The sequence below is a fragment of the Parambassis ranga genome, chromosome 9, assembly GCF_900634625.1.
Source record: "Parambassis ranga chromosome 9, fParRan2.1, whole genome shotgun sequence".
Classification (NCBI taxonomy): Eukaryota; Metazoa; Chordata; class Actinopteri; family Ambassidae; genus Parambassis; species Parambassis ranga.
In genome coordinates this window covers 4,691,983-4,764,071 of record NC_041030.1, presented here as the reverse complement: position 1 = coordinate 4,764,071, position 72,089 = coordinate 4,691,983, and the positions used below count along the sequence as shown (strand labels likewise).

Below are 72,089 nucleotides of genomic sequence, written 5' to 3'. Positions count from 1 at the left end.
CTAAACAGAAGCTGCATTTATATTTAAAAAAAGTAAAAAAGTGTCCGTGCACAGAGCTGCAGAGAGGGAGGGGGAGGGGAACTGAAGGAACACTTAGTTCTGTTTTCAGCTACATCTGATTGGCATCGCAGTGTACGTAGAGACTCATAGTCCGCTGCACACAGACAACATCAAAAGCCAGACCTATAACTGCACAGCTAAGCTCCTTCATGTTATTAACCTCTCCTTGGACAATTTATTGATTTAATCTGCCTTAGTGGCCTTTCATCCTGCTCCTCATCTCCTTTAGGTTTCTTGTGTCATCCATTTTTTACGTAAAAACAAAGCGGGTCATGCAGGTAAGTAGGTCAACTCACAGCTGAAGTTGTGAATCCCTCTGGCTTCAGCACATGGTTATGTGCTATGTACGTTTGCCAACAGCTCCTCAGAGACATCAGACATGTGGAGACAAGGCACGTTTCTCCTCGGGAAATTCAATCAATGTGCCAAGTGACCTTTTCCTTCCAACACCATCAGGTCTGGCTTTAATTGAATGATAATGTTTGTTCTTCTTCTCTGTTTTTGATTTATTTACTACAGAAATATGCATTCTCCTCTCTTTTATCTATGGTAGCAGCTTTGGCTCCATAGGGATGACAGTCGTTGGCTTGACCACCACAGCTACACGATGGGTTGCCAGAAAAAAACGAGTGCAGACATTCATAGTGCCCAGAAGATGATGTACCACAATCAGGTCAAATGTGTCACCGGGGAAGGTGTCTGGGTGGGCGTGGATGATGTGATCCAAGAGCTTCTCAGTGTCAGCTACAATCAGAACAAGTCATTCAGTTCACTTGTGAAACGAAGACGAGGAGAAAAACAGGAATCTGCCTTTCTACGGCTGGGATGGTGTGTGCTCCCTGTAAAGAGGAAATGAAGCAAGGACAATGAAAGAGTACAGATACCGTACAGCATATCATCTTAAATATATAAAAACAATCGTGACATAATGTAGTTGTGATGGTAACTTTCTGAATAAATTCTGAAAAAAAAAACAACCTAACAGCTGTGCTATTTAAATCCAGGCCAGCATTCATTGGTCATGTTAGCCTAAACTAACAGGGGGCGCTGGAATTCATCCATGTTCATCAGCATTTAGGTCAAGTCTCTGTGTGTCTGTGTGTGTGTGTCCAGCAGCTCCATCCATTCAGCCCCGGTTATTGTGAACAGTCATCAGGGAGTACATGCTTCTTATAAAGGAAACTCAATTGGGCTTCTCACTTTCGCTGTGATCAGACAGGCTATCTGGTGGCACAGATGTGCGTCACTACTCTGTGCTTTGTCTCATTCAGCAGGGTTTAATTATAAGACCTGAAATGTCTTGGGAAAGGAAGACCTGTGCCAGGTGCCTGTCTGTAATTAAACTAGTTGATTATACGCTGTAAAAAAAAAAAGTCCAGAAGTCAGTATATTAGTGATTTGGCCAATATATAACTTCTTTAAAATGTGAAATTATTGACTTAAATTTAGTTTTAATTTATTTTTCATTTGATTCATAGATTTTTTAAATCAAATTTACTTAAAGCTTTCGCAAAATTAGGCCCACACTGTAAAATGTAATTGCAACATTACTTACAAATATCAAGTGGTCTTAACTGATATGTCCTTACTTTGTTGACTCCACTAAGTTACATTTAGTTAGTTGAGTTATCACTCAAAGCAGAAACATCAGCTGATCCACTATTCAATCGGTGATAATAAGTAACTAGAAACTAACACCAGGTTAATGACTGAAGGCATTTATATTGATATTTCAGTTTGTTTTTAAACACATTAAATATTAATAGATATCTGGAAAAGTGAGATAACAAAGAATCCTTAATACTTTCATCAGCTTTACTCCAGATTTATGCTAGAATTAGAATGTTAAAATGCTCATAAAGACATTGAATTGATAGTGTAAAGAATTAGTTCCTTCAGCAAACATGTCTGGCAGACACACACTGTTACTGAATGTACTGTCCTTCTAATTAACAGCAAACTAGTACAAAAGGTACAAACAGGACAAGTGTCATTCTGTGTGGCAGAGGAGGGTTTTTACTAATCAGCAGCTGCCTTGAGGTTCCACAGTGGTATCCCTGTGCAGTCATAAAAAAAGCTAAAACTCTGACATATTAAAGCAGCAGAGATAATATACTGCACAGACAGCACTGGAATATTGTGGTCTGTTATTGCTGCAGGTTCCAGCTGGACAGTACTGATGGGAGTATATGCTAATTCTGGCAGGATTTACATAGGAATCGGCCAATTTACTCTACAGCCACTCACGGTTTAGGCAAGTTATCAATTGATTGACAGCTGCATGGAATACAAATCAACACTTTTTTTTCTGTTTGTCCTCTGATGAGTTCTGTTGAAACAGTCAACTTATTGAGATGCCTTTGATATCTGGCAATATTTGGGACAGTGCTCAAGTTTCATGTCCAGAGGAAATAATAATGAGAGAAATACAAGTTGTTTAACAGCAATAAGCCCCCTGCTAATGACAGTTAAACTATGGATAATTCATGTGCAGGGAAAAATCAGTGTGGCTTGGCAGATTTTCATTCTGTTTGAAGTTGACCCAAATGCTGTCACTTTCATTTTCAATTTTTCACAACCAGGACTCATCCTGAAGCTCATTTACTTTGAGTCAGTGCGTATTTCTGCATCCACAAACCCCCTCTGCCTCTCCATGTATTCCCAGACTGACTCTGTGATGGTGAGGTCAGGGCTCTGAGGGGATTGTACCATCTGTTGCAGGGCTGGTGTCTGTCCTAGGTGAAGATGCTTCTTGTGGAATAAATTGCAATAGATTAGACACCTGATGCTATTACATAATAGAAAAGACTTAGACACCTGATCCAGACCTGATGCCATAGTACCCAATCAACATTGTAAGGGTTTCAGGTGACATTATTATTATAGATATATTATTATTATAATTTAGCAGGGAAATTGCTAAAAAAAATGCTACACATAGGCAGCTTGCTCACTGAGTCCATTGCACCTATGACTATTTTTGAGTAAATTCTCAGTTCAAACAGCTCCAGCAAGGTGTGATGCCTCTCTCGGCCCACAATTTTTGCATTCGTCACCCCCGTTACCTGCAGGTGGCCTGTCATCCATCTGTATATTACTATCTAATGGGTCAAAAGCAGGCTCTGCGCTTTATGAAATGAGACTGTGCTGCTAAGTTACGCCTCTCAATCAGCTGTAACTTTGAATAAAGATGTATGTGTGCAGGTATGTTGGCTCTGAGTGGTGAAATGGTGATCAAGAAAACACAACCTGATCTGAAAACTTTAATAACGGATGAATGAGTGTAAACATTATTGAAAACAATGCAAGATTTTTATACTTTAAATTGCATGAAAACATTAGACTTGGGGGTGAAAAGGTGGATGAAGCTCCTGCCCAACTACCTAAGGCCCCGTTCACACTGGAGAAAGTCAATCCAGCTAGAGCGGGATTGTATCTGGATAGCCTTTAAGATGGATACGTTCAGACCTATTTTCAAATCTGGCTATCACACACATGTGTCCGCGCTCAATGTCCTCCAAACAGCTAGGTGGCACCTCATAAGATACAGAGTCAGTTCAGGCCACGGTAGGACCGAGTGTGTGCATGCCTCATGCGTTTTTTTTTTTTTTTGTCCCGTGTTGCTCATTCTTTCTTTTTTTTTTTTTTTTTCAAAAACGCAGTTTATTCCTTTGTAGCCATGTCGAAAATAAACTCGGGGCAAATCTGTCATAGTTCGACAGTTGTTTACATACGGCTTTTGTACATGACCGGACATTGCCCCTGTGAACCGGAAGTATCACGTCGCTAGCCGTTCAGACCTGAGCCACATTTGAGCCAATCCGGCTAGTTCCACCTCCTGTGAGGTGGACCAAGATCTATCCGGATATATCCAGATACGGCCTGAATCCCGCTCTAGCCGGATTGATTTCCCCAGTGTGAATGGGGTCTAACACTACTGCTAATGTTTGTCATCAGGCCAAACCCCCTGGTCTGATGACCATTTACTTTTGTTTACTACTTGTTTCACTCTTTGTTTTAGTCTAATCTACAGGGTTAGGTTTAAGAAGAAGTTGTTGCCATGGTAATAAGTCTGTGCTCTCTGGTATAGCTCACGCTACATTCCCGCCATCTTTGTCATCTTAAGGTTTTAGTAAGTTTGGTTTCCTGTTCTATTTTGACGTATTTTGTATTCGCTTTTTTTGTTTTTCTGTCAAACAATTTTCAGTGAAACAAAAAATATGTATCCTGCACTCATCTGTTCTATATATTATTTTAGGATCTATCCCATATAATTTGTACATTTACTGTAGGTTTAAACAACAGTACTATATTTACCAATAAAATATTTCCAATAGAAGAAGAAGAAGAGAAGAAGAAGTACTCATATAAAATCCTGGTCTTTACAGGCACAGGTAAGCCTGTTTTGTTTTTTTGCTGCCCGTCTGAACTGAGTTAATATTGGCATCAGGAGCATCAACACAGTTCTGAGTGTGTGTCTATTTTAGCTCGGTGATGCTCTTGGTGTGCGTCACCCTCCTCGTCAGACATCTAAAAACAGCACCCTGGATGTGTGAAAGACCACCGCCACAGACACCCAGTTTCACCACCTTCGAGTGGAAACATCTGAATTCTGCAGCGGTCCGGCTAATTATAATGAAACACCTTGGCTCTTCTATTTCAATATTATTGCCTGAGACCTTGCAATGAATGGATGTGACAGCTGTTTAAATGAATTTTATTAAGCAGCAAATGTTATGTTGATGTAGCTGAGACATCATGCACATACTCCATCAAAAAACAATCTGTAGTGGGAAATCAGCAGCAAAAACAGCACTACAAAACAAGTTAAAACTTAACATGGCCAATAAAGTCATGATAATGAACATTTTTATTTTCACTTTTTATCATATTGTACACTAGTGAGAGAGAAACTCCTCTCCTAGTACTGCTGTAAAAGTAGTGTTAGCACATTGCTTTGGCTTCATGGCCCTCATGTGGCCCCTTATGTAAGAAGTGTTGTGTGGCATGGGGCCTTCCTCTATCCTTATTTTCATCTTTTATCTAGCATGAAAATGACACACTGTAAGAAAACATCCCCTATTTACTATATAGTGACCAATGTGTAGAAAACCACGACTGGTCTTTATTCTAACACACAACAGACAAAAAACACACAGATTTTTTGATTTTGACAGGAGTTGCTGCAGGTACCGTTTCCATGACGACCAATTATGTATCTCACACGCACACACAGCCGATGGAGATGAAGTCATTACCATGCTTCTTTGCTCTCTGTGTGTTCAAACACACTGTGCCGATGGCCATTTGCTTTTGTTTTGTGCTGCTGTAAAACTAGTCATCATGGTCAGTGATGTCACTGATACTTTACAGTGGTATTTTTCTAGACATGGAAAGTCTTACAAATAAAATAAAAAATAAAAATGGAACTATACAACAAGTTTTACAATGAAAACATGATGAAAATTCTCATGGCTCCATTGGACCCCATTCATTTTGGAGTTTTGGTGTTTTATGTTCTGTCATGTTCCCTCCTTGATTGGCTTCCCTGCCATCATTGTTTCCATCTGTGCTTTGTTATTTAGTCGTTGGTGTTCCTAGCCTGTAATCCCTGCTGTGTTCCCTTGTACGTGTTTCTCTTCTCCTGCGAGTTTGCTTCCATTTAGTTTTGTTCCTTTTGAATTTTAATTTCTTGTGGTAGTGTTGGTGGCAGGAATTTACACACGGCTCATTATTATGGTTAAGCATAAAACCACTTGGTTTGGTTATGGAAATGATCAAGATTAGTCACTGTGGATTCAAGTCCTGGTGCACTTACACTGTAACAATTCACCTGTTTTTTTAATCCCAAGGAAACGTCACAACGCTTTATTTCATGGGTGGATCTTGTCATGTGTGGTGGTGGAGTTTAAACAGGAACCAAGCGCAGACAGAAACCAAAGTTTAACTAAAGGAGAGCTTTATTCACAAGCCAAGCAGAAACTCAAAACTCAGTCCAAAAAGGTAAGTAAAACCAAAACTAAATCCAAGTCTACAAGGTAAAAAGAAATCAAAACCAACCAAACAAGAGAGGTAATCCAGGGGAGCACGGAGGAACAAGGAGGAACAAGGAGGACGAAACTGAGGGAAACCACAGGTTAGGTAGGAGCACGAGCCAGGTGGAACACTGAGGAAAGAACAAGAAGTAAGACGAAGGGGTAGACTAAAAACGATCCGACAAGGACAAAGGGGAGCACAGGACTTAAATGAGGGAGACAAGACACAGGTGAACACAATCAGGGAGGAGCAAGTAATCACAAGAGGCAGGAAACAAGAGTAAGTACATTCACAAAGGAGACACAAGGAGGACAGGACTTCAAGATAAAACAGTAAACCAAGACGACACTATGAACACATGAGGGAGTTAAGGATGAGACACAAACATGGGAGGTCAGGGCAGGAAGGATAATAACACAAAGAACCAGGATGTAAAAATAAACAGAGCTGGCAAGAATAACAAAAAACAGAGAACAAGATGACATCCACCTTATCTTGCTGATGCTGAAATCATCATGTGCCTAAACTACCAGGCTAGGCAATAAGCCACACACACCACCACAATCCCAATAATATTTACAACAGCAAGAAACCAGGAGATCAAATGATTAGACTTCACACTGTAACACAGAGTGCTGATGATCGGTTCAGCCAATGCTCGTAGAGCGGCGCGCAGCTCTAGAACAAACTTGCTTCCCCAATAATCCCAAACGCAATCTCACCAAACCAAGGTATTCAAAAGTTCTGCACAAGAATCCCAAACCCACGTCTTGCAATTGGCAGGCAACAGATTTACATACATATGACATCACAGTGAAATGAGAAGACATATAATAATTTCCCTACTCTCATTTAATGCAGCCATGTAAAAAAGGTGATTAACGGGCGACCTTTACAACACTGCCCAGATCACATGGCAGTAGTGAGTGGATGAGTTCACTACGTATTCAGTGTATCGCCAAATTAATTTAAATAACATTGTATTTTGTTATAAAAATGTGTGAAATGAGATCAAAAAGCCATTGTTGCCAGCACACAGTAAAAAAAACACACCATGCACTGTTCTGCTGCATCAAGTCTTCATACACTGTAGTTTATCTCTCTTCAGATCAGACTAGTTCCTGTTACTTGCAGACAATCATGGAGAGATTACACAGAGCATAAGTGCAAATGGAAATCCACCTTTGTTTTATTTGATGTAAATCCTTGATGTTCTTGTGTCCCAGTTGTTTTACAGTTTCTGACCCGCTTTCCAAGATTAAAATGTGACAGCGTTGATGGAGACAGGAAGTGATTATTCCATGATGGGATCAGACCCAGAGGCCATACATGGGTCATATAAACCTGTCAGAATCATGAATCTTTGTTTTTTTTTAGTTTCATTGATGTTGTCATTGTCAATCATTATGGTGTTGATGGTCTGTCTGTGTGTCAGTAACCCAGGTTATAGCAGTCAGTTGTGTTGACCCCCCTTTGTGATTTCCACCCAACCTTGAACTGCATACTACATGAACTCTGCTTATGATTGGCTGTTGTTGTCCTCGAGTCAGACCGTTTGACAGTCTGTTGATGGGATGAGAAGGATGCTGCTGAACTGAATGTACTGTCAGACTGAACACCGCTGATGTGACACTAAATCCACAACACATGAAAGCAGCCCATGAGCCATGATAAATATAAACACAAAATGTGTCCTCGTCAATCATGTCACATGCATTATACTGCCTGCAGGAAGAGTGGAGCCAACTTGATGCCCTTATGTCATCCGTATGTGTGATGTCAAGTGTTAGCATTGTTTGCATGCTAAACTGCGATACCAACAAAAAGTAACATTGTGGATTCGACAGGGTTTAGGTTCGTTTTTTTCAGGCTCCCTCACTATAGTAACATGTCCTACCCCCATGTGCGATATGTTTCATTGCCTGAAACCGCAGGCAACGAATGAGACCGTTACGGTCTCATGGCATTTATTCCTGCCCCAGATGAACTTCCATTAAAGTCTATAAAAGAACTTGAAATGAAAAGCGATGCAAAAATCCCTCCTTTAATTATATATATATGTGATGCTTGGGTTTGTATACAACAATCAGAGTGAGACAGCCCAGAGACCATAGGGTAAGGAATGATAGGGTAAGGAATAGAGCTGTTTTGTTTATGGTGTTTGACTGGACAGTGTTGTTATGTGGCAGTTCAGTTAGAACCTAAATGCAGACAAAGTCTTAAAAAGTCAAGCTTTACTAAAAAACAAAGCTGAAGTTCCTTACAAAAAGGATAACTAAGGCAAGCAAGGGTAAGCAAAACCAAACAAACAACTGAACACAAGGACAAACCCCCCAAATAAACAGGACTCGCCGGAGGGAGCAACGCAGTGGGCAATATCGACGTAACCAACACAGGTTGCAAACAGGACCATGGGAGAACACAACATGGACACAGTAGCCTACAGACTGGCAAAGAAAAAGTTGATCACAAGACTCAAACACACAAGGTGTAACAAGACACAGGTGAACACACTTAGGGCGGGGCAGATAATCACAAATGGAGAATGAGAAACTCAATAAATAAAAGAAAACAATGCAGCAGCGAGTCTTAACTAAATGCACAACAGGGAGGTGGATGGCATTCGGGCTGTGTAATTATTAGTCTCTACTGCATTTGACATTTGACATTAACGCCACAAAATATCCAGCAGTCCCTGTCACAGTTAACTTCTACACTAAACCTCTTTTGGCAGTTGTGTAAAGTTACTCAGACATAAAGGAAATGTAGGCGCCTGGTCAAGGACACGCCATCAAAAGCATAAATTGCCAGACTAATCACACAGTCACTTCTGGCGTGCTTTCAGAAATGCTCTGATGATATACAATGCAAATGCATTAGTACAGCAGATCCAAGGTTAAAATTTCCCTTTTAAAACAGCGAAGGGCAAGAAGATTTTAGTAAATCATGACAGTTCGGATCATCAAAAGACTGAAGGTGGGTAATACTAAATAACTACTCCAGTAACTCAATGTGAAACACTTTTAGTGGTTCACAAAGTCAACTTTATTCTGCACTACATCCAGATATACACTTAAATCAGCCTGCTTGGAAGGATGGGGAGGCTAAATGCTAAGCACTGAAGAATGCTGAAGATCTGTTGAATGCAGCATTTACAAAACCTCCAGTATTGTTTCCATCTGTGTTGGCAGTAGTCCTCTTCCTTACCATTATATCACTGCTGTGTGTTTTAGCACATTCCTGCAGCCAGACATAGGTCTAAAGTATAACTCTGAAACCCTCGGTGAGAAATTGCATTGCTTACATTGTCGAGCTGTGCTCCAAATTCTTTCACAACAGGGATTCACATGTAAAGACAAGACCCAAAATGAACATTTCAAAGCTATAAAACATGATTTACTTTATTTCATAGCATTTAGGAAGCAGTATAAAATCTACAGCAACATAAGGATGGCCTTCTAGGAATGAATGTTAGTCATTGTAAATTTAAGTTATACTATCCATAAAGTAACATCAACAGTAGGAGGAGGATGGCGGAGGATGGCGTGAATAGATGGGTCAATAAACAATAAACAATTTCCCTCTGGGATTACTAAAGTATCTAAAATAAAAAAAAAAAAATATATAAAAAGTGACATCTCCACTGACGGCCTGTTTTGGGACAGCAGTGGCGCAGTGGTATAGCAGGGTTGTCCAGTAACCGGAAGGTTGGTGGTTCGATCCCAACTCCTCCCTAGTCACTGTTGTGTGTTCTTGGGCAAGACACTTCACCCTAGCCTGTGGCGCGCCTTGCTAGTCATTGTATGACACTGCTTGGCAGCAGCCGTAAAGAATTTCCCTCTGGGATTAATAAAGTATCTAAAATAAAAAAAATAAAAAAATAAAACATTGGAATATCTTGCTATGAGGAGGTGCTGAGAGGAAGACCAAATAATAATACAATGACATCAAATTAAAGACATTTAAATAGTAGCCAACATTTGACACCAACTTAAGAACATTTTACACAATAGCAAATTTAAACTCCAACATGTTAACCTCAAGTCAACTGCGTGCAAGCTTTTATTGTTGTTTGGCTTTAGAGGCATTATTTACTGAATCTGAGAGAATGTTTTTTTTAAACCCCCATTAATACACAACCTCGATCCTTAGATAGCTACATCACATTATCTGCCTTTAAATAAATATTAAAACATGGTGTATACCAATTTTATGGAATGTTTTCCATCACACATGTATGGAATGGGGCTGACTTATAAACGGTACAATGGGAACACGTCTCCATGGTGTCCACAGTATAAGTTCAACTTCACACAGTATCATCAATAGGATCAATCAGCTTGTCTGCTACAAGCTAACTTTACCAGGGCAAAGGTACCAGGGTACTGGTTGGTCCAAGCCACTGCATTTTGGTCACAAGTACATAACTTGACATCTTGCAAGAGGGAATGTCATGTGATCTCATAAAATCTTGTAGGAACTCACCCATAACCTCAAAATTTCAGCAATCCAGAGCTGATTTCCAAGTGAGGCCTTTTCTTTCCACATGCAAAAAACTACCTAACTACTAGAAGGAAAGGAAGTTTCAGGAAGATGGGTTAGCAAGTCATTATCAGCTGCACAGAAGATTAGCAGACAGACAGAAACAGCCTGAGGGTTCGAAATTCTTTATTATTCTGGTTCTTATATGAAAACTCCTTTGTCTGTGTCTGCAGGCTTTGGCACTGTCTTTGCAAAACATCACTTTCTGAGGAGGGATGCTTGTGTTTTAAGTAGGCTTTTAGAACAACCATGCAATTTGGAAATTGTGTGATTTTAGGACACAGAACCAGGTCAACTCTCCTCTCAGGTACACACTGTGTTACTGGCCGCAATTCACTTTAAGGGTAAGGTTCGGATCATCACCGCAGTGTCAGAGAGAATTTATCAGATATGATTTTCAGCACTAAATGTGAGTTTATTATAAATCTCATTTCATCAAGTTGTTATTTCATTAGGAACACCCATCAGTTGTATTGCCTTTGTGTGCTAGCAGCTACAGTATGGAGAGATATTTAGGCGGAGATAATGGAGGGTGGTTCTTTTGAGACAAGTATTGTATATATATATACTTTATTAGCAACAACAAATGTCACATATGCCAGAAAATTACTCAGTGGGTGCAGTTTTTAAGCACAGTAAATATCAGGCTCATTAAATGTTCCTAGTGATGACTGGCTGGTGCTACCATAGCAACTACTGCTTTAGTCTGCCAAAAAAGGAATAGATTTTGCAGCATTAGCTTCCAGCTAACAAAATGCTCAGAATTCCACAATGTTACACAGTGGGAAACGACAGATTAGTAAAATGTCTGGCATACTCACCAACACTAGCATGTTAAGAAGTGTTGGAGGAATTCTCTGAGGTGGATACAGGAAGTCTGGAGGCGTGGCCACCGGCCAACCACATGAAAACCCCCAGAGAAGAGGGGGGTGGGTGGGCAGGAAACATCCAGGGGGTAGTCCAAGAGAGTATAGCAGACCAGGTTGTCAGAACCCTGTAGTGGGATGGCGTCCCAACACAAGAGAAGATTTCAAACTGTAACACAAGGTAACAGCGGCAAGAGAGTTACCAGTGACATCTAAGAATCCAGCATGGAAGTGGAGTCCTCCCCAAACATTTAAGGAGTGAGGTGAGTTGATGAGACACAGGTGCTCCAACCACCAGCCAGCAGGAAGCCACACCCAACCACCCTGAGGGAAGGAGATCCTCCCAAAGGAGGAGAGTCAAATACACAAGAACCAAGAACAACACTACAAATAGTCTAGAAATCCCCATACATAACAATCAATCTCTTACCTGATTTGAAAGCCGTTTGTGAAAAAACAACTTCATTTACAAGGTAGTTTAACAGATAAGATAGTGTTCAAAAGCACAATATCCTACCTAAAATAATGACCAATTAAATTGTATTATGTATTTTACACTGTTTACTTACAGAATGTATGGTCTTTACAATCTTAAGTAACCTAAGTAAATTCATTTAAAATAGTTCCTTCCCTTGCCCTCTTTTTGTAGAAGTTCAGGTGAAAAAAGATGAAAGTATGGTATAAAAATAGAAGTTTCCAAGGTGTTGCGGCAGACATTGTGAAATCTCACACACCCCTAGGAAATGTTGGAGTCCCAGTTCAGCCTGAGGCATGAGAAGGACAGTGAGGCTGTTTGTATGTTTGTTTGCTGGCATGAAGTTAGAGAGTAAAAAGAAGACTAGGACTGAGACAGACAGACAGACAGACAGGCAGGGAGGGAGGTATTAGAGTGGAGCGTTGACATTGATGCCTCACTGACTTCCAGGCCTGCCACAGGGATTATCTAATTATCCAGACTACACACAAAATATGCTCAGTGGCCGCTGGCCGCCTACCATCCTCTGCTCTGTCAGTAAGCACACGTGCCATTCTTTCACACTCGGGATTCCTCCTCCCACCATCCCCCGGTTATCATCTGCATTTTCCCCTCCCTACCCTGCCCAATCCCATCACTCGCTACAGATGCTAAATGGTAACAAACTACTGGGGCGTCCGAAGTAGTGGGGCAGTCAATGGGGTCCCATCCATCACTCGGAGAGGAGATGGTGGTGGAGAATGGAGGAGCTTGTAGAGAAAAGGGGAAGGTGGATGGTTGGGGTATTTCAATGGCTGCTTGTAATGTTCACCGCCAAGCAGCTGACTTATGGAGATTGGATTGGACAGTGTATCCTTGAGCAAGGTCAGAACTGTAACCAGGCTGAATGTAAAAGCATGTTTAATGTGACGATCAAAAGACAGCAAGGCAGTGAAAACATGGAACCTTCAGCATGATGATTTCTTCTTTCCCCACAAGAAAATGATGTGGCCCGGAGAACATACTGATGGAGGGATTAAAAGGGCAGCTGTGATTTGTGACTGAACGATCTGCACTTTGAACCCAGCCATCGGAAGGAAAAGCGATCATACTTACATATATACATATTGGCGATCTTGTTTGCACTTCGGGCCATTATTATAAAGTCAAAATACATCAAGTGGGGTTCCCTTGGTGGCAAATGTAGGCCTACCTTCAGCCTTTAGCATGATTAACCCTCCTGTGTGGGTCCTCATTTGTGATTGGCTCTGCTGTGCCATCCCCTTCATGTGATTGGTGATTGGTTGGCATGTCATACTATTGTCATACTTTCATCAGATTCCATGTTCGATAAAAGCACGTGTTAATGAAAGCGCCATGTGACTATTGCAAGTAAATACCAAACCTTCTGTTTGTATAGGGATCTGGGTTGGGTCAGGCTCAGTTTCAGCAGTCTCCCACCCACACACACACACACACTCACACACATATCTCCAAATTGATGTACAGATACACTATAAACAGATGTGTCACTGTTTTTGTATTGAGGTAGCATTTTTTGTAAGACCTTCAGTCAGGAAAACTTTGTTTCTAACAAAGCATCAGAAATGGACCATATCCAACTCGTTAAATGCCTAAACCTGCAAGTGATGCTTGCAGTGTGACATGAAGCACTTAGCTCTACTGCATTGACATGTGATGCCTCTGTTCTCCTTAAATAATACCGGGTCACTCTGCTACTATGTTAGCAGCATGTAAAACAATCAAACCAATTCAAATCAGGCTGAGATATGAGTATGTCCTACAACCGCTCTAATGGAAAATCTGTGTATTTCTTGTAAGGCTGGTGCTGTTGTAGCAGCTCCATCTGCCTACGTCCATGTAAAATATGGCAGCAGGGGGAAAGAAAGAATTACCCCAAAGATTGTGGAAAGATTTCTGGGAAATGTGCACAAGTGTAGTAGATGTAGAAGGGAATGCAGTCAAAAAGGTTAGACTGATGTTAGATCTCTCTGTGCCTAATGGTTTTCATGTTAGCGCTAGTTGATTTGCATTAGAAGTGCGTGACTTCACATTCAGTTTCCGTGGTTTTACACTTAGCCTGCTCTACATTCATCTCCCATGCACACAAGCTATCCACTCTTCATCACTGTCCTCCACTGTGTGAACATAGCATTTTACAGCCCACCACAGATGCACGGTATACCACAGCTATAAAGTCATTTTGTCATGGGAGCGGGTTGTTCATGTCCACACAGCATGAATGTGTTATTGCTTGCTCAGCCGTGCTACACACACAAGCGCCAATTTCCATTTTGGTAGGGTAAATCTATTTCCTTATGGCTGCTATGGGATTTTCGGCTGACAATTGATTTAAAGTAATAGAAATAACTTGCACACATGTGACTGGCCTGCCAACAGCCATTGCAGTCAACTTACAGTGGACTGTTACAGACATGGAAACCGGCTGATGTCATTTGCATATAGTAGACAGAGCTTTACACACAATTTGAACTTCATCCTAATTGACTGTCATTTTTTTTGTGTGTAATAATATTAGGATGAACTTACGGAATAATATCAGGACTCAGCAAGTACACAGATAATAGTCACAAGGGTGAACTAAAATGAAGGCAGTAACAAATAAAAGAGTCAAAAATAGTTATGTAGCTTTGAATCACAGTCTTGCTTTGTCATGTGTTCCCAGGCTCTTGACTTCTTAGCACCTGCCGGAAAATTATCACTAGAGATCAAATGTTATATTAAATCAATGTTGGACATTGAAATCTAAGGGTAATGGCTCACTTTTGGAGCAGCCTCAAGGGGCAACACATGGAACATTCCATCGATTGTATGGGCTGTGTCCTCTGCTGACTCCTTAACACTTGTTTAGTGTATAATGTGCATTTTATTCTAAATCAATATACATCATAGTATTTTTTTTTCTATTTTCTTTTCAGTACATTTAGTCATTTCTCAATTGTATCACGTCTCAATTGAGATCTTAAAATGTTTTGAGTTCAGTAATACCACAAATTAAAAATACTTAGTTGCATGTAAATTATCAAGAAATCACACTTCAAAGTATAATGGTATTGCTTGTTTTAGTGATATTGTCAGGGTTTTGTGAGGAGAGCGGACACAGTTGCAGGACGCAGAGCGGTTAAAATCCAAAAAAGTATTTTATTTAAAGCCAGGAGGGCAAACAAAACAAAACTAAAAATCACACTTGTCGTGGTCAAAAAGGTAAAGTACGAAATTACTAACTGAAAATCACACTACACGTGGCGAAACAAAAACATAACATGAACAAAGAACTACCTGGAGCATAGCATAGCATAGCATAGCATGGCAAGGACGAGACATGGAGTGACACAAAGCCCACACAGACAAGACGAACTATAGCAAGGACAAAGGGGAAGACACAGACTATATACAAAGGGACCAGGGAAGACAACGAGGCACAGGTGACACACATGAGGGCAGGGCTGGTAATCAACAAGGAGGGAAAACACAGGAAGCAAAACTCAAGACAATACACAGGACTACCAAAGTAAAACAGGAAACACAAGACAAGACTAGACAACTAAACACAAACCAGGGAAACACCAGGACTACAGGAAAATAACAATAACTAAACACAGATCAAACTAAAAACCCAAAACAAGGACATCAAAAACCATAAATAACACCAAGTCGTGACAGATATTACAATTTTATAATATGCTAATTTTTTATTTTATATATCTCAATATAGCTCATAGTTTTTATTTATAAAATAAACTGTATCTTACAAGTGAATTTCACCCTGCAGTCAGTCCATGCTGTCCACTCTCATGAAGTCAACAAAATAATGCAATGTCCACGCCGTGAGAGAATCTCTGCTAGCACAGACATCAGGTCAGGCCCGGTGAGGCTTTTTTAGAGTGCAGTGAACTCAGCTTTGGAGGTCTGTGGCTTTCAATTCAACTGACTGAATTGTACAAATTTTCCTCCTGAGGTGTTCCAGCTGCAACATACGGAGCCTGTCAAACTGATTAGCATCCTAGCTTTGTACCACATTAGAGTGCAGTCCTCTGCGGAGTGCTTTCTGTCACAACCGGCTGGCTTACACCCGCTCAGAGTAATGTCTGATGGAGGTTTCTTATCATCCCTTTTCAGGAGCTAAAACATGACACCCAGGTTTTCTGCCTTAACCTAAAAGGCTATATACCCTGCTCCCGGACAGTAAGCGACTGAGACACCTTATCATTTCCTCTAAAATATAACCAGAGCCAGGCCTGATCCCCCCCAGAGCCAGAAGGAGGTCTTCCTATGTTAGGGTTTCATAGATCCTTTGTATGTCAGGCTGTGAAACGACACTTCCCTCACAACATAAGTTCTTTTATACTTTACAGGGTGGCTGTGAGGAACCCAGTCAGCAGGATCCTAATGGGGGAAAGCTTATCAGGTATGGACACACATCATTGCCCGGGACATAAACTCTTCTCTGCTGGGAGTTGATAACAAAAAAAATTCGTGCGTATATTTATGATTAAAAAACTTCTTACATGTTGTTTTTGTAGTAAAAAAAACGTATTTGAGAGCTGCTAGGAAATTAAAAGGTAGAATTTACAACATCCAACATTTAATCGATGGAACATTTCACACCACACCCACCTGACCAAAATATGTTCCCTTAAATGTAACGTGAACCATAGCAGTGTGGAAGAAGTAAAAAAAACAACACACTGTTGGACTTCAAAATAAACGCATGACAGGAAAGCAGCTGCTGCTGATGACAGAGGAATCCTTTGAGCTGTGAAGATGAATCCCAACTCAGAGGGCATGTGTGAAATATCAATTCAGACAAGAACAGAAAAGCAAAACTCTTATCATCAGTAAGAATCCCAAGGCCAGCATGAAAAACAGGAAAGAAATGTCCCGGGGTACAAATATGATAATAATGAAGCTGTCAAAAGAGAGGAAAAAGACAGGAAATGTGTGTGATCTGAGGATTTAAAGTGTCACCATCACTTTTTGGGGGTCTCCTGGAAACATATCTGTTTTGCAGCACTTGCACCATTTCTGTCTGAAGTGCTCCACACAGAATCTGTCACACCAGCTGGCAGCAATTCACAGATATTATTATATTTAATATGTAGAGAAGAAAAGATCAGCTAAATATTTACTGATAATTATACATTTTAGTCTGACAAATATGGGGAAACAGGGAAGTTCGTTGTGTCTAATAGCAGCATGCTAGCATGCCAATTCAACATGTATCTTAAATTCACTCTGTGTGTTATATTTGTTTTTTATGTTTTCTGAAGATGCAGTGCCATGGAGACATAGAGTCGAGGTCATGTTGTGTGCTGTTGCTTCACCAACTGATTGACAAGCATGTAAATGTAAGAGAGGGCACAGGTACGAAATTCTAAAATAAGACACCTCCTAATCACTTAAGCTACATATGAGTTGAAGGGATGGATTAGAAACTCCTACTGCTTGATATTTGCATGTGGTGTTGACATTTTTCTGAATATTGTATAGCCTATTTCAATTGCATTGAAATTATTTCTAAATGTTTAATTAGTAAATGAATTACTGTGGATAATTGGTGTCTGCTTCTGAAGACACACAGTCTGATGGCTCTAAATGAAGCAGCAGCCACTCATAATTTATTGCCACACAGTAAACCAGGAGCGATTTCTGTTTTGATTGAGTGGCAGTAGCTGAGTGATTTCACTAAAAGACTTCAGTCTGGGGAAACTGAAGTGGCACACACTGATGTAACCTGGCTGCAGGCTACACTGTCTGAGGCACACTAGGTTGTTTACCGCCCCAGGAAACCCTCTTCCTATCAGTTCTTTTGGGTCACAGAGGTTTAGGATGTTCACCAGAGTGTGGACTTTACCCAGGAGGTCTGACTTTGGGCAACAAAATGCTTCTGGCAATGTTTACCTCTCCTCTCTCTATCTGTGGGTGTCTGCTCCACTCCACACAGTGCCTGTCTGCTTCAGTTTCCCACTCCTCATTACTCTACTTTTTGGTACGGACTATGGCTATCAGCTGATCAGCAGAATCACACTGCTATTTAAAAGAAGTGCATCCCTTGGCTAAGTTATGATTGCCACTCATTAGTGTCCTCACAGACATCCAGCTATGATGAAAGGTTTTGTTGGACACGGTGTCCTCGCCTGACTGCCTCTTAAAGAGCGTGCATGCAGCAAAGCTATTTCTGCTGAGTGTGGAGGATTCTGGGTTTAAATAAACACACGGTAGACCCTTCAGTGTCTAATAGCAGTCGCAGTATGTTTGTGTGTGATTGCTCCTGACACAAAAAGAGGAAAGACAAATAATAAAAAAAAGAAAACAGATGGCTGATTAAATATTTATACATTCGATTTGTTAACGTGCTCACTGCTGCCTGATCAGCCTCACGTGCTGCCGGAGAAGGAAAAGGAGGAGCGAGAGCGGAACAGAGGGGTGGAGTGATGGACGGGGAATAGTCTCATGCAGTGAGGAGTTGATGTGGAGGTCAGATTGTGCTGAATCCCTCCTCCTTGGCTGGTTCTGTGCGCTATTCTGGACTCATTAGAATGAAACAGACACTGACATTTCAGTCAAACCAAGCCATAAATAGGTGCTTACTTGGCATGCTCATTAGTCCTTTTTTTTTTTTTTTTACACCGGTGTAGAATCTTTTCAGAGCTGGGCTGATAAGGTCTAAATCTGTATCAGATTGGCAGCAATAAGATAGGCCTGCTGGTGTGTGTAACCTCTCCAGCTGTGCCTGGAAATCTAATGAAGAATCTCTACCACAGCTCTTGATTTATTACTCGAATAAAACACAGGAGTTACATTTGTATGCAGCAGCTTCTAAAGCAGACCAAACCCTTGAAACAAATAAGAATGCAGCCTTTTTTTACAAAAAGTTATACAGTCATGATTAGACAATGTCACGTAGGGCGACTTCTGCATCAAAACACAAACCTTGAATGTGTTTAAAGATGATAAAAACATGATCTCCACTGTGCAGCTTGTGAGGTAAGTTGTATGGAGGTTGTAAGGCCTCAGGACATCAGGTCAGTAAAACCACATAAAAAAACCACAGAAACAGAAAGCAAGCCAATATTCAACATCGACACCGGAGGACGGCACCTCCGCTAAAACAGGGTTGGATGAAACCACGTAGAAGTCCAACTCAAGTTGAAGAGTAAGCTTCAAAGTACATCGTGGTAAAGTTGGAATCTGCAATGTTTGTGTCATCTACCAAACAGACACTTCTTGACCAGTACAATCTACGGATCCTGGGCATGAACTAAATAAGGTCTGTTTGGGACATAATGAGCAATGCAGAATGAGTGTTTTAAGGTGCTAAACAAAGAAGTGGTAAATGTGCTGATTGGCTAAAACCAGGAAATGATTATACGATTAAAGCAAGGTTCTGGAATCCAGATAAGAAAAACCACCACGCTCCCTATAGAAGACACTGATGATGTCGATAAAAGTGCGTCTACAAGATCAGAGACTTGTGAAGAAGACCCAGAAGTGGACACCATCATTCAATAAAAGATTGAGGAAGTTTGAAAAAAACATGGTGACAAATGTTTCAGCCTTGGGAACATCATCTGTGACCAAGCAGAACAGGTCACTGTTTGTCTATGCTTGTATGCTCTGGCATAGTTAGCACTAAGGTAAAAAGAGAACTGCTGATATAAGATTCAAAGAGATTCCTTTTTTGGATGGCTGCATGAAAGTGCTTGCCTAAAAGGGAATCTATATATAAGACAACCTTTAGCAGGTGAATCTCTTTGCGCTGGCAGGATTACATCTCACCCCCACTCACATTTAAACACTGGCGTGTGACAAGTTCTATGGCTCGAAATGCTGATAGGTCTATCCAGTTGTATCCAAATACATTGTTGTTAGTGCGATTTATAACGATGTGATCATTTGTCATAGATAGGTTTGTTCCCTAAGATAGAAGGACATGAGTTAAAAAACTATGGAAGTTGTGCACAAAGATGTGCTGTTGTTAGTAAGAAGTCATGTATTCATGCAGAAGCAGTCATTATTTAAAATAAATTACAGAAATAACTGAATTGTTACGGTCAAACCTGAATACTCTGAATATAAAAAAAATCCCCTAGCATAAAATCTTTACCTGGCAGTTTTTGCCTGATTTCCAGGGTTTTTTGCAGTCTAGAAGATCAAGAAAATGTCACCCCCTGTAATAGCTATGTGTATGTTTGGAAGTGATATTAGACCCCGTTCACACTGGGGAAATCAATCCAGCTAGAGCGGGATTTGGGCCATATCTGTATATATCCGGATAGTTTTTTTCTGAGTCTGAACAACGCAAATCCGGATATATCCGAACTGATTTCAATCCACCTCTCGGAGGTGGATATAGTCGGATTGGTTCAAATGTGGCTCGGGTCTGAATGCGGATCTGGTTAGCGACGTGATACTTCCGGTTCACGGGGACAGTGTCCAGGTCACGTACAAAAACCGTATGTAAACAACCTTCAAACTACGACAGCTTTGTCCCGAGTTTATTTTCAACGTATATTACGAGGCGCCACCTAGCAGTTTGGAGGACAACAAACAAGCCGGGTTAAGCTGGATTGAGCGTGGACACGCGTGTGTGATTTGAAAAAAGGTCTGAATGTATCCAGCTTAAAGGCTATCCGGATTCAATCCCACTCTAGCTGGATTGACTTTCTCCAGTGTGAACGGGGCCTTAGTTACTATCCTTTTAGAAAAAAAAGATGCATGCAAAGATGAATGGCCAATGAATGGCCAATGTCAGTGAAAGACAGTGAGAGCATACAGTACAGAAAGGAAATCCACTGACTGATCTCTTCCTTACCACCCACCCCCATCTCCTGCAATAATGAAGCAGGTACAAATTCTCTGATGTATAATCCGGTGAGACATCTTATTTGCATGGCTGTGATGACAGATAGCACGGTACCCTCCCCTGTTCTATTATTACCATACTGTCACCATAACTCTGTTAACATTAGTACAGGATCTCAGGAGTTGTTTAAGAAACCCTGCTAATGAACCTGAAATGGACAGAAGTGTGGGAAAGTCAGAGTCTACCAGTCAGCAGTACACCTATTGAAAAGGACAGGCAGTCCAAGGTGCTTTGACATGTCTGATATAACACATTTTTTAGAGCATACATGAACTGCTGGAAACACCCAGGCGATATCACAACCTTTCACTGTTACACGCTACAAGGGAGTTCTATTCGGGGGGGCATACATGCCCAGGTCATGCTCTTTGTCTTTTTTTCTGTCATTGTTAAATGATGTAGGAGCATTTCTGTGCCATTTTGTGAGCAAGAAAGTATCTTTTGTTACAGTTGAAGCTGATAAAATATAGATTCTATCCAGGGGTCTAGACCTGCTGGTGGTGAAAAGGGCCAGAAAACATGAGGGGTTGGACAGAGTGTTAAGACTAGTGGAGGGTTGCAAGGATAAGCTGAAATGACAGCTGACAGCAGAGAGAGGAAATGTTTTAGATCGCCGCCAAGACAGGATTGGCAACGTGAGCAGTGAGGCAGTTAATGATTACTAGAGAGCACCTACTTCACTAATCCACTGCCTGAGACAGAGGGAGAGACCAGTGAACATGCATGCTGTCATGACACAAAGAGAGACAGATAATGTGCTTCTAAAGCTGAGTGTTTTGATGGCAAAGCAAACAGCAAGTTAAATTGTAAAGTGACTTATTAAGCTCTTAAAGGCAATTTAACAAACCCCATTTTAAAGGGACAAACGAACAAAGTAAATAGTTTAAACAAATGAGTTTTTCAGGCAGTACCCAAATACAGGCTTAAAAGTATAATTCCAAATTAAAGCCAGGAAACACAGATAAAAAAAAAAGTCTAAAAACAAGACAATGACTCTGGAGAGAACAACGCAGAGACTAACACTTACAACTAATCTGACAAAGGAAAGCACGAGATTTAAATACACAATGTAACAAGGCACAGGTGAGAACAATCAGGGAAGGCAGGTATCAAACACCAGGAAGTAAAACAGACAAGGACAAACCAGGAAAGTTGATTTCCAAATTAAAACAACGCACAAGGAAAAGAAACCTAAGACTCCATTTACACATGCACGGGTATTTTGAAAAACTAAGACTTTTCCCTTCGTTTGTGCCTCTCATTTACACATAAACTGAGTTTTCGCCTCTGAAAATGAATCTTTCTTAAAACTCCGACAAAAGTGTGAACTGACAAAAACGGAGTTTGTGGCAGTCTGCGTGTCAGTTCATGCAACCTTTTTTGTGTAGTATGGCTGCCAGAGCAGGCTGTAGTCTAGTAATGGAAGCATCCCGGGTAGCGTTTGCATTTCTGTTGGTGTCAGCACTTTTTACGTGTTTGCATTTGATACAGCTCCTCTTACTATATAGAGGAGCAGAGACATGTTAGGTCTCCATGTTGGAACAACTTCAGACACAAAGAGCCAGATGAGGCTTCTGATTGGCTCGCATGGCTTTCTCCTTCTTCCTACACTGCCTTCCACAGGCCTGGCATAGTCATTTTTGAAAACGATGATGTGTGCACGATGTTATTTTGGAAAGCGGAGGGAAGGAAATATTTGTTTTTCAAAATACCCGTGGGGTCTCAAAAGATAGTTTATAAAAAAAACTATAAAAACAGAAAAACAATGATCATGACATTCCTAAAAAATTGCATATTTCATTGTTTTTTGTAGTCACAGATGATACTACCATTTATGTGTGTGGTGGTGTTTCCAATCAACCTTTAGAACACATAATCCTGTTTGAAAATGCATGGTTGAACTGTACCAGCCATAATTATGGTCATTTTCATGCAATTAGCCTAAATCTCTAGCTATATGCTGTTATGCTGTACTTAAAGTCAAATACCTTACACTTCAACTTACACATGCTACTAGCTCTGCATTAAAATAGTATGCAAGTTTGTATTGAGAATGAGGCAGTCACGAAATTGCCAGTCCTGCCCAAGTCTGCTGTGCCCACACACTTGATTAGCAGTTACATAGATGTCAGATTGACTGTCTGTCTCCTGAAATTGTGAAACTGCACCCTATATTAAAAATGCATTTCCAATCACAATGAGCTGCCTTTCTATGTGTCTCTAACAAGACACAGGTGAAACACATCAGGGCAGGGAAGGTGATCACCAAGGACCAAGTTAACGATACACAAGAAGGACAAGACTTTCAAAAAAAAGCTAGATAACAACACAGTTTAGTCTAATGTATCAGATCAGACTGATTCTACTTTTATTTTGCAATACCCGATCTATCATTTTTCTCTGTGCATGTAATAAAATGCTAATTATCAGATTGACACATTGCACAACATCCAAGACAATTGTGTGGACCCGGCTGCTGTTGTGGTGGCAGCTGCAGGCTGCAGGGTGATGGGGATATGATGGAAAAGTGGGCGTTCATGGTCCCACTCAGGTGGTGTCCCAGGTGCAGGCAGTTTGCATATACGGTTAGAACAACACTACATCACAACACAGTGTTTTGATCCTGCTGCTCACACAGTTTAAATAGTGGGTGGCTCAGTCATGTGACATCTAACTCTACACATTAACTCTGATGTAGGCTATAGTGTGTTAAAATGCAATGACCAGTGGAGACTACATCAGCCAGAGCAAAGTAACATTTAACAATAAAAAATGCAATTAAATATTATTACTTAATCTAAATCTACGTTGTGAGTTTAATAAACTAAATATATTTTCTGTGTTTACCAGGCCCACATCACCCAAATACACGCATTTTTTTTTTTTTGCATGACAGCCGATAACAAGCTGCAAAATTACTTCTGGACTTATGTGTCCACACCTTTTCACATCTCATATACACCCTTACAATGAACCATGCGTGTTTCTCTCCTCCCGCGCCACTACCCACCCCGCACCTGTCCACGGCCGCGCAGCAGGCACCTCTTCCTTTTATGGTCCCGTTTCCTCTCTCTCGTGGAAGCTTCAGTTGGATGAGGAGAGGAGAGCAGAGCGCAGCGCTCCACACACTCCCTCCATCCTCCAGTTGTGCTGCGGCGCCGAGCCTGCAGCATCTTCCTGGAACCTTCTTCTTCTTTTGTGAACTGAAAGACGAGATGACCAATATGAGATCATTAAAGTCGTGACTCGCTGGATAGCAGCGACTTTTAATGTTCCCGTTTCTTCCTGCTGCTTTTCTCTCCTGCGTGTTTCCCTCGCCGATCAGTCTGTGGAATGGTCTGCGTTTTCTCTCCTGGGTCGTGTCCACTTCAGCATGGGAACTGCGGTGTCCAAAAGGAAGAATCTGAGGAGTGATGCGATATCTTCTGTGGCCGCAAAAGTTAGGTGAGTGTGCCCCCGCGGTGTGATTGTGCACCGGGGGTTCTGCAGCCGTGCATCGAGGGGCGGCGGAGCGCGGAGAGCGGTCTGATGCTGAAAACTCGTACTTACACTATACACAACAGACACAGAGTTCAGTGCAGTAATAAAGTAAGACCAGGGAGTACTAGCTTTGCTCATTTTACAGTGATAAGATTTACTTTGGCTTTTTTGTTTACTTTTTTAAACTTTATTTTGAAAGCCATTTAAATTAAGTGGATGTTTTTACCCTTGACTGTACCGGAAATAACCAATAATCTGAACAGTTTTACAATGAACCTAAAACAAAAGCTGTGCAAGTCTAGTTTCTAGTTATTTTATTTTCATAATATTGGACTGCAATCTGAATTATTCCCATTTTAATCCCCTTTTGATGTAAAAGGATTGCTTATCTTTTCTTCATTCGATGATTGAAAGCTAAATATATTTGATTTTTGGCTGTTGGTCAGATAAAATCATCCCTTTAATTATGTCCTCACGGGAAAATTTTTTTATTATTATTTAAAATGTATTTCTGCTATTAGTTTTACAATAGCCTATGCAAGATCAGAAAACACTTCTGTCATATAGAGCTAAACTAATCCCCTATTTCCATATCAATACTAAGAATAACCTGTTTTGGAATGTGTATGTGTACATTTTGCAGGTCCACTGACACTCAGTGTAATTGTCTGACATTCAACTTTGAATGTATGAGTCACGCCGTGAAAGGTCCTCATGTCATGGGTGTCAGATCAGTGTGTCCTCGCAATGAAGGCTGCAGGATGACTAATGTTCTGTGATATCAAAGTCGGTCCTTGTTGCCCACTTGCTGACCTCAGTCCGTACACACACACACACAACCAGAGCCTTTCTGCTCTTTAGCTGCTCTGCAGAAACATAAGTCAGCGTCCTCTTAAGCACATGACCTATCCACACTCACCACCATGCAGCATATGTTCTCCTGCTCTTTTCATCTCTGTCTTTGCTGTTTATCTGTGTATCGCCTCCCTCACCGCCTTGCACGCCTAATGCCTTACTCCCCTTAAATCATGCCGATCACCAACATCTCGGGCATGAGTGTGGGACTGGGGCCAAGGAGTATACCCGCTCGCTGCTCCGTCAGTGATCGTGAGCCGCACTTCAGTTGACGAGGAGTTTAATGGCTCTCGGCGGACAATAGCACTTGAATCCCAGGCGAGCCGGGATTAGTGTTGTCTGCTGGATGATCTGAGTTTATCTGTTGAGCGATGAAAGAGCAGGAGCAAAGCTGTTTCACCTTTCACTCTTAACAAATCCAATCCCACATCGTTGATGTGGGATTGGATGAGATGCAGAGGAGGGATCAGATTGGAAGCAGGTTCTTTTATCACTATGATTTTGACTCTACACATCACAATCACTCAGTTCATGAGTACACTTAAAGTTCTATAAGGGATATAGGAATGTGCAGTGCACTCTGGACCAGGATTGGGTACTGAACTGACCCCATGACATTGGTACCACTGATGAACCAAATGATGCCCACTTGGATGAGAGAGAGCAACACAATGTGTCTGGTGCTGCTCCCCTCTCTTCAGCTCTTTCTTCCTAATATTCTTTTGTACCGGTATTGATTTCAAAGTACCATAACTGGCACTTCAACATCATTCGGGTTTCATTTCTGAGACCTGCCTGCTTGGTGTGAAGGGCAGCAGGTAATGGTGTGGAGGATTCACACCGAGCAGATGGGTGTGTGCTCACGGTGTCAATACATGCAGTTTATCTGTTTCCCAGTCTCATGTTGGCGTTCCTACAGTTTTTATATGATGATATGATTCCTGAGGTGCCCCCCTCACCTTAAGTAATCCGAGCGTGTCTGCCACAGACAGACTCCCACTGTGAGCTGCATGTGTGTGAACAGGCAACTGTGAAAGAGTTGACGTGTGAAAAAGGCTTTATGCTATTTATTCATGCAGCTCTTTATGTTGTTGCTGTTCCTTGGAGCTCTTGAGGGAAGGGGGGGGGGGGGTTGTTCATCGAGATGAAGGAATAAAAGTGTAATTTCACTCATTTTTTGTATGACAGTTTATTATCAGGTCCTGCCACACATGATGGAGATAGATGGAAAATGGGGGCCAGTGCTAGCTTTGACACTGATGACTTTATAAATACATATTCATGTGACATGATGGACCTTAGGCCTCCCACAGGAATGGGATCAGGCAAAAAAAATTATGTGAGCTGGGGTATGAGGAGAACTGGGCTTTGTGATGGATCTGCACTTCACAAATTTAGATAGAAGCGTTTGGTTTCAGTGGTGTTGAATCATCTTTCCCAGCAGCAGGCACTCCATCCTATCCTTGTTTGTTTTCCTCTTTCCCGTCTTTGCTGTTTATTTTATGAGTATTCTGAATAGGACCACAGCCAGGCTGTCAAACACCAGTGTGCTATGAGGAGATTTTGGAACTGTTCATTAAGATATTCAGGTTTTTTTTGGGATAAATACTGCACGCTGGGTTCAAAATCAGACCTTGTCTTGCTGCTGTGTGTTCTACATCGGTGCTCTTGGGCTGAATGTTGTCATTAACTAGAAATTACTTCTAATATGTGTGATGACTCTTTTTGGCTGCCGGTGTGCCCTCTTGTTGGCAGGCCTGGGTTCATCAGGCGAGAGTGGAGAAGGCATTTTACTGAGCCAAAATCTCCATTTGAACATTGTGTCTTTTTCTTTCATTGTAAAGCCATGCAGAGAAGGAAGGAAAGGGTAAAGGGACATTATTTTAAGTTTGTGCTTAATTGCCTGTGTAATGTCTTTTATTTTAAAGGAAAACTGGGGGGAAAATGAGTCGTCTTTTATGCACTGCGCCTGAAGCACTTAGCCATGGACAGAACTGCTCTTGTTTATGACAAATCTTTGTAGAACAGTGCACCAAAAAGCAAGCCGTCCGCTTTGATCAGCTGCTAGATAGGAAGAACTACTAAGCGCTTCGGAGCAAATGTTGCCTTTAATATTTCAAGGATGTTTGAGTGACCTCTTGCAGGAATTGCACAGCTTTCCACAGTTTTCAGGCCTTAATAGATTCCACTTTGACTAAAATATAATTTCATGGCCTCGTTCCCCAACAGACTCTGTGACCAGCGGTGACCCTGTGCTCATCCTTCCACAGATTAACTGCAGCCGTGGCCCAATCTGGCTATTAGCTTTAAAACACCTGGGACCTCTCTCTAAACGGTCAGAATCAGTGTTGTATAATGTGACACTTGAAAGGGGGCCAGATATAACACTTTATTTATTTATGTATTTATTTATTTATCGCCAACAGTGGTAAAATATTATGTACTGTGTGGTGTATTGGCTTTATTATAGCATCTTTGTTATGTAAAATATAAAAGAGGATTCATGGAGCATGCAGCAAGACTCACTAGGTGAGTGAAATGGATACTAACAGATATGGTAAGACTTTGGGAAGACTTTTCTAAAAGGTTCATACTGGGTGCATAATCAGATTACATATACTTAAAATGGCACCATATAGTGCCAGAGGCTGTTGACATATGTTCCTGGCTGTGAGACGCCAAGTAAAGACTAATACAGGGTGAGATAGGAGGCAGGAGACACACTTATAAAATTTTACTTGATTAGGTATTTAGAAGTCATCCTAGTTTTGTAATTTATCTGTTTTCTGTCTGGGACTTTTTATATCTTTATTGCAATGTTGACTGGACCAATGGTCACCTACCTGTGGAAATTTGGGGATGTTGGAGACATTCATAGAGGTTACTAGGTTTCCCTGGTTTACTAGTCTCACTGCAAGCCTCACTACCATGAGTGGGAAGGTAAATGAATTAGAGTTCTCTGTGCCATCTGCTACTGGATGCTCCTCATTGAACCTTCTTGATGACTACTTAAGTGAAGTACATTTCAGGCTCAGGCACAGTCAGATTCAGAGTTTTATTGCCTGTTGATGGGTAGTTTCTTGATGCTGCTATGTCATCTTTGCAATTGATTTGCACTTATTGGCTCCTGTTATCTTGTATCTGTGCTAATTCATAGGAAGGATGGACCCCATGTGTTCTGAGACATTTTCCCCCTTTACTCACATTAGACCTAATATATCCTAATATATCCCAATATGGGTTAAACCTAAGGACAAAGAAACAAGGTTCTACTGTAGGGACAAACCTAACTACATTTTTATCTTAATTTTTTTAAACTTTAATTCACATATAGCCAAACTTTTTAAATGGAGCGTTGTAACTGAATTATTTTGATGGTCAAATGGAGACTTGGCTGATAATAACATGCATATATCAAGGGGAAAACCTGAAAGAGAAATGCATGTGGTCATCGTTGACCTTCGTCGACCTTCAGTAGCCTGAAGGGATTGCAATATCAATTGACATAGCAATTATTGCCACATATCTTTGAATGAATTATAATGAAAGCGAGCAGAGGTCAAACAGAAATGTGCTGTGATGCATACGTTTCCTCAGTTAACATTCAACACCAGGAATGTGTGAAAACCCATAGCCTGTTTATATGTGTGTGTGTGTGTGTGTTTTGTATTTAGGGGTTTGGGGAGCGTCTTGAAAATCGAGTTGGTGACGAGGTTGGGGAGAATGGGATAGAAAGTGAGTTTTGAAAGTCACAAAAACTCATAACTCGCCCAGACTCTAGAGAAATGCATTATGGTCATTTAGTGCTTAAGGGCAATAAAGCTCTTACCTGATGCCCCTTTAATAAAAACCAATATAAGCCCAGTACCTCAACAGACCAACAGAAAGGTCTCACCCCATCTGAACATGACCCAGCTTCTGTTTGGACAGCCACATATCTCTTCAGATGAGATACTTTATATTTGTTTTTTTTTTCCTTTTTTCCCTTCCACCTATTCATGAACCCCCTACCATTCTCCTGGGAGATATGGGTAATTGCCTGACTCATGGCCTTTGATGCCAGTGGAGTGTAGCGGGGCACGTGTCTCTTAATGAAGTCATCAGCCTTTTACTAGCCAGCCTTCCCGGTGTGTGCTGTGCTGAGAGATAGTGCAACATAGGGTGAGCGAGGATACAAAGAGATAACAGTGAACACAGGCCAGAGCAGTGCTGCACAACTCGGTGCTATCGCTTTGTTCTTTTCTTTGCTCTCCTTTATAGTGATCAATGAATCAGCTTGTTCTTGAAAAAAGACATTTTTACCACAAGTTAAATTAATCATTAGGGAACAAAAAACACAAGTGTAGTTAAACTGGATAATGGGAACAAAGAAAATGTAAGTGTGTTTGCAGCAAGATATTTGCAGTTAATATACTGAAAGCAGCAAAAGCAGAAATCAGCATCTAATTAGTGGAATTTATTACAGGACTGAATGAAGTTAAAGTGTTAATTTGAAGACTTGTGGTTATGTAGATAAAAATGTGACACTGACACTTTAACAAAACAAACTAGAAACAATGGAAGTGTCAACAAAGACTCAAGGGGTTAAATGTAGTTTCAATAGTAACAAAGGCCATTGAATGGTAAATTGACGTGCAGTGACTTAAATGAAAGGCGATAGTGAAAAATGAAGGCAGTGGAAGTGTCAGCTAAAAAAAGCTGAGCTAGAAAGGAAGTCTTTGAATTTAAAGCAATTAAACAGTGGAGAATTAATGGTGAGTGTAGAGAGGCAGCAAAAGCAATTGAAGTGGCCATTGTTTTTACACCATTGCTGGAGCCTTTTAAATATACTGAAAGCAGTTAAAGCGGAAGTCCACACTGAATTGGTGGAAGTTATCAAAGTGTTAGTTGCATAATAAAAATAAAATAAAATAAAAAAGTTGAGTTGATTTGGATGTTGACCCTTGGCTGAAAGGCAATGAAATCAATGGAAGCGTCAACTCAAAATTGAAATAGTCGAAGTGTAACTTGAAAAGTAACAAAGGTGAAGGGTTAAAATGTAAATTGACATGCAACTGCTAAAGACAGTTGAGTCATGAGTTGAAGAGAGAAATGAAAACAGTGGAAGTGTTAGCTAAAGAGATGAAAACTCAAGAGTAAAAGAAGATGACTCTAGAAATGTAAAGTATTTGAACTGGTGGTAAAAGAGCAAAAAATTGTAGGAAAGTGAAAGCAGTTGAAATGGCAGTTTTTTGGGTACGGTGGGTAGAATGATCTAATCAGGAAGATGTTGTGGGCCTTTTTCTTTTCCTTATCTAAGCTTTTCTTCTGATAATCCTGTACTTAACATCAGTAACTCCTCTTTTCAATACATATTTTGTCTCTCCCCAGTCCAGAGGACGATGTCAGTTTGCTTTTATAACAGGACTAATGATGCCCTATTTATGACAGAAGCTGGTAGGTGAGCAGTAAGATGGCCGACAGTCCTCACATTGATCTGACTAATTATGGTCTATGTCACCGATCACCTCCCTGTAAGCGGATGGAACATGGAGGGCACAGCAGGGTCAAAACTTTAACAAACTCCCCATGTCAGCTGGAGCAGGTTGTGGAGGCTGAACTCATATAACAACCCGTCACAGCCAAAGGCTATATGATGACACACACAAAAAGCTGCCTTATAAAATATATTGGTCTATTTTATTGAATGTTAGTGTCAACTGAAATGACCGATGTTTCTGCCTGGAGTCAGTTTTAAAAAAACAACCTATAATCAAGTTTCAGCTTCATTCACCTGCTGGATATGTTTTTAAGTGATAATTTATTTAAAGGCAGCTTTGTGCTCAGATCCTATTAAATGCAGGTGCATGAACCTCAGTGCTTCCCAGCTTTAGTGCATCATTTACTACATACATAGTATCATTTGTGCTTGTCGACAAAGACCTGCACTGCACCTGGCACTACAGCTTTTATTCAGTGTAGAAGGCCAACTTAATTATGACTGGCTACACGTATTTGCTCTATTCTGGGGAAGGGGAAGATGCAGAGAATTTGTAGTTGTGTTTTAGGTGTGTATCGTTTATTCTTTTAATGCCTACACACTTGCATCGTTTTTGACTTAGCCAGTGCTTATGAGTGCACAAAGCCTGGATAAGAGGAGGTCTTCTTAGCATTAGCATGATGGCAAATTCTCAAACCTGTGCTAGCTATTGAATAACTGATTGTAGGCCAACATTGCTGGCCCTGCCAGAGCTTTTATTTTCTCTGGCTCTTGCACACATTTCATTCATCCACATGCACTGCACATACTGTATAGAAAACACACTCCATTGCACAAACACAAACCAAACCCTCCCAAGCTAGCAGACTTTATTCTCATGTCTGTATTGACACTCCTCTCTGTGACCACTATTGTGCCATTTGATGTAAATGTGTCTCCAGGCATCCCATAAGCTCTACCTCAGCTCATTCCTCACACATATATAAATATATATATGTTGCCCTCCCTTCCCTCCCTTCACACTGCGAAGAAGGACTGAGGAGTAGCCTGGCATGCAACCAGCTCCCGGGAGCATAATATCATCTCATTTCTAGATCATCTGTCTCCTGTCTGCCTCACCCCACCCCACTTCCACTCTTTATCTAATACTCCTTCCTTACTTATTATGATTCTCTTTTTCATCCCCCCTCCTTTCTTCCTTACTTTGCATTGTAGTCTTATGAACACATCTCCCTGTTGTTGCTGTGTTTTTCCTGCCCCTCCTCCCCTACTCTTGTCACATGGCTGAAAACATGCAGAAGGAAAAAAAAGAAACTCCAAAACAGAGCCTGTGAAGCTGCTGCCATGGCAAGATGGGCCGACCTGATGTATAATTCATGCTATAAAAATCTCAGACACACAAGTGGTGTATGTTTTGTATTCAAAGACCTTCATGTATAATCATTTAATTTAAAAAAAACATGGCGATAAAGCTTAAACACTTTGGCCCGAGGAGCATGTTAGGGCTGTCAGTGCTAGAGGGAAAACACTGGTTTACACATTAAAGGTGGATCTGATCACTCTTTTAGCCATAAAATGCATATGCATATTGTAATGCATAAGTACTTTTGGAGCAACCCTTCCAGAGGCAGGATGATTTAATGCCTAAACAGAACTAAACATTTTCATTACCTAAAGCTAACTATGAGTGAAAACCAAAGTCACTGACATGGTTGACCCATGTACCTCTGTGCATAATGAGGTCATACACTACTCTTTTAACCTTAATAAAATATTAAGCAGTCTTAAGGACCTTTATACTCTTTAAAGAAGTACGTCTCCATCCTCTCTTAAATTATTTCTGAATAATAATATCCTGCTACAAGCAGTCTGAAACAGACCCTTCATTGTTCAGTGTAACTGGCAGAAGTACAATCACCCGGCGTACTACTGTGTGAAACTGTTTGTCAAGTTATTTCTCCTGCTGAAACACCCACATACTGTACTTACAATACACATGTTGGGAGATATAGGCCACACACACACACACACACACACACACACCGATATATGGAGAAGCAGTGCAGCCTAGTGCATCGCTCTCCTCCCACTCACTCCGACCTGGCATTCCTGTCATCTGCACACGCAGACGCACACTTAAGAGTGTGCATGTGGTACAGCATGCAGAAAAATAACTAGGTTAGACACACAAACACACACACACAAATATAATGTATGTCTTCTACGTGTGCACAATCTCTTGGGGGTAGCGGTGAAATGGAATTGCTGTGTTGTTGCTGTAGCGTGTACAGCATGCCTCTCTGCTATGACACTCTTAAGTAATTAAATATGAGGTGGCACGTGCAGCTCTGTGAAAACTCCCCCTCCCAGTTTGGATGATGGAGTAGGAGGAGGAGGAGAAAGAGGGGGGAGGGACACAAGGAAGAAAATACATCTCTGATCTATGTGCTTGACTCCAATAAAAATCCCATACTCTACGCTGAGAAGAAGGATGTCAGAAGACGCTGCAGAGGAATAATTGCTGCACCGAAAACACACGCTGTAGCAGCTTATTCAGAGATATACATTGTTAAAAAATATTAGTAATAATAAATTGTATCTTTAGTACTTTGTTCAGAAGGATAATCACAAATGAACACTATATGGGATTTTTAAAGCCTAAATACAATTTCGCTATGTAGTACGGTCATGTGACAAGAGCGTCAGCACCATACGTCTTTGACATTAAATTTTGACATAAAGTCTCATTTGTGTTTCAGATGTAGAGAAATACCTGGCATGGTAACATTTGCAATGTTTTTTTCCAGTCTGTCACCTGGATACTGTGCATATCGTGCCAGTTCCTGGCAGTATGTGTGCATTCTTTTCCTGTCTCAGTCTCCTATGGGGGCCTTTGGCTACACAGGGGAGGCAAGCTGCAGCTTCCAAGCTGTGTCTTCAGTCACCATATAAGAACAGACTGTTATCCTAGTGAGAGTCGGCTGTTGTAGGTTATGGACTTGACGATTCATTGTCTTAGAGGTGTACGTACATATGCAGGATTTTTGACACTTTGGTAACCTTGCTCAAAATGGCAATTGAGTCCTCTACCCCAGCCTATTTTGTGGTGTGCCACATCAGATGTCACCAACACATGGCAGTTACTTCTTTATACAATATAATTTCACCTGCTGACAAATACAAACCATACAAAACCTTTCCCAATAAGGGCAAAAGCCAGATGTTTTTTAGGTTAAAGTGTGACTTAGTAGGGTTTTTTAATGGGCTTTTTTGAGTCATTTCTATTTGTTTTAGAATAGAGCTAAAGGCTAACTGTACTTCTCGTTGTGTCTCTACAGAGCAGCCAGAGCATTCGGAGAATACCTGTCCACCAATCCAGAGAACCGCAACGGAGCAGGTAGGTGATGCAACACTCAGAACATCTGGGGCCAGCCAACACCTGAACACAGATCAGTAGAATGAAAAAACTAGCTAAAAAGCCATGATGTCATCACTGAGAAATATTTGAATGAGAAGCACTTTCATTTTGGTGGGCTGTCACTAAATCCATCTTTATATACATCTGGGAGTACGAGTGGACTCAAGCACAGGAGGCAGGTTAAGTTCAAGACAAAGTTGTTTATTGTAGTCCAATAGTCACAGGTGGTCAATTGAGATAGCTAAGGAGTCAAAAACAAGCTGAGGTTGAACATACTAAGGCTAAGAGCTAAGGTCAAAAATACTAAGGACAAAAACACGAGAGACAAGATACTAAGGCTACTGAGCTACAGACAAAATACAAAGAGCGGAATACAAAGGCTACTGGAGAACAGTCAGTGGCTGGTACATGTCACCAAAAGCACAAGTTGAACTGGCACCGAGTGAGGGGAAGGGAGGGAGAGACAATGAGGAACATGTGAGACACATTAGGGAGGAGCAGGTAATCACCAGGAGCCAAGAGGAGGGAGCACACAAGGAAGGGGGAAGACAAGACACCTGAAACAAGAGGGAGAGCAGTGATTTCAAAATAACACAGGAAATGCAATGAACACAAAGGAACCGCAGTGTCCATGATGCTCTATGAGTATGCCATATTTACAGAAGTTATTGTGCTCTAACAATATAACAAATAATTGCAGTGGTGCACACAAAGTTAGGAGTAGATAGAAGTTTGATTTCTGCTTAGTTTTCAGATCAGTGTCACTCTGCAACAGGCCAATCCCGTACTCGGTTATCCACGGCACAGCCAGCATGAAGAAAACTCCCCTGAGTTAACACTTATTTACAAGCCTGCAGCATTGCAGCTGCTTACTCTGTGAGATTGAGCCTCCATCCTACACGACCCTGCAGGACGACTGGGCTTCTGTGTCTGCCAAAGCACCTCCTTGTAATGTTCCAGCTCGTCTATTTTCCAGATCTTTCATCATTCCATTCCTTGCTCTCCTCCCTCACTCAGCTAGCTCTCTTCTCTTTTTTTTTCTTCTCATCCTCCCCAAAGCTGTGCTGTCTCATAAATGTTTACCACTCTGCTGCCAGAGCTGCAAATCCCAAAGAGAGATGGATAATCTCCCTGTTCATCTGCATTTACATTTTAGATATTCATTTGCAGAAGCTTCATTACAGATAATGACTTGCCTTCTTGTCCCCTTTGTTTCCAGATCATCTACTGTCTGACACTTTCCCTGGCCAGGACTGTGATTCTCCAGTCAGCAGCTTGCATAACAACAATCTGCCATCACAGAGCCACTGTGTGCCCATAGCTAAACCAAACCAGTCCAGCCGGTCTAATCCACACAGCAATCCACAGTCGCAGCCTCAGGTCAACACCCTTCAGGCCCAAGCTCCACTTGGTCCCTCTAAACGTCGGCTCTCAGTTGAGCGCAGCCTCTCCACAGAGGACCCACCGGCTGCCAGGGGGCCAGAAGGCAGCGTTGCTGTGAAGCCAGCCAGGGTGTACACCATCACCAGGGAAGGAGGGATGACCCTGGGGGGGCGCAGCAGTGAGGAGAGTCTGGAGCTAGAGGTGTTGAAGAGCTCTAGGGAGCAATCGCAGGCCCAAGCTGCTGGCAGCAACAACCCGTCTTACACCAGCCAGCCATCCGCCACGGCCACACGCAGTAGCCACCATCGCAGCGGCCATCACCGCAGCAACCACCACCACACCCACCAGCACCAGGAAGCCCCACCACCATCAACGCAGCCACTGCAGAGCTCAGAGAGCGCCAGTAACATCCGGGACTGGGGGATGAGGAGAGGTGGGTCACGGGACGACTACACCCCAGACTGCGTGGCCTGCATTCGAGCTCCGTGTCAAAGCCAGCGCTCCCTGGATCTGGATACTTCGCCACGGGATGGAGGGAAGCACCGCAAGAAGCTGGAGAGGATGTACAGCGAGGACAGGGTGTCTACTGAAGACAGGGGTAAAGAGAGATAGATGGAAAGATGGGACTTTCACCCCATTCACCCTTTAGATTACAATGACACTTTTCTCACTTGCCTCCTCCGCTAATTGTAAGGCCTGCGTGTGAATGTTGTGTTCACTGACACCACGCCTTCCCTTTTGTGTTCTGTGTTCACAGAGGACAATCCTAATAGCTGGTTTCCCAAAGAAAATATGTTCAGCTTTCAGACAGCCACCACCACCATGCAGGCGTGAGTATGCCATTGAAATCCACCTTCACTCCCACTCTGTGGATCAGAGAGTCTTCACTGCACTGCGTTGGCAGAAAATGGCCCAGCCTTTTTCCTTCCAGGAATTACAAATGTAGCAATTCTACTACAAAGTCTTAATGAGCTTTCACACTTATTTCACCACTTCTAGCTTTTTATAAATAAAGGTGTCCACTCTGAGGAAGACTGAGGCTGCCAATAGCATTTCCATTTAATTAATGACATAAATAATAACAATAATATCAGAGAAGAATAACATTTTAGAAATAGGTTCTAAAAATTAAATTCTAATATTTATTTATCAATATAAGGCACCACTGATTCTTCACCACATGTTCTTCAGTAATACCAATAGTTCACAAAAATCATGAATGCATAAAGGTAAAGGCAAAAATATGTTTTTAAAGTTTTTTTTAGAATGAGAGTAAAGTTGTGAAAAGTTTTCCCACATAAACTGCCAGGAACTTTAGAAATGAATGTATTTACTGTAGGACGAGAAGAATGTGTGTTGGTCTAGACAGCTCACACACACACACACACACACACACACACACTGACTGGTGACTTGTTAATTATTACCTTTCACCCAGATCTTATAATTATGACTCTCAAACAGACAAAGCTCTCCCACCATGATCTCTCTCCTCTCCTCTCCCACGCTGCCTCTTCTCTATCCATATGTCAGTGTCTGTCCTCATTTTTTGCCATCTGTTCGTGTCCCTATCAGGGTCAGACTGATGAATGGCTCCACCTCTGTCCTTTGATTAAAATGGTTGACCAATAAGGGCCAACGAAAATGATGGGTCTGATTGATTAGGCATTCTTTGTAGAATTGATCCAGCTACTTGTCTATGAACTGATTCTGCAGCTTGTCAATGTAGGATGTCTATCCTTGCTCACCGAGTTCTTTCATTTGAAGTGAGATTTTGTTGTTATTTTGCTCATCACTCTTATGTGTGTATGTGTGTGTGGAATTTTTGGCTGACCCTGTTGCTAACTTGTCTTTCATTTTTCTCTTCTCTCTCTCTCTCTCTGCACGGCGGCTTTCCAAACCACGACTGTAGAATATCGTGAGTAACTCTTTCAAACACCTCCACTCTTCTTCCTTGTTGCTTCTCCGTTTTTTTCCCTCACGCTTGTCAGTTAGATAACATGTCTTGAACCCTTTTCCTCATGTGGCTTTGTGATATTCAGTCTGCTGTGTCTCTAACACCGCACCCCACCCCCACCACCTTCAACCTCAGTGACTGCTGGACCGGGTGTTTGCAGTTATAGCTTCAGTCAGTTGTCAGCTGAATAGAATAAATATAAGGAACAGCGATAGTGAAATCACAGGGCTTCCGTGAGATGCAACAAAACAGGACAAGCCAAGTGTTGAAGTAGCAGTATGCTACTTGAAGCATCCTATACACAACAGTATGTCTACCTATATAAAAACCATTAGCTCATGCAACCAACATGCAAGCATAGTAGTCAAAGCGATGCACATCTAAAGATAAGCATTCCTTAAAGCTGATGCAAAGGACACATAACAAGACACAATGTGTGAGTATTGCTTAAAGCCATTTTACAACATAAATTACATTATGGTTGTTGTAGCAAGCTGGAATTACAGCTATTGCTTCATTAGCTGAAATGCTATTACAGCTGTCTGCAGCTGCTGATTACAATCCAATATGGTTTCTTCAAGACAATGGTGGCGATGTAATGGCTGATTTATGCTTCTGCATTAAAGCTGGGGGCCCTATACGCTGCAGGCTGATACGATCTGCTTAGTTTCAGTCATCGTGCCTGTGTTGAACAAACAGAAACTTCACACAGTGTTTCAGCACGCACAGGTAAGGTATAAATGACGTGAAGTCTGCTTAGTCCACAGTTGGGGATCTGTGTAGATATGATGATATGCAGAAGCATAAATCAAACACTGCATTCCAGAAATTGTTCATCCAGTGATTTCCTCCATTTTTCTGGTTAGTGTTTAGCTTGGTAACTTCTGGCTAGCAGCAGGATGCAAAGAAAAAAAATGGGATGATGTACACATTAAAAAAAACACATTGGATTATTAGCATCCCCTCGATCTAGGCCACTTCCTGTTTAATTTTCCTTACCAGATTTATATTTTGTATGCACAATATTATATTTTTCAAGATGCTGATGCTGGATTCCTGTTGACCAATAGTTTATACAGGCTAATTTGTTCCCAACACATTGCATAGAACATCTGCTAATTTCCTGCAGTGTAGTTGAGGGGTTTTGTTGTAGTTTTGGTTCACTGTGCCTCACATGATAAATTTGGTCCAAGCCCAAATTTGTTTTATTAAGTTTGGTTGCCCAGCAAACAAATTGCTAAATTGGCTTAATTGTTCATCTTTATATGGCACTAGTTTGGCTAATTGTTAGCTGAGAGTCATTTTAGCCTATCTAAATATTAATAAATCTGGCAGGACATGTTGCTGGATTGCTTCATAGCCCAAAAAAAGAAGAGGTCTGTCAGCTTTTAAAGTAGCTGATGATGGCAGATGGAGGTAGTGAGTGACAGGCTGCAGGAAAAGTCATTTCCAACATCCTTTTTTTTTAAAGTTAGATGTAACAGATAGTGACAGAAATGATGTAATAGTGGTGCATGGGCAGACCTATGAGTTTGGTTAATAAGGAGAGACTCCAGTGATTTCAGCACATTGTTTTGTCATCCCAGAGCTCATCAGCTGTCTGTCCGTCCATCAGTCAGAACCAGACCACGGGACATGACTTCATTTCTGACATACGCTGTCACAGATGATTCTCATTATGTCTGACATCCTGTCAGAGTCATTACTGCGCCCTCTGGGAAAGGCACGCCCACGTCAAACGTACACGCTTGGCAGAATGAGAAATAATAGACGTCAAGACACAAGGCACGTGCTAAAAATAATGGCTTCGCATTCAAATGAAGATACATAAAGGACTCAGTGTCAATATGTAGGATGTGCAAGTCTCTTCAATTCTTTTAGACCCCCATTGTTGTGCTCCTAGTGTGTGTGTGTGTGTGTGTGTGTGTGTGTGGTGTATTAATAAAGCCTCTGGATAAAACCTCCTTTTCCATTAACTTTAGCAAAGCTAACCAAACCCTCACTAACCTGTGTGGATAAACCTCTCTTACCCTGAACATCTAATGTCGTCCATCCTACCCTGACCACACTTTATGTCCGGACCCAACACGACCCAAAGGGCTTTCAGTCAAACAAAACTCCAGTAGACTGTAACACTAATTTAAAGACTTGAATCACATAAGCTCTGCAAGGTTAATCACCCCCTTGGGTCAGATTGGGTTCAGACACACACACACAAAACATAAATATAAAGTTCAGGCGCAACTAAAACATCAAACTTCATTTCCACCCACTTAACACTTTGACGTCCCGGCAGGGCTTTCCGAGGCATTGCTGAGAGAAAGAGACGGAAAAGAGAGCAGGAGGCAGCCACCATGATGGAGAGGTACCGTGTCCTGGCTGTCCTGTCCTGTCCTGTGTGGTGCTGAACCGTCCCCCGTTCCCCCCAGTGTTACACAGAAAAGAAAAGACACGTCATGCCTGTGCTGTACATGGTGTAAATGATCAGAATGTTCAAAAACGTGTTTAAATTCCTCAGCAGCTCATGAGATCGGTTTTTACTTCAGATCTTATGATTTTAAAGAATTTAGCTCTCTGACCTCGTCTATAGTATAAACAGTACAAATGCCTTTTAGTCCTATTCAGCATTTTAAAGCTTCAAAAATATAGTGTGGGGTATTTTTTATTACTTTATGATACAGTCAGAGACAGTGGTGTTCAAAAGTGTTTGTTTGGAGCTCTGCCATGGAGGCCACTGTTTCCCAGTCTCTTTCTTATGGTGGAGTCATGAACACTGACCCTAACTGAAGCAGGTGAGGCCTGCAGGTCTTTGGGTGTTGTTCTGAAGTTATTTATTGTCGCCTGATAGTGGCTCTCACTGTGGTTCACCAAAGCTTTAGAAATGGCTTCATAACCTTTTCCACACTGATACATCTCAATGAGTTTGTTTCTCATTTGTTCCTGAATTTCCTTGGATGGCAGCATGATGTCTGGCTTTGAGGATCTTTGGGTCTGCTCCTCTTTGTCAGGCAGCTCCTGTTTAAGTGATTCTCTGATTGAGAGCAGGTGTGGCAGTAATCAGGCCCGGGAATGGCTAGAGAAATAGAACTCAGCTTTCCAAAGATGCAATGCACCATGATCTGAAAGATTAAAGTGTGAATTCACAAAGGGGGCAAACACCTTTTCACACCACTGTACACAGACTGTGGCTTCCTGTTCTGCTGCTTCTGTACTTGTAAAAATGCACTTGCACATTTTGACATTCCACAGAGGATGCCTGCATTTCCTTCACTCCTTGTCCTCAGCTGCTGTTAAATGGCGATCACAAATCTCCTGACAGTGTCATGTGGTTTGTGTGTGTGTGTGTGTTGAATCCTGAAGGCAGTGGGTGGCAGGTTTAATCAGTGTTCCTCACTGTACACTGAAGTATAAAAACAGGATCTATCAATGCAGCGCTGTAGCTCTGTGGCTGACACTCAGGGCGAACAAATGGATCAATATTTTGCGATAGACTTTAAATCCACCAATGCGGAGACATGCCTTACGTTGTTTGAGCCTGTCTGTGTGTGCGTGTTACGGCTGTGTCACATTCTTGTGCAGTACTTTAAATAGAAAGGTACAGCTCAGTTATTTTCACAAATCGAATTAAGCATGTATGAATAGGCAAGACATTTTTTTTTGAAAAAGTGTTTGAAAGGTCACACATATAGAATGAGAAGGTCATGGGTGAGGTAGTTGCAATAAAAATAAAAATAAAGATGTGGATTTGACTTAGCGTGCGGGTGAGATTTTAAAAGCTGCTGTCACGTGCTATGAAAATACAACAGTGGATGACTGATGGATCCCCGTCTCCTCTGAGTCATCCCTCTATTTTAGGCTCTGCCTTCACGATTCCTGCGATCCACGCTGACATGTCAGCAGTGTGTTATTTATTTATTTTATTTTTTTTCAAATTGCCCTAAACTGCACCCTGGATGCACAGCATCCAAATATTGCACGTGGGGTGGCGGCTCGGTGCTCATGACACTCCAATGAACCTCCCTGCTCTTTAGTTGTAGGTTGACGAGGACATCATGCTGATGAAAGGAAACCTTTGCATTCGCATAGATGTCTTTCATTGTTATGGAGTTGCGTAGAACAACAGCTACAGCTCATTAAAAATAATGAGCTGCGGGGTTGTGGACCTGCCACACCATGACCCTTATATCGCAGTACCACATATTAATCAGTTCTTTTGCATCGACAAAGCCGGCTGGTTAGCTAACCTTAGTTACCTTTATGGCAGAGACATAATGAACAAAGCAGGGAAGCCATTACTTTAACCTGTAAGCTTAATAACATACACAAAGCTCAGTCTGTTGGCAATAAGCATGTAATTATTCACTTTGCTAATCGAGTCTAATTGAACGTGACATTCCCTGATCATACCTGTTATCACTGAACCTCGATGATGACAGTTATATATCGTAAAAAAAATTAACCCAATGACCTCTTTGCCATGTTGCCAATTTGAAGTGCAAGCATTTTACACATGAACCCATTTGCACACAGATTCCCAGAAGAGCCAAAGCTACTTGATCAAATTCCAGATAATCCTAGTGTCCAAAGTTTTTCATGATCAGTTTTGCATAAAAACGAAAAACATTCTTAGATCTTTAACCGTGATAGGATAATGCAGCAATGAAGGAATGTTGATTCACACAACTGATTTTTCAGCACATCATTCCCCACCCTAAATTGTCAGGAATGGTAATAGGACTCAGGAGGCTTGTGTCCAGTGAATCAAAGGGTCAGAGGGTCAAAAATCGTGGAATCAAAAAACAGGCTATGGTACCAGAAGAGCTAGGCTAAGACGGAATCCAAAGACAAAAACACAGTTGAAAACTATAGAGATGTACAAGAGTAATTAGCTGGAACACTCAGTTAAACACTGGGAATCATGCAAGACGGTCTGACAGGGGGCGCAGGGAGAGACACGCACTAAATACAAGAGGGAGGGGAAGACAGTGAGTCACAGGTGGCACACATTAGGGCGGGGCAGGTAATCAACAGGAGGAGGGAGCAACAAGATCCCTGAAAAGAGAGGGAGGATTAAAACTCCGACAATAAAACAGGAAGGGCATGAAATTTCAATAAATAAATAAATATCTTTACTAGAATCATCTGTTTGATCTGCTGGACTGCTCTTTATTTATTTTTTTTTTATTTTTTTAAAAAGCTTCCCTTTAAAATATGATTTTTTTCAAAGACAAATTGGATGCATTTGTTTCCTTCGTAGCTTGTGGTCAGACAGAGTTGGCTGAGTCTGCAGTACTCTCAGTGAAATACCTACTACCTGACACATACTATACTTTTGGAAGCAGAAAGTATAACACTTGCCGTAGAATTTTTTTCCCTATGCAGCACTTTTAGAGATTTCAGCACCAGTCCTTTAGCAGCACTTTAGTTGGGGCATTGTCTGTCTCTGACTAGAAACTTTTGGTTTTATTGCCTCACTTAAAGAGTGACAAATTCAAGCACAAGTGACAAAAGAGTAAGTGAGAACACAAGAATGATCCATCACAGTCAGACGGGTTGATATCTAAAAAGCTTTTGTTCCACGTGCTAAATTACAGCTCGGTACTGTTCCTTTCTTCGGTTTTACACTCTTTTCACTCCATCTCTCTTTTTCTTTTCTCTCTCTGTTCTCGCTCCTTTTCCCCCCCGTGGTGCAAAATATGAATCATAAGAATTTGTGATTAGCCCCCCAATTGTTGTTGGTGTAAAAATTATTTATAACATTGTCCTCCATTTGCCTGTCATACCACTGTATCTTTAATCGTTATTGTTTGAAATAACCTCTCCATTGGTTCTGTCTCCCCTCTCTTTACTTTAAAATGGCAGAAACTTCCGCAAACACCTTCGGATGGTGGGCAGCCGCAGGATGAAGGTCCAGAGTAAGTCCATTTCAGTCCATCTGTTTGCATGTGTGTGTGTGTGTGTTGATGCCAGTGTGTTTCCAATCATTCACGCTCAACTGTGTGTATCATAACATTACAGTGGATGTCCATCAGAATGTATTCATGCTTTATGCATGGAGCAACAGTACTCTGCATGTGTACGGTATAACACTGGGTCTTTGAATCTAAACTTGATCACTTAAACTACAATCAATAATACTGTGACAGTCGTGTCATACATATATAGATTGTGTACTTTATTGTTATGCCATTTGTATTGAATAACAGTCACTTTCATGTACAGTATGTATTCCTTGTATGTGCTGCAACTATACCCAGAACCTGTGTGTATTTGTTTGCCTGCTCTATCTCTATATGTGATCGGGAGTAATTTGATCATATTCATTTTGTTCCACCATTTTTAAAGCATGAAGTTAAACAGGCCCTCAATTTAAACTGAAGTTTCTCACTTGATGTAAAAGGCAGGATCATGGATTTTATTAATAATAATACTTTTTTAAAAATTTCAATTCTGTAAATTTGTGTTAGAAATTCATATTTATTAATAGTTTTCATTTTCTAGTGCTGGATCTATGATTGTATATATATGAGTGTTGAGGTGTTGGTTATGAAATTTTGAGTTGTATATTACTATGCTGTGCTGCCTGTCTTAAATCTGGTTGATTCATGAGAGGACAAAATGCAATATTTTCCCTTTGCTAATTTCCTTCGCTCAGTTTCCATCACTATTCACTGAAAAACAACAAGTGAACAAACAGAAACGGCAACTTAGTGAAACTGCATAAAGCCGCAGTAAAAGTGATGTCACGGTGTAGCGACACACCCTCGACTACACTCTGACATAACTCTTCTAAGCTGAATTGCTCTTTGAAGGGAAGAAAAAATTGCCGTAAAAAAATGAATAATTAAAAAATGTGCATGACTGCATTTCAGAATAAGGCTTGAGGTTTTCATGTGCAATGTTGGAGCAAAGTAAAAAGTCACCTATCAGGACAGCAATATGCATACACCTGAAATACATACACACCTGCAGTTTCAAGAATTGAACCGAACAGTCCCTCCACAGCAGGCAGGGATGACGTTAACACACAGGGTACCGAGGCCAGTTACCCAACAGGCCAACTTGAATCACTTGATTGTTCTTCACACATGCTGAGCAAAGAGAACAGTGCTGTTGATTAGGGGAATTGATTATACGTTGAAGAGTGCGTATGTGTGTGAGTGACTCTCTTCCACCCCCCAACCCCCCCACCCCACAACTCCATCAGCCTTCGCCGACCGCCGAGCCAAGAGCTTCAGCCGCTCGTGGAGTGACCCCACCCCCGTCAAGCCTGAGTCACTCCATGATTCCAGAGACAGTGAGTCCATGCTCTCTCAGTCAACACACACACACAGGAAACACAAATTAAACACACACTTTATCTCTAGAGACGGACTGACGGATGCACTGTGACGCACACATTTAGTCTTTTACTGTTGTTTTTGTCTGTCATTGTGTGTGTCTACGGATTATCTGCTTACAGTATATGTGCTACTTGTATGTGCGATCAATCCATGCTGCCGTCCTCATCTTTCAGCCCGTTGTCCATCTGCCTGTTGCTTTAGTGTTCGTGTCTGGCCGCGGGTGCATAAGGAGGTTGTGATTGTGTCGTTTTTTTGTGTTGTCTGCCGTTTGATTTTAACTCCTCAAATCCTCCCCTCTGTGCTGGAAAAATAAAATAACAGGTGCATCAGATTTAAATGGAGCACTCTCCTCTCTAATCTCGTTTGTGTGCTATCCTTTCATCTCGGCCTTTGTTCCTGCGGGTGAGCCAGGTGGCGAGCTTCAGACCTCCACGGGGACACTAGATGAAGGGCTGGATGAGGATGCCGACTGGGAGGAGGAGAGGGAAGCGGAGAGAGCAGCATGTGAAGGAGAGGATTTCATCCCACCCAAAATCATGGTGAGGGTGCTGGCAGGTTAACATGCGTGTTACTCATTATGTTTTCTATAAGGTGTGTCTGTATGTTCCCACAGCTCATATCCTCCAAAGTCCCAAAAGCTGAATACGTTCCCAACATCATCCGCAGGGACGATTCCTCCATCATCCCCATCCTTTATGTGAGTAATAAGTGAAAGCTTGTGTTAAGAGGCTAATACATTGATCTGAATCCAGATTTGGTCTACAGCTGTTTTCCTTTACGTCAGCAACGTAAAAACCAGGTTGCTAGTTTTAGTCTAGAGCTTCTCTCGCATTTGCTTTCCAGGCTGAAAGCTGGTTCTTTGGCTGTCAGACATATCTGTAAAGAATTTATTAGCTGCAACTAAAAAAAGGGACTTAGCACATTGATCTGTCACTTTGTGTTACTTGAAAAGTTGCCATAGGAGTCGACGGAGACATGCAGATTTAACTATTGATTTTGTACCTGGCTTTCAGCCTGGTAATCCAACATCAATCAAGCCAGCACTGTGCAGAAATCAGACAGAAAAGTAACATAAAAGTATTAGCCACAGTGATTATTACTATCAATAGTTCAGGTGATGTCCAATAACATTTCCAGACTAGCCAGCTTCTTCCGGTTTAGTCCGGTCTCCACTCAGCGAGTGATGGACTCAAGTATGCAGAGCTCATTTCTGTCAGAATGAAGAAGAGCTCTGTCAGTCATACACTTCAAGTGATCTCTCACCTTGGCAATATACAGTCTCATCACAGTCTAGATCTAAAGGTGTTTTCAAGTGCCTTCTTGAAACTATACATTTTTTTTGTGACATAAAGAAAAAAAACAATAGAAAGTTGTTACATTGTTTAAAGGCCACGAGAAGGACAGAGCTTAACTTCATATTCTTCCAGGAAGATTAGTTTATTATTGACTGTTGCACTTTAATTATGTCAATTGTTCTGCATTATGTATGTGTATCTATAATGTGTCCAAAGGTATTTAGTGTTTTCTGCCTCCGGCACATTTATTGATATATTAGAGTACAGATAAGAGTTGTTGAGCATGTTAGTGTTTAGCTCTGTTCACTTTTTAACCATGTTTTTTGATCTTCCATTTAAAGGATCATGAACACGCCACATTTGATGACATCCTCGGTGAGTGCGTTGCGCTCTTTTTTTCTTTTTTTTTCCTACAGTAAGCGTTCAGGTGCAAATGACTCCTGATACTCTGTAAATGTGGGAAAGATGAGGGTGGAATAAGTTTGGGCTTGCTGGAGTGCGGAGATGACTCATTGTTTTTCTCTTCATGTGTGTGTCTCTCTCGAGGGACAGCCAATTTATGTGTCTCACCATTACAGCTGAGTGGGAAAAGTGACACCTCTCTCTCTCTCTCTCTCTCTCCCTGACTGTCTCTCGCTCAGAGGAGATAGAGAAGAAGCTGACTGCCTACAGAAAAGGCTGCAAAATCTGGAACATGCTCATTTTCTGCCAGGTGAGTGACAGCAGAGACAGATTTAATAATGTTTTGACATTACTGGATCGCATCATCCTTCATATTGGTATTATAGTTGGTTAGGCCTCTCTAACAGTTAATTACAAACTAAAGTGTAAACTAATAAAGTTGCATAAATTACATTTCGTCACATAAAGTGCCATATTTAAAGATTTAAATATAATAATTTTAGCATGATACTACCACCACCGTGCTTCTTTGGAAAGAGAGCCGCTCCATTATTTCCCCTCATCAGACTACAGAATCTCTTTTTCAACTTTGAAACTTTAACTTTTTAAATGCTAAATATGTAGCAGTTATACATGCGAGTATATCTTCTTGTTTTGTCAATGTTTGTTCTAATGCAGTTCATATGTCCCTATTTTATTCTATTTTATTTTATTTTATTCTATTTTATTTTATAATTAAGGTTTTTTTTGTCAAAGGGGATATGATGATGATTTGTAACTTCTACAGATGATTGTTGATAGTATTACCCACCCACAGGCTGCTCTCATTTTCTCCTGCTGAATAATGTAACACATCTCCTGCTGTCTTGATGAAATATATTAGGCACAGTGAATATCAAATATGCTTATGTTGGTTATTTTTATGCACTGAAATGAGCTTAAATATTTGGCAATTGCAGTTAAATAACAAACTGCACCTCTCTCACAGGGAGGACCAGGACATCTGTACCTGCTGAAGAATAAAGTGGCCACCTTTGCCAAAGTGGAAAAGGAGGAAGACATGGTCCAGTAAGTTTTTTTTTTTTTTTAATGGAATAATCTGTGTGGTGGTACAACAACATATAAAAAAGAGATGGTCTACAGAGGAGGTAATAGGGTAATGTTCTCTAAACTACAAATGATACAATGGTGTTTTTTTTATCATTTTTGACCAGGTTAATGTGATAAATCCACTTTGTTTGCTCTGCAGAGTTATTACATGTTCAGTTTTGTGGTGTAAATGCAGGTTCTATTCACTTTTTTGGTGAAGCAGTCATCAGGCATAATCATGTCCTTTTTTTAGGACAATTTACTCAACCAGGTTACTTAAAGTAAAACCATGGTTTGGTTCTTTAATGCTAGCTTCACACTGTCAAGTGTGAAGCAATTGGAGAAAATGGTTGATGTTTTTCTGCATCCTTCCTTAAAAATCACAAATAAAAAACTGATCCAGACTGAAAGTAATCACAGAAATTGGCCATGTGGAATTAGATTATCCATCCAAACACAGGTTTCTTTACACGTAGCTGTAAATGGAGACAGAGACAGAGACACGATGTACTTCAAGGGATGTAGAACACAAAAAAAGATAGCAATGTTTATTGTTATTTGCAAAAATGTGCAAACTGAAATGATGGCAGAGCAGACAGCAAAGATTTGGTCCAAAAAAAAAACTGTAAACTGTGCACAAAGAAAACAAAGAAAGATCACTGAGTGAAATGCAGATCATCCGCCGGTCAGGTGGTGAGTGTCGATTAGTGACAAGCCTCAGGTGTGAGGGCGAGCAGTGGGAGGCATTGACAGCTTTCACAATGACCACTCAAGCTAAAAGAGACACAAGAGAAGTCACATCTGTGCTGCCACTGCGATGTAGTAATGATTTCTTTAGAGTCAGCCACCAGGAAAATAATGGAATGGAAACAATGGGGAAATGGTCAATATGACTGAAAACGCCCAGTTAATTGCAAACGCCTATGGCTCTAGCATGCAATGACACAACCATTAAGTTAGTACATTGGGTCACGATGTACTATGTTATGGTATAATATCTTTTTCCATTTCAATACTAGCGGCATAGGTTATATGCGATCATTGATTGTTTCTCCCATGATAACTGGGAGAAACTACATAAAGTCCTATTAGAAACAGTGTAAACCCATGGAACTGCATTGGTGGACTCATGGCAAGATGGTGGTTTTTATCCTGAAAGACTTTGGTTTAATGTATGTACGAACAGGTCTGAGTTGCAACAATGGCACACTAAACATTTTCTATCCATTCAGTCTTTAGGAATAGAAGTTATTCACTTTGTCAGTAAGTTCTGGGTTTGGATTGCAAGAGGTGGACCCAAATACAGACAAACAAAAAGCCAAAATGTCCGACAGAAAATTGAATTCAAACTTAAAACCAAGAAGATCCAATAACTAAAAAACAATAAGGGCGGGGCATGCGATCAGAGAGACAAACAACAGGAAGTTGACTTCCAAAATAAAACAGGAGGTTCAAGGACCACGAATGGATGTAATGAATAACAAAAGAAACTCAATTAACCAGAGAACATGACAGTAGATCTATGTATCTGTCTATTATTTTATTCATTGAATAACCTACAAGTACTGACTAATAAATGTACAAATACCTAAAGCATAGGAGGGAAATGTTTCCTCAGCTCTAATAAACTTTGAGGTTGTTTTTCCTTCCTAAAAACAACAAAAGAAAGAAAAAACAAAATAAACAGCAGCAAACACAGTTTCCCTTGATGTCACGAGTTAATCCTGATTGCCTATTTGCATATTTGTTTTATTATCTTGATTAGTCATGCATAAATAGAGTGTAGGAAGTTTAAATAGGAAATTAATTTTTAATTATTCATAACAATCGTCTGATTGAGGCAGTAATGAAGCAGCAGGGATTGTATAAGAGTCTTTGCTTACTGACTCTGTCGCCCTTTTGTCATGATCGTCTTCATCTCTCTTCTCTCCTGCATGACCAGGTTCTGGCGGCGGCTCAGCAGGCTGATGAGTAAGCTGAACCCGGAGCCTAACCTCATCCACATCATGGGCTGCTATGTGCTGGGGAGCGCTAACGGAGAAAAGGTGTGCGCTTAGCCTTCAAAACAAACACCAATCCAACAAGTTGACTTAAAATGCCCGCATGCATAATGCAGCATGCTTAGTCACAACCACATCCACACACACACACACTGCTCAGGGCCAGATGCTGTCCGTACAGCACCTTCTGATAAATCATTCAGACAATCTGTTGGCTTTGTTTCCTGATATCGCAGAGTCAGGCAAGGTTTTTGTGCACGTGGGCAAAATAATGACAACGTGGTTCAAAGGGTATAAATTCTTCTGGCGCCTGGGTGGGGGATGAAGAGCACACACACACACACACATTGTCTTAGAACTTAAAAAAAACTCTTCTTTGATACCCACTCATTTAAGCTTGAACACCTACTCGCTCTCGCTGCATTTACATATTTACACCTTAACGCTCACACTCCTGTGGTACCCCTGTCACGACCCTTCCACCCCCACTGAGATTGACACTCACTCGCTATATGCAGACACTTACAGCATATGCACATGAAACATGCCCACACACTGAAATATTCATAGTTTCCAATGCAGCTCCTTCTAGACACACTGATCGCTTCCTGCAGTATTACTCATTCTTCTGCAATTTGGATGTAAAAAACACATGTAGCGCTTCTCTGCACGAAGTAGTGCAAATTTTAAATCTCAGGTTAATCCCAGGTTAATCCCGGTACATTACATTATGTAACATTATAAAGTAATGTTAACACTTTTAATAACATTTTAGGCCAAAATGTTAAAATAAAAAATGAACAAAATAGAGAATGTGCACTTGGCAAATGATTGCAAATGATTAATTGATTAATTGCATTTTATATTTCTGACCAAAACACTGCAGCAGAGGAGAGGAGATGAAAAAAAAAAACTTATAAATCTATGACTTAAACCTCTGAGAAGCTTTTTCTTGCAGATTTATGACTTAATAATCTCAGAGAATTTTTAAGTTATTTCCTGTGTGTGTGTTTGGGGGGGGGGGGTACAAAATGGATAACTTTAATATCAGATTTTTTTTTTTCCTGTAAATTTGTAGCAGCTCTGTCTTCAGTCTCTGAAGACCACATTAATCCCTTGTGCTTGAGCTGGTGCCATAAATTTTTAGTCTATTAATTTAGTCGATTAATTAATAATATTTTGAGTTCAGAGAGAGATAGTAAACATATGACACTCGGCTGCAGTATCTTATATAAAACATTTCGACTGCTTCTCTGGATCTGGTTCTGTTTCCTCCTCTCACAAACCTCTTTGAAAAGATAAGCCCACTAGTGTTGACAGTCAATAATCTGTACAGAGAGGTAACCATGACACCAACACGACATGTTTTATTGCCCATTGTAATCAAACTACAGACAGAATGAACACCGTAATGAGTAATTGGGTTCATGGGAAATGTAGTTTTAATGAAAAAGCAGTTGCAGTTCTGTGAACTAGGCTGCCGCTAATCTCTTTCATATTTTTATTTGTTTGTGGTGATCACAATAAGAGGTAATTAAGAATTCAGAATAACTTTATTAGTCCCACAGTGGGGAAATTGGACACATGATCTACAGTATCCTTTTCTCAAAAGGCTGTTTGTGCTTGTACATCCGACCTCAGGTATAAAGAACACCCAGCAGCACACTGTAATAGTCACAGTGACATTTGGCATCTCCTCCTCTGTGATTCGGTACAAGTCACACAAGCAGTGGGAGGAGGAGGAGGAGGAGTGGGGAAGGGCTTATTCACTGCATTTAACAATTTTCCTCCTGCTGCTGGCTGTGAGCACTCCTGCAGGCTCAGCTGGAAAGCCACTATTAATAGATTGACTGACTGCGTTACCTTTCAGAAGATGCTCCACTCCGCTCCATCAGCCCCTAAAGCCCTGCTATTAGCCATCTAATTTAAGGCCCTAAAAGTTTGGTGCCTGGAGGTCACATTCACCCCTTCAGTTCTATATGAGACTTTTGCGTGAAGTTATTGTACATTTTAAAAAATCAACAACAACCATATCAGCAGTGTTTTTTTCCTCACCAACTCTATATTTACACATCCAAATAATGTCTAAATCCAGAATATTTTGACGATGTTGCCCGTCATAATAAAGTGCTGTCGTACAGCTGCAGGCTGGGCTTATATCAACCCATATATTTCTGTCATGCAACACTGTTGTTATCATTTGTCTTGCTGTCAGCTTCTGATTTGGCAACCCTTCTGGGGCCATATGGTGCTCCTAACTTCCAGCTCCTGAGAAGAGAAGCACTGAAAAGATCACTGCTTGAATATTCTGTTAGAAACATTTTAACATTGATCTTGACTGATCTTAATTTTGAACAAGCCCACCCAAGTTATACCTTTCCACTACTGCGTAGGTCAAATTCTTCTGTTGGCACTGGTTTAGACTAAGGAGAACTCCAGTTAAACACTTATTTTGCTAAACTTTTTTTTTTTTTTTTTTTTTTTTTACATAAAATTTCATTACATGAAAATATTTGTTTATTACATGTCCAAGTTAAATTCTTCTTCTCAATGGTGTGTGTGTGTTTTTGTTTCCATCAACCAACCCTTGCTATGCAGAACTGACCGTTGCTATGCAGAACTGACCGTTGCTATGCAGAACTGATCGTTGCTATGGATGCTTTTCTGATCATGGGGGATAATTCTACTAAATAAGTCCTATCAATTTTATTTCAAGTCAACATTTGTTTAAAATGATTGATTACTTTAGTAGATAGCTGTGTAATTATTGATAAATATTAAATTGGTAAACGTGTGACATAGTGTAGACTCCCAGGTCATTACAGCCTCAAAAATGAACAGCACATTTGGTTACCTTGATATACCGCAACAAAAAACGAGTTGCTCACCATACATTTTTCTTTTCGTTTTACTGAGAACGGGGCCTCTAATGAACCCTTTCCCTTTTTGAGCTGTTGGATGCACAGCACACCCTTCTGGAAATAAAACCTGCAAATGCCATTTGGCTGCTATGCTCCATGTGTGATGGCACACCAGCTGGCATTGGACCAGACCCCAGGGAGTGAGAGGAGGGACGTGGAGGACGAGGTTGAACTGAACGAGAAGAAGGAGGAGGCGGTAAAGTGTGGACAGGGCCAGAGGCAGGAGTATCATCAAGTGTGACAGGCGTACAGATGCACAGATACACATGCGCTGCTGTGGAAACAGAGCAGATAATAGAGGGGTATACCGCAGATGTGTTCATCTCAGGTTTTTACGGCATCAAGCTAAGTGCGCAGTACTCGATATGTGCTGTGTCATTTTCTTAAGATGCTGTCATCTATCAAATCTCACTGATAAAACCTTTCAAAGGCTCCTCAGAGGAGGAGATCCGTCAGTCTTCCAAACACCCTTTTTAGATTTGCGGAAGCTTGTGATGTTACCGTGATAAATCCTCTGTGGACTGTCTTATTTATGCTGCTGGCACAGGGGCTCAGCCTGCTACACCTTTGTAGGCCACATCCTTTGAAGGCGGTTTGCTCTGAAACAGGACACAGCTTTCTGTGGACGCTCTGAGCTGTTGGTGGTGGGTGATGCTTCATATAATATGATTCAGGCCATGGCAAAACATTTAAAAGAAAACACAAGATGTTGAAGGCAGCTGCAGTATGAGGTTAAAGGCAAACCATCTAATTCAACTTCATAAGAGCTTTAAATGCACCCACACTCCCCTGCTCAGCAGAAAATAACAACACATAACATAAAAAAAAAACATTGGTACTTCTTCTGCCCTCTTGTGCATATTCTCTTGTTTGCAATTATGAATATTTGGCTACGATGTAAATATATCTACCTCATCATTCTGTGTTTTGTCTGCATTACAAAACACATAAAACAATTTAAATAACAGCAACAATGGCGATTAATGGTAATATACTGCTTGCATAGTGCACTGTAACAACTATCTTTAAGCCGCACAACAGCCTGCACATCTTTCCAGAAAACATCAATGAATCACCGTTTGTTGACCATAGTCAATACACTCTGTTAGCTGGGAGCATCTAGCCCGCTGCACTGATGACTAACTTTTGGGTCATGGCCAATGGACCAAAATACAACCATATTACACTGTATGAGCAGCTGTAATGGCCCACAAAGGTCCAATAACCTCAGCGCTGAGATCATAGCACGTCTTTACATTTATTGTGACTTCCACATGCTCTGGCTGAAGAAAACCTATTCAATGTCTTGTGAATTTTCTTTTTTATGAAATAATGTGAGCTAGTATGATTCGCCTGTAGCCCTAATGCTACTTGCTGGATTGAGAACAACTAGTACCAACAGTGAATATTTTTAGAGCTTAAAGACATCAGTTTGCTGTGACAAATGATTCCGTTAATTTAGTACACACAAAATCGAGGTCATCATTAAAAAAAGCACACTGTTAGTTAGATGCCCTTAAGCACATCCCTGTTCTTGCCAGGCCTCAATGTAATCCACTCGCACAGACAGGTGTATATAGACAGAACGCATTACCATAAGTGCCTCTCACTTTTGTTCTGCTGCTGCAGTGTAAGTAGCACATTGACCTTTTCACATACACTCAGCTGCATGGACAGTGCTGCTGGGCCTCTTCCAGCTCTCTGCATACAATCATATCTCTGCATCATCACTGCTTTGTTTGTTTTCATTTCACCGTGCCTGATGGCATTTGGAACGAAGTGTTCTCTCTGACTCTCTGCCTTTCTCTCTCTCTCTGCAGCTTATTCAGACTCTGAAGAGGCTGATGAGACCCACCTCGGTGGAATTCAAGTCCCCTCTAGAGCTCTCGGCACAGGGTGAGATTAGTTTAACATAACCTCTGCAGCATACATTAAAAACCAAACAAACAAACCAAAAAAAAACATGCATGCACTGTTTGTAATCATTTACTACTATCGGCCTCAGCGGTGCTGCTACTGAATGTTAATAGTGGGCATTAATCAATGCCAGTAAGCCGCTCAGCGATGAAGTGAGAGCTTGAGCAAATATACAGGTGTGAACTCAGCTGAGCGTCCCTCATCAGTCATTTTCCTGACATGTATTGACGCTGCGCTAATTATTTTCTTATTAAAACGTCATTATCGCCTCTGTGACCCACCACACTCAGCTTCATCTCCACCTTTGTGTTTACTTCTCTGCTTACACACAACCTGTAAGAATTAAAGGAAGCACAAGGCAGGTCAGAGATGAAAGGTGCTCCACGCAGACCGCCTTTTAAATGTATATTCAGAGCAGATTGCTTCCTGCATATTGAACAGTTGGTTAAGTGCACCTACAGTTTATAACCTCGAGCACAGTGAAGCGTTTATGTTTTCTAGCTCATCGATCAAAATACATTAGAATTCATTAGAGGTTATTATGCGGACAAAGGTTGGCCATAGTAATAGTAATCAATCCCTGTGTAGGCTGTGTGAGTTTATGCTTTTAAGTCCCTCATATAGAAATTCTGTTTGGGTGCATTGACTTTAACCTTAGTGCATTCTTTAACTCTGATCAATATTTGCAGTCAGATAATCACAGCATTCAATCATTTTAGCTCTGAATGTTGTTCTATAGGGCTGCATCATACATCAATATAGAATATTAAAAAAACATGTTGCATCCTATCTTTGTTATGTTTTGCCCTTCTAACAACTAGCCAGCATTTTTAAATGTAAAAATTATATGTATATATTTGTGGATCTATGTGTTTCCTGGTCTGGCTTTCTTGCAGCATACAGTAAAAATAGACCAGACACTAAACTATCAGTGCAATTTTAGCTCTGTGTTGCTGCCCTGAACTGGCAGTGCTGCACCTTTTTTCCGAACCTTCTATAAAGCAGCATATTCAAGATTCAGATTGTTATGTGAGAGTTCTGTGTAAAGTGGACCCAAAGGCAGACGACTCGAAAGACAGATCAATTTAACAAAAGAGGAGCTTTAGCAAACAAAGCCAACAAACATTTTTAACAAAAACCCCAACAGCCTAAACTCAAAAACAAAGTTCAGTCGAAACGACCAAAGAATAAACTGAAAACAACCACAGAGTCAAGACTTAAGTACACAACGGTTAACAAGACACAGATGGAAACAATCAGGGCGGAGCAGGTGATCAACAAGGAGAGAAGCACAAGAGGAAGTAACACAGACAGAGAGACACAAGAAAACAGTACTTTCAAAATAAAACAGGAAATCAGGAAACAGAATGTCATTCATATTGGGGGGGGGGGGGGGGGGGGGGGGGGGGGGGGTCGCAAACCTTAGAGGTGAAGTCAGGTAATCTAGTAATTTACTCACATATGTTTGGGAGACACAATTAAAGAGGTTATGATTTGGTGACCTATAACTCTAACTCCTACAATTCCCATGATGCACCTACAAAGGTCTATTTTATAAAGCCATTAAAGACTCATACATGCCTCCTTAGCATGCAGAGGTGTGTGCACTTCTGGGAGCCCCACACAGACATAACAGCACAATTTATTAAAGCAGCTCTACATCATCACACCATCATATTTTACAGTCTTTTATTTACGTTTGTCTTTTCCTTTTTCCTAATACAGTACAACTGAAAACTGACTAATGACTCCAAGTAGACAGCAGCTCCATGTTCCACATCCTGCTGCTTCAATAATCACTGTCCTGTCAGCTACACATACCACACGTGTGTGTGAGAAACAACATTATTGTGTTATGAATGTTTGACTAAGAGTTTTTCTTACATGGGATTGTACATATTTATATAAAAATATATTTTATATAAAATACAGAGAGTATAAGAAAAGGAGGCCAAAGCCATGTGAGAGAAGTAGAAATGAATGCTATTAATCATGATCCTGATGAAGACAGGAGACAGATGGTGCTTCTGTAGTCCCAGCTGGACATCATGGTATGCTCACATTCCCTGTACATTCAGTGCAGTTCGCATTCAGTGCAGTAATGTGTCTCAGTACAAATAGGTTTGTTCAAATACATGAGGCTACAGCTTTATGCATAAATGCTATGATTGCAAAAATAGTAACAGGGATAGTCAAATATTAATACAGTAATTAGCCCTCACACTGAGCGTCCGTGGCTTAAGTGACCATCTGTTCTCGTCATTAAGAAAGTTGAGGAGGTGTTAATCAACATAACGTGGCAATGAATACTGCAAAAATATATTCGTAAATCCTCAGCTAGCACCACTCTGCCAAAACCCTCTTGCCACCTCCTTGCCACTGTGGGTACAATTTGTACATTCTCCCATGAGCTCCTTTAAGCCGTGAGTTGATTTCCCTGTCCATCTTACCAGATCCTTTACATTTGATACAGGACAAAGACAATTTTGTCATCCAAAGAGCTATTTTGAGGTCATCTAAACTCCTGCTTAATCCAAATACAGACAAAGAAGTGGACAGGCTGCATTGTAAGCAGGCAGCTCATCACCATAGTAACCATTAAAATACAGGAGATGCTAGTCATTAAGCTAATCTAGTCTAATGTCTCCCATTTTTAAACATGTAAACATAACTGTGTGTCGCAAGGAAACAATGATGTCGTGGGGGGTGGGGGTTGAGAGGGTACTGCTTGGTCAGGTCTTCCCATGAGTGCGAGCTTTGGTGACCTTGTCTTTCTTTTCTTTTTCTTCTGGCTGCAGGCAAAGAGATGATCGAGATGTACTTTGACTTCCGTCTGTTCCGCCTGTGGAAAAGCCGTCAGCACTCCAAGCTGCTGGACTACGACGACCTGTTGTGACACCGCCCTGTTTTTACATTGGCTTCTTAACGCGAGTCTGAGCCTACTGTTATATGGCGATGGAGCGTTTGGTTGTAGGGCCTCCAGATAGGGGCTCCTATACAGGCCAGCTCCGTGGCAGAGCTGAGGAGGCGGCAGCAGGACAGTTGGGTCTGTTTTTTTAAAGCCCCTCCGAGGTGACGAGAGTGTGGTCCTGTAGATCCAGCTGGTGGTTTTTCTCCCTCACCCATTTTCACTTTCTGCCTAGAAGAGAAAGAAATGGACAGGAAAAGGAGGAGAAGAAGCGAGCGACTCATCATCTTCGCCTAAATGTGTCAAAGATGCATTAGATTTGTGAGTTCAGAGTGACAGCAGGGAAGAGAAAGAACTCTTAGATTAGAGGGTTTCATTTTTTTTCGCCTTGCCTTTAGCCAACCTATCTGCTGATTTAAGATGGAGGCTTACAAGGATGGAAGTGTTTCTTTAAGTTACAAAGGAAGCAGAGCTTATATGTAAATAAACAAGTGCTTATACTGAAGCATTAGAGAATAGATTCATCATCTCTCTACATAAAAAAATCTAATTAGTCTTATTAAAACTAGTCTATTTAACATCTTTTTTAACCTTCAAATAAGTGTACTAGTATTTCGTATAGACTGTTGTATTAACTCAGGTTAAATCCCTTGTTTTCTACTAAGAATTGTACTCGACACACTGTAGATCTGAAACGGACGGCCTTTTTCGGTGGAATGTCAGAGACGCCGTGTCTTTGCTCATGTGTGTGAAGGACGGAGCTTTACTCCATTCTCATAGTCAGCTGTAGCCGAACAGACGTATCCGTGCATGCTTCACGACATCACAGCATTAGAGTTTGAGCCCACTGAGCCAGCACTAACTATTCTTTATTGAGCTGCTGGTTCGTGAGTGTGGAGCTTTTTTTTTTTTTAGTAGCTGTGTGTGTTTGTGTTGCACATGTGTGTGTCCATAGCTTTCTCGCTTTACAGTAACATTGTAAAAAGTAGACAAAAATACAAATTGTATATTTAGTTTCTTTAAATTATTTACTTTTAACTTGAATCAAACAAAGTAGCAATGAACAGAGGTGGAGGCGACTTTCCTTCCTCTTACTGTCGTTTCTTCTTCTGTTGTTTTGTGTGTGTTAATATATTTTACAGTTGGACAGTGTTTTTAAATACTGCCATAAACATTTCTGGCGTTTAAATTTAATTTTGAATATTTTACCGTAGCTGAAATTACATGTATTTTGTTAGCATAAAAATCATTTAAAGATGCGCTCCACTGATTTATAGTTGCACTTACACAGGAATTTGAATGAGACAGATTTAAAAAAAAAAAAAAAAAAAAAAAAAGAATGGTCAAATTTGAAGCAGCAGAGGCTGAGATACCTTTGCTTTTATTTTACTTTTCTCAAATGACCTTCAAACACACTACATCCTACATTTCCCATGCAATTTTGCATCTTTTTATTAGGTCATATATTTCAAACTCCAGCTTTTGGCACATGGGCATTTTGTTAATCAGTATATCATTTTTTTAAAAAGTATCCCAAGCTGAGTAACTGTGAGAACGTTTTCCTTGACTTTATAAAGTTATGAGTCACAGTAACAATGTTAGAGTGCCCTTTTAAATTTTCACTAGACATGTCATCACTGTTTCATCACATTGGGCTTTTGTATTGAATATTATAGCAAAGGCCAGTATTTCCTTCATATTGACCTAACCTTATTAAAAAGTCATGTATTTTTACTAAAGTAAGGGCTTACCCCAGTGTAATGTAGAGCTACAGTAATACTAAACAACTAACTGCTGCATAGTGACTTGAAGCTAGCAGGAGGAGAGTGCAGTTTTTAAACTTTATCAGCTTAGGGATGGTATAACTGCTGGTATTGGGACTGACTAATTGTAGAGTCAGACGGGATGAGTGACATTTACATTGCTGCCGCAGCTCAAATGTCCTCACAATGATATGAAAGAAAGAGAATGAAGTGATATTCAAGTGTGTAGATGAAATTTAAAGGAATGATTAAAAGGTTTAAAGTGATTTTTGCATAGTACTAACACACTCTGTGTCGTGACCACGGGTGACTGAGCCCTTTCACTCTTTATTTGTACAGTCACGTCATGCCATGTGTTGTTGCTGCTTCCTGATCCATGCAGGCCAAGTGAGCCAGAAGAAGCATTAGCCAGTAGCTTGCAGCAGGATATGGATGGAGGATTCAGACATTAATGTACAGGACTGTAAGGAGAGCTGTGGTTACTCAAAGTGAGAATGTGAGACATACTAATGAGGTCGATCACTGTTTTCAGCACATTTTTTGTTGAACATGGAGTTCAGACATGTTTTTCCTGGACTGAAACCCTTTAAGTGGATGACGGACCTATGAGCTGTTACTAAGTCTCCTCATCATCACTGATATTGTGTGCTATGACATGTTTTCCTGTATTGTAATGATTTATGTACAGAAGTGCTCTGCATTCACAAAAGAAAACAATCCTCATATTTATGGCTTCCTAACTCACAAATGTGACGTCACCTCCTGCTTTCATTTAACTCTAAAGTATTTGCTAATAATAGTTTCAGTAGTCAGTTAAACATCTGGCTTTTTTTCTATGATTTCAGAGGGGGTTTATGAGCATTATTATGAACACATTTAGTGTATCATGTCTGACCTGGGGATAGGTTCCAGCCCCCCGTGAATAAACTACTTGAGATTCTATATAAATCAGCCATCCTCAGCAGAACTGGGAATCAATAACACGTCTGTCAACTTATCATTAAGCCACAAAGTAGCATGTGTCACAAGGTCACAGACATTTGACCGATACTTTGGTATAACCACTGCTGCCAAGACCATGCTGCACTATGGGTTGCATTTATTGTTAATAACTCCTGGTATGTACATTGTAAATTCTACAATCATGTCTGGGTCCTTGAATTACCTCTGTGAAAGTCAACACTTTTCTGTTTCCTAGCAATAGTCCCCCTGATCTTGTGAGGATTTTAAATTGAAACTTCTGGAAGTTTAAGTTAAACAACATCTGAACAACCCCTGATAAAGTCTAAGCAATGACATGTTTACGCACTGGTGTGAGTCAGTGCTGGTGAAATGTGCACAATGCTGGTAGTGGGAGAAGTTTGCCATCAGGCCTTTCTGGCAGAGAAACAAGATTTGCTTTCAAAGTAATAAACAATATATACTTTCAACAGGATAATAAATATAATCTTTTCACATGCCATGACAGGACAAACTAATAGAAACATTGAGTGCTGATTGGATGAACCATTTGTCAGTTGCTATCTACCACAAATTTCACAAACTTCAACCAACCAGCTCAACAGATTGCTAAATAGGAAATTAAACCTGCTGAGAACCTTTAAAAGTAAAGGTTTAGGTAAAGGTAAGGTAAGGTAAAGGTTTAAAAAAGGAAATCCAGTGTTAATATTTCCTGATTGGTCTGAACCAGAAGTGGTTTGGCTCTAAGCACATAGCTGGTAGCCTGGCAGGATGGGTCTGTGTGAGTCTGAGGTAGAGCTTTACAGGGAACAGGATTGGGATCCCTGATTTAGGATAACATCATTTCACTGGCAGAAGGCCTGACGTGAATTTCTCCCGTGTGCCTCTTCATGGTAGTGATCATGTCTAAAACCAATTATTCCTATTGACCCCAAGCTGTTATTAGCTATTACTATTAATTGTCTCGGTAGTCTTGAATATTTGTACCAACCTTTAACCACCGCTGCTCAGCGACCTCTTTGCTCCAATATAAGATGTTATGTTTCTTTCATGTGTTTGTTTAAACATAACACGCTTTCCTAAACCTTCTTCTGTAGCAATATACTGTTTAAGAATATTTCTGTGTGTATCTGTAGATGGAGGCCGTTGTTTATTAGTCTATATATACTGTGGCTGATGGACAAACAGAGACAGTACTGCAGTACGTTCACTGCTCGACTCCTTTATATTCTGCTGCAGTGGACTGTGGCACGGTCACAAGACTCCTCTGCATTAAGTAAAGGCCAAACCCACAGAGCCTTAATTCCACGCCTGCTCAACTCTTGTAAATGTGTCTCAAGTCAGTATATTTAATCTTGCTGCCGTGTTGGCTTTAATTGCAAGCAGAGTTACACTGAGACCTGGCACGAGTGTGATGGATTCCTAATGAGTTTTCTGATCACAAAGAAAACACAGTGCTATCTTACACTAGCGGAGATCCATTATCTGCTGACAAGCCCGGCAAATTCTCCCTGAAGGTGATCAGATAAGATACTTACCTCTCGTGCTGGAACACAAAGCATCACAGGGAACATGAAGAAAAAGAAGAAGTGGTGTAAAACCACCAGAAAGCTGTGTAATTAGCAGTAACTTCAAGTTTTTCACACAGTAAAACACAGCTGATAGTATCAATATCCCCTCTAGCGCTGGTTTGCTTAAGATACTTAACAGGCCTTACTGATAGGAAACAAGTCTTTGACAAACACCTGCATAGTCCCATATACTCAAGGTACAAGGAAGTGTTTATCAAAAGGCATATGTTCTCAATAAGGCTTTCACCATATTTATTACACAGCCTTGTTACTTTTTGTCCCAATGGCAGCTCTAAATGGTGACTGTGTGCAAGAAGTTTAACCCTGTAACCTAGGACCCTACCCAGTAGTTTTTTTTATGTCACATCCCGCTGCAATTAAAGACAAAAGTAAAAAAAGTGGGTAAAAAAAAAATGTAAGAACAAGTGAAAACAAAACAGTTCATGATGTCAGGGGACTCGAACCTCAGACTCCTGATTGAAAGTCCACCCATCCACCACCCACCTCTATACTTGGGCTTATGTAGCTTTATCAGTCCCACATAAACATACAATTGGGCAATATGATACATTAATTTAAACATAACATAATGGCAGCTATATTATATGGTTGCAATATCATAGACCAAATGTGCCGTTTTTTCATGAGGATGTGTTGCTTATGTCCCTGCTTTGTATCTATCTCATTTATCCAATGTTGTGATCACAGTTAACTATTTTATGACTCACTGATCGTATATGACACAGCATCAAACCTGTGTGTTAATTAGTGGTTATAGGTTAACAATGTGGGCATACCTAGTAGGAACTTCTGTGAAGAACGTTATCAAGCACTAATATAACGACTTTGAACCCAGATCTCATCTCATCTATTTTTACACGAAGCACCACTATACGGACATTAGAGAAAGCAAGAGACTTTTATTTGTGTAAAGGAGTCAGGCAGAGAGCCGTGCATGGCAGGCTTGGCAATCTTTTTTGGGGGGCGAGCACCTATATGAAGCAAAGCAGGCTTACAGGAGCAGACTGGGCGAGCGCCACACACAGTTCCACCTGCTACTTTTCATTTTTGAGAACATAATTACACAAATCCAGAGATTGATCTCCACCCGGTCTCTCCTGTTACGTACTAAAATGTGACTGTGTGTGAGAAGAGTTTTTGTTCAAATTATTAATAAGCATTGTTGGGGCCTCCCCTGCTGCTTCTGGCTGCTTTCTGTGAAGATTGCCACTGCTGGGTGGGGAGCGTGATTGGGTTTGATGAGGATGACAGATTGAAGCTGTTTTGATTGCCCTGACACTTCCAGTCTGGCTGCGATTGTATTTCGGGAATGATGTTTTTATGTAATGTCTGTTTGCATCAACTTCTAGGTCATCTAACTGAGCGTCATGTGTTGGAATATAGCTTCTCTTTAGAGTGATAGATGTTACCACAAGGCTCCAAAAACACATTTATCATTCATGTGTGTTGACAAAGAAAACTATGAAAGGTATGATAGCAAATAAATGTATATCTGGTGATTTTGATAAAGTTAAAATATCTGGGTAGCTTTCTCTGAACTTTTGGGTTCTTCCTTAGAATAGAAATGATAAATGGAACTTTAATCCACGGTGGCAACTTATTGTATTTCAACTAATAGCAAAGAAATGTTGTTGCATTGCACAATGTGGTAATAACCTGTGAGAAAAATGATTGTTTTTAAAGCATTTTTTTCCAGTAAATTTAAAGTTCCACACAGCTTGTGTTACTGTCTCGTCATTGATTGAGTGGGGTTACTACTAACACAGGTGTATAGCTCCAAGCTAGCTCTGCTCATGCTCAAAAAAGTGAGGCTCCAGTGCACATAAATCCTTCATCTTATTAATGTTGGCCCTGGAAATTACATGAAATTATCACAAACTATTCATGCAGTGGATTAAATAATAGCCAACTAGTCCCTGTGGAGATATATGTCTAAAAATGCATTATATGTCTGGATGAAAGTAGGATTATAAAGAGTATAGAAAGTGCTTTAGTCACATGAAGAGACACCACGAGATTCCTCTTCAAGCAGCAAATCAATGTTTAAAGGGGTAGGAGTAACCATGGAAACCAAGACCCAAACCATGAAAATATAGTGTGAAAGTGATCGGCAAGAGCCTGATAAATGGTGCAGACATTTTTAATTACAGTCCTGTGACGTTGAGTGTTCGCAGCACTCAGCTTCCCCCAACAGAAAAAGCCCTCGGTGCTCAGCTTTCTTTCCCTGTCAGCACTTCCAGTATATAAAAATATAGTACAACTTTTGGAGCGTCTGTATCACTTCTCTCACTAACCAATCAAAAGAGACGGATCTGCTTGCAGCAGTCAGTTTTTCTCTGTTTCTTTCCATAGTTTATCTTCTGCTTCCAATCTCAAGAGCTTCTGCTAGGATATGTTTTTTTCTCCATCATTTTTAGAACCTAGCAACAAGACATGATCGATAGAAGTGCTCTGAAAATAAGGTAAAATTTTATCCAACTATTCACTGTTCCCAGTGGATGTATCATAAATGCATATATTTTCCCTAAATCCTTATTTTATGCTTCAAACTTGGAAAGTTCTCAACAACCAGTGACAAATAGAAACGACACAACATAAGGCAGAGATTTTTTTTTAAAGCCCATAATATAATTGTGTCCTGGAGAGTATTGTGGCTCTGCTGTGAACAGCAAATAATAATTATTAGCAGAACAGATGGAGCAAACATATGTGGATGGGCTGCAGATGAGCATTGTTAGCTTTAGATACAAACACGTCCAGATGGAGTGGACATTTACAATCACTGCAAAACTCACGGCTGGCTGTGTTGACATGTTGAAGCTACACACAAGCTGATTATGAATTCCGGGCACAGGCATGCAGGGACTCTGCAGCCGGGACAGCCTTACAGTGAGGGAGCGTGTGATGAATAATATGTGGAAGCCACTCTGAAGCCAAAGCAACACCGCCAGAGATAACAGCAGTAACCACGACCAGCCTACCTGCACCGCTTTACTTCACAAAACAACTCAAACAAGAACAAAGAATCGTCTTTTATACATCTTTTCCAAAATGCGCTTCCATGGTGATCCACTGACCCTACTGCTGTTGTGACTAATATTTTTATTAACTTAACAAATCTTGATTATATCAGTGAGTTCAGCTGATGGCTAGTTTAAGTGAGTGCCTTCAAACACTGAAAGGTGTGAGGTGACAGTATGTAGCTGGACCTGGGCTACTCTGTAGCCTGTAAATTGCCAAAAGCGCTTGACTCAAATTGAAAGTCCTGCTTCTTCCTGATTGGTGGAACTGGCACCCTGCTGCAGATTATTGTTAGGAGGTGCTGTAAAAACGACACATTTTACTGCAGCCCTGACCTCCTCCTCACTTTAAGCTCTTCTTCCTGGAAGCTGGTCACAGAGCAGGTTTTATGGATTCTATAAAAAGCCTTTACAATAACCCAAGCTTTAAATCATGATGCTCTTTCACCTCCACTCCTTCTGAAACAGGACTTCAGAAGTCAAAGAATTCTATTGTGAATGTTGCTGCCATAGCTCGACAAACCTAGGCTCCATCACCTCTGTCCAACGCCATGTGGTCGCCGCCATATTTGTTTATCATCTGTAACAATATCTCATTGGCGCAGTGGCGTTAAGGTGTTCGGCCAACACATGAGCAGTGGGGGAAATAAACACAGACTTTTTGGAATGGGACCATATCAGCTGTGCAGTACCCTGACGAAAGCAGACAAAAATTTTAAAAATCGTCTGACTGCCATTCAAAGTTGATCGCCTCCCGTGAGGCCCTGTACACTGCACGAGTGGTGACAAAGCTGAAATTCAGCTTGACTCCAAAAAAATTGTACAACTCAGAATTCCACACAGTGTATACCTGGGTAACTGTTTTGTGCTTGTGAACATTATTGTATCCCTTTCCTTTGCAACAAAAAGAAAAGAAACAAATAAAAAGGACACTTTTTAAAGACACATTTTAAACAGAGGGGACAAGTGGTATGTGTGAGGATCTCAGTTGCTACCTGGGTTTTATTTGGAAAGTTCCTAACCACCCTCTTGTTTCAGGTGTCTGGTCTTCCCTTCCTCGTGTGTTCCCTGCTGATTACCTGCCCCGTCCTAATGTGTTGCACCTGTGTCTGATTGTCTTCTTCAGATCATCTTGTGTTCTTTGTCCAAGCATTGCAGCGATATTTAGCGAGTAATTTTTCTCTTTATGACCATTGCTAAACATCTCTGGATTTTTGACTAGCCGTGCCCTTTTTTCCCTTAGCAGAGGTGGTGGACTCAGACATGATCTTTCTACCACCTACAATGCAGCTTCCATCCATCACTCCAAGTCACATGTGTCCAGTAAGAACAAAGGGTTGTTAACCCTGTGCAGCCTCACAGTCGTTAGCCAGTCATTGGACACACCTGAGCTTCAACAGACAGAACAACCACACAAGTAAGTATGAAGACATTTAGAGTTATGTGAGTCCCTCACAGACCCACCCACTGAGGTCCTCCACCACATATAAACCTGTTTCCCGACTAGTTAACAGTTAGAACTGAAATTGAAAATGAGATTAAAAAAATTTATAGTAAAAGGCCCCAATTTTGAGATCCATCCATCCATTTTTGACTACTTAGCATTCTAAGCAGGGACACCCAGACTTCCCTCTCACTGGACACTTCCTCCAGATCCTCTGGGGGGATCCCGAGGGCGCTCCCAGGCCAGCCGAGAGACATAGTCTCTCCACCTCATTCTGAGATTAAAGTCACAATTCTAAGACTCCAATATGTTTTTACAGTGTCCCAATCCTCCTCTGTACATTTTCTCTGAGTTGACTTCAGCTGTTTGTCCAGGTAGAAATTGATACATGGAACATAAGTGAGCCTTCGTGTCCCAGCCTTAGTGTAACAGTAAAAAAAGAAGAGTTATGAATGCTGTCAGTGTGATTAACCTTTGCCTCACTTGTGCTCCTCAGCCATTCGTCTGCCTTCCAATCCCCACTGTGTCAGCCATCTATCTCTCTGTGCAGCTCGACCCGCTCCTCTCTCACTCTGTTCCTTCACACACAAACACGCCACCCTTTCTTTGAAGGTTAATTGGGATGAACCTATGGTATATATCATAGTGTTAAGATCAATCAGCAGCTCTTACACGTGTGTGTGTGTGTGTGTGTGAGTGTGTGTGTGTGAGTTTGACCTCATTGAATTTAACACCTTGTATGGGACTGTCAATAAAAAAAAGAAATAAGACCCCTGGACGATCAAAATGAGATGGTTATATTGGGATTCAGGCATCATGTAATCAATCAGACAGACACACACAGTATCCACAGTGGTGGAGCTGTTGTACACAACATGGAGACTTTGAGTAGTTGATGCAGGTGATGTCCAGGGTCCTCTGAAGCTATAGGTGGTCTCTGGAGGTTTAAGAGTCAGGCTGCTGTTAAAACTACTACACTGGCAGTGCATTCTGATTTAGATGGAGTGTAGCATGTAGTACACAGGATGCATTACAAAGTCAAAGAGTGCATACTCTATGCTACATAATAGCCATACTACTGTTTGCTTCTGCATCTTAAAGCATGGTAGTGGCAGTATACAACATACAATATATTTAACGAAGTTGTTTAAATTTGAAAACCAAACACATGTTTGACAAACTTAAAGTTAAGATAATCCTCCCCTCTCCATATGACTTGTGGGAAGTGAGATATCAGTGCCAGGTGTTGTAGACTTAAGGAAGGACCGGAATGCAGACCAACAAAATGTCAAAATGTCAACAAAAGGTGAGCTTTAATAAATATAGCCAAAGAAATTCCTTTATATAAAAAAACTAATCCCCCAAATAAATAAATACATTTGAAAATGTAATTCCAAAAACAGGCAAACAATGAACTGAAGACCTGGGACAAAACACTCTAAACATGTGGCACACAGTGACAACACAGTACAGACAAAGACAAAGGGGAGCACAAGACTAAAAACAGAAAGGGTAACAAGACACAGGTGAGAACAATGAGGGCGAGGCAGGCAATCAACAAAGCAGGAAGTAGAACACACACACGTCAGGTACACAAGGAAACCAGACTTTCAGTCGTTTTCAGTTAAGTAAAACTGGAAACAAGCAAAGCAGGCTAAAATGAACCAGGACATATACAAATACACTGAAATAATCAGGAAAACCAGGATTTAATACTCCATACCACTCACACATCCTGCCATCTCTTTCTCTCTGTAGATTCTGTGGACGCTCTGCTTATCCATCCTGATGTGACAGATTGCATGCTAATAAATGAACACACCCAGTGGCCAGCTGTTTGTAAAGCATGGGCATTCCTTTACTGTATGCTGTATTTTTTTCAATGCATGGCAGTAAGGGTGCCATAAAACCACAATAAAAATATATTATGTTGCTTCCATAACCTCCGAGTGTCCTGATTTGAATAAGGTTTGCTGCTCAGAGTAATTCTGGTCTTGGATGTGGATGTAAAACATGCCGCTATCTCAGCTTACTGCACAGGCAATACTTCAAGCAACACTTGCACAATCATTTCGTGGTAAGTTTGATGAAAAAGGTTTGTGTAACATCTCTTACAGTATGAATTGTCTGTGATATGAATGTAATATTTGTTTGGAAACCAATATCTTTGAATGTAACAGAAGGCTGCTTTTCAAGAATTTGCAGGCGTATGACAGAATGTTGGTTTTTATATTATGGTATATTTTCTCCTGTATTTCTTTTTTGACTATGATTGCTGTTGAGTAGTTTATTGTATTTGTTTTGTCCGACTGCCCCTGAAGGACACACGGTCATAACCCCACCAGAGCCTGGAGAGCACCAGCTTTTGTCTGTCTACCATGGATATCCCACCCTGGGGCAGCAGCTTGCTGTTAGCATCCAGGAGAAGTGTGAGTAACAATCCCTTGTCCTGACAGACAACTGATTGACTGCTGCATGGGAGGCTGAGTGAGTGCTGGCAGCTCAGATGGCTCTGTGTCTTTGGGTGTATTTTAAATGGATAAGGTCAGCAGTTCAATCCCCACCTTCATCTGAAACACTGATGCAGTTGCAAGAATTTGAACAAGCAAGCAGTGATCACACAGGCCTCTTATTTGACAATTGATACCAAGATACACGAAATGCACAGACCTCCACAGCGAGCTGCATTTTTGTGAAGGCACAGAACAAGGCTAACCCATAAAGTGGAAGTGGAAGAGCACTTATTCCAGACAGGCCCCCTGGCTCCACGCTGGGCTTCCTCTTAACTCACACATGCTCCCCTGGCCTCTAACATCAGGGACTGCAGAGGTATATAACCCAGGTTATAGCTCACTGTTAGTCATTAACCCAGAGCTGCTATTTCTTCATTCTGTTTATAACTTCAGTTCCTTTTTTTAGGCCTTCTGACCCGACAATTTTACAAATAGCTCTGTGAACATTTCATAAATAGAGAAAATGCTCACACTCAGTACAGTACTCAGTACATCAGACGATGGGGTGCTTCATCACTGTTGAGCTCCTCTGCACTGTCAGCTCCACACCTGTCTTCACGGTGAAACCTGCATCAGAAGCACTTCACCTCATTCGACCCTCTGGAGCACAGAAAGTGAAAAGCAGCTGCACCTGCTGGTCTGGTACCCCTCTGCTGACTTTGTGATTATTTCTTTCTTTGTGTGTTTTTTTGTGACAGATAAAATGATTTCAGTCCCTGACTCATCTTCCTTCTGTGTGCAGCTTATATTGTACATCTGCTGCTGACACAGGAAGCTGGTTGCTTATATCAGACCATGTTATTTCATTTACAGTAACACATTTTCTCTACCCTTAACCTTGTGTGGGGGGAAAAATGCGCATGTCATAACAATTTCCATCCAGTTTTAATCAATAATCTTTATTGTCATTATGCAAGGCACAATGAAATATATAACAGAAATAATAAACATAAATAAACATTATTATTATTATTGTTACCATCAACCTTGGAGAGCTCTTGGAAGAGTAAAACATTAGTAGTAAAATGTAATATTGTACCGCACCAGCAGAGTTCAACAACATTTAAATCAGGCTGATAAATAATCATCATTAAGCTATTATCGTGTTTCGAGAATTAGATGATGTCGCATTTGTGTTAAATAATGTAATCAGAGCACAGTGAGAGGTCTGGAATCACATTTTATGCAGTTCATTTATTAACATATTTGGAAAGTTGCAAATTATATTGATTCATTCAGTATCTGGACACCCAGCCACCATAAACCTTTTTTAAATCAGATAAATGTGTTTTGGTGCCATTTTGAAACAAGAAATTGACAAACACACAATGTTATCATCATCAACACTCTTTATATGCTCTAAGGCTGCAGCAAGTAGTTAATAAATGGAAGTTTGGAACAGTTGGAATATTCTGGTTCGCCCATAAAATGTCAAATATTGATTGACTGACTGTTACCTTTTCTCCCGAAATTGATGTGTGTCCACTTACTTTTGGTCACAAAGTGTCTGTGCAGTCTAGCAGTAGTAAATCTTATCATAGCAGCCCTATTATGTCTATCCAGAGTAAGAGTTTTAAGCACTCCATACAGTGACAAGATAATGGATTCATCTTAATGAAATGATAGTCATCCGACCCTCACTGAAAGCAACTCTCTGAATTCATATGCATGTTAAATATGCTGTTCTGTATGCTAAACGAAGTTATTTCCCCACCTAGCAGCCATGTTTAACATTGCAAAAGTGCATGTTAATTGTCAGATCTCATGAGATGGACCTGCTGAGACAAGTCTTCACAAAGTCCTTCACAAAGTTTTTCATTTTGTTTAGTTGTCGTTTGTAATCTTTTTACCATTGTTAAAAGTGATCATCATAAAAATGTTCAAACAAACCTTAAAAAGCCTTTAGACACCTTGAAGCTCCATGAATTTTAAACTGCATACAAAAATACTTAAAATTTCAGACCCATTCTTCTACATTTGACATCTAAGCGGTGTCATTACATAGACTGTGTCTGACAAGCTACTTAAATAAATGAGTTACCAATTATCCTAAAGTACATAGAGGAGAGGCTCGCTGACTGTGCACAGAGATAAAGCCCTCCTCAGGAGGTATAACTGAAGCCACCTCTCTGCTTTCTCCTCCAGCTGAGTCCAGTCACTAATTCACACTCTTGATTGTGCAGCTCATTTGCCTAATCAGGGTGTTTTTTAATTTTGTGCAAGGCAGTGAAGTGACGGAGGGGGATGTCGGTGCGAGCGACGGGAAGGCCTCCTGGGGCCGACACTGTTCAAACTGCCAGCAGCGGGATCCGGGCGGAGGAGAGGTTCTCCACACCTACAAGTGCCGAGCTGCTGACAGGGGAGGACTGAAAGCTTTTCATGTCCCGAGAGGCAGACTGGTGCCGAAACATCATTCAAATGATGGAGAGCAGACTTCAGCACGGAAACATGTCTGAGGGTTGTCTGCATGTCCTGATGATTGTCATCTGACCCAGACAGCATTATATGGGAGGATGTTATAGTCGAAAAGATGAGGGGAGTTTGGTAACGTTGCTGTCTGTTGTTACATAACAGAGTAGCTTTTTGACAGGTGCAGGTTGCCGCTTGCTGTGAGCTGACCTTGCAGACCTCAGCTCCACAGGCTGCTACCACAGGTGGTTTACACTGCAGCTCCTTTTACTCACAGGCTGTCACGGGATGCACTGTAGGCAGACCATAGACTGTGAATTTATTTTATTAGCTCTTCCTGTTGGCCATATTATAGATGTTAGTGTATTACAATGATGACCCTAAATGAACGAGTGTATTATGTCACACAAATTGCTTCAATGACTTGGCTTTAACTGTTTCTCTCCTGACCTTTTGTCCCGCTGTTCCCAGCTGTTGTCTTTTTCTTCTTCTTCTTCTTCCTTTCAGCAGCTGACATGTAAAAGGATTCTAGCTGTGGCAGAGGTGTTTGGGGTTGGAGTACAGTCGTGACAGTTGGGAGGGAGAGGGAGGGTACCACATGCTCATCAGCTCGCTCTGGTATGTTTTTTTTATTGCCTCGCTGTCTGCCTCACTGGTTCTTCACAGACGCACAGAACTCAGCTCATGTATCAATGAAATGGCTCCTTTTCAAGTGTAATCAGTTGAAGCTAGAAAAGGAATTTTTTTTTAGCTGGGATCATTATGAAGTTGGTGTACACCGATAAAAAGCAGGGAAAGTTTGGTACTTAAGCAAGTAATCTGATTAGTTTTCATACTCTTATCCATATAAATCAATACAATGAGTCAAAGAGAAGTTACGTGTTAAAGGAATCTCACATTTCTCAAAATACAAATGATATCTTCATTGCCACCGTCTAATGGGTCACAGTCACAGACTTTGCCGATGCACCCATGCAATTGTATTTGTTTGACGTCTTGCTGTTTCATTTTGTAACTTTCATCTCCTTAAACATTTTAAATCTGCACATTTAGTGACTACATCACCATCTTTTTT

The 72,089-nt window shown here is 40.9% G+C and overlaps 1 protein-coding gene across 1 annotated transcript; it reads left to right on the top strand.

Annotated features, from left to right (window-relative positions):
* Positions 1–24,198: 24,198 nt before the first annotated feature.
* nsmfb (NMDA receptor synaptonuclear signaling and neuronal migration factor b) lies at positions 24,199–57,515 on the top strand. The gene is made up of 16 exons (XM_028414669.1): positions 24,199–24,310; positions 34,019–34,077; positions 35,318–36,079; positions 36,239–36,311; positions 37,394–37,399; positions 39,735–39,803; positions 43,301–43,353; positions 44,646–44,735; positions 45,193–45,320; positions 45,395–45,478; positions 46,418–46,451; positions 46,718–46,788; positions 47,467–47,546; positions 49,510–49,612; positions 54,309–54,384; positions 57,204–57,515. Exons 1-16 carry the CDS (start codon positions 24,240–24,242, stop codon positions 57,299–57,301), a joined length of 1,857 nt encoding a protein of 618 aa, XP_028270470.1. The 5' UTR covers positions 24,199–24,239; the 3' UTR covers positions 57,302–57,515.
* The last annotated feature ends 14,574 nt before the right edge of the window (positions 57,516–72,089 follow it).

Excerpts from the sequence above, each read along its gene's own strand:
- nsmfb (XM_028414669.1), top strand. The coding sequence starts at position 24,240 with ATGGGAACTGCGGTGTCCAAAAGGAAGAATCTGAGGAGTGATGCGATA. Across the intron at positions 24,311-34,018 it reads TCTGTGGCCGCAAAAGTTAG|AGCAGCCAGAGCATTCGGAG; the intron begins GTGAGTGTGCCC and ends GTGTCTCTACAG. Across the intron at positions 47,547-49,509 it reads AAGGAGGAAGACATGGTCCA|GTTCTGGCGGCGGCTCAGCA; the intron begins GTAAGTTTTTTT and ends CTGCATGACCAG.